Here is a 71447-nt window from a genome sequence, read left to right on the forward strand (position 1 = left end):
AAGTAAAAATCTTAAGCGAATCCACATGTTCCATAGAATCTCTATGGATAGAAATTTCATGCTCTAATAAAAACATAACATTAGGGATCTATTATCGACCACCTGACCAGAACAGTAATAGTGATGATGAAATGCTAAGGGAAATTAGGCTATCAAAATTAAGAACCCAGTAGTAGTGGGGGATTTCAATTATCCCCATATTGACTGGGAACATTTCACTTCAGGACAAAATGCAGAGAGAACATTTTTCAATACTTTAAATGACTGTTTCATGGAGCAGCTGATATAGGAACCCACAAGGGGAGAGGCAACTCTAGATTTAATCCTGAGTGGAGTGCAGGAGCTGGTCCAAGAGGTAACTATAGCAGGACTGCTTGGAAATAGTGACCATAATACAATAGCATTCAACATCCCTGTGGTGGGAAGAACACCTCAACAGCCCAACACTGTGGCATTTAATTTCAAAAGGAGGAACTATACAAAAATGAGGGGGTTAGTTAAACAAAAGTTAAAAGGTACAATGACTAAAGTGAAATCCCTGCAAGTTGCATGGGCCCTTTTTAAAGTCACCATAATAGAGGCCCAACTTCAATGTATACCCCAAATTAAGAAACACAGTAAAAGAACTGAAAAAGAGCCACCGTGGCTTAACAACCATGTAAAAGAAGCAGTGAGAGATAAAAAGACTTCCTTTAAAAAGTGGAAGTCATATCCTAGTGAGGCAAATAGAAAGGAGCACAAACACTGCCAACTTAAGTGCAAGAGTGTAATAAGAAAAGCCAAAGAGGAGTTTGAAGAACGGCTAGCCAAAAACTCCAAAGGTGGTAATAAAATGTTTTTTAAGAACATCAGAAGCAGGAAGCCTGCTAAACAACCAGTGGGGCCCCTTGACGATCAAAATACAAAAGGAGCGCTTAAAGACGATAAAGTCATTGCAGAGAAACTTAATGGAACTTAATGCTTCAGTTTTCACGGCCGAGGATGTTAGGGAGATTCCCAAACTTGAGCTGGCTTTTGTAGGTGACAAATCTGAGGAACTGTCACAGATTGAAGTGTCACAAGAGGAGGTTTTGGAATTAATTGATAAACTCAACATTAACAAGTCACCGGGATCAGATGGCATTCACCCAAGAGTTCTGAAAGAACTCAAATGTGAAGTTGCGGAACTATTAACTAAGGTTTAATCTATCCTTTAAATCGGCTTCGGTACCCAATGACTGGAAGTTAGCTAATGTAACGCCAATATTTAAAAAGGGCTCTAGAGGTGATCCTGGCAATTACAGACCGGTAAGTATAACGTCGGTACCGGGCAAATTAGTCAAAACAATAGTTAAGAATAAAATTGTCAGACACATAGAAAAACAAAAACTGTTGAGCAATAGTCAACATGGTTTCTGTGAAGGGAAATCGTGTCTTACTAATCTATTAGAGTTCTTTGAAGTGGTCAACAAACGTGGATAAGGGGGATCCAGTGGACATAGTGTACTTAGATTTCCAGAAAACCTTTGACAAGGTCCCTAACCAAAGGCTCTTACATAAGTTAAGTTGTCATGGGATAAAAGGGAAGGTCTTTTCATGGATTGAGAACTGGTTAAAAGACAGGGAACAAAGGGTAGGAATTAATGGTAAATTCTCAGAATGGAGAGGGGTAACTAGTGGTGTTCCCCAAGGATCAGTCCTGGGACCAATCCTATTCAATTTATTCATAAATAATCTGGAGAAAGGGGTAAACAGTGAGGTGGCAAAGTTTGCAGATGATACTAAACTACTCAAGATAGTTAAGACCAAAGCAGATTGTGAAGAACTTCAAAAAGATCTCACAAAACTAAGTGATTGGGCAACAAAATGGCAAATTAAATTTAATGTGAATAAATGTAAAATAATGCACATTGGAAAAAATAACCCCAACTATATATACAATATGATGGGGGCAAATTTAGCTACAACGAGTCAGGACAAAAATCTTGGAGTCATCGTGGATAGTTCTCTGAAGATGTCCTCACAGTGTGCAGAGGCAGTCAAAAAAGCAAACAGGATGTTAGGAATCATTAAAAAGGGGATAGAGAATAAGACGGAGAATATATTATTGCCCTTATATAAATCCATGGTATGCCCACATCTCGAATACTGTGTACAGGTGTAGTCTCCTTATCTCAAAAATGATATTCTAGCACTAGAAAAGGTTCAGAAAAGGGCAACTAAAATGATTAGGGGTTTGGAGAGGGTCCCATACGAGGAAAGATTAAAGAGGCTAGGACTCTTCAGCTTGGAAAAGAGGAGACTAAGGGGGGATATGATAGAGGTATATAAAATCTGAGTGATGTTGAGAAAGTGGATAAGGAAAAGTTATTTACTTATTTCCATAGTACAAGAACTAGGGGTCACCAAATGAAATTAATAGGCAACAGGTTTAAAACAAATAAAAGGAAGTTCTTCACACAGCGCACAGTCAACCTGTGGAACTCCTTGCCTGAGGAGATTGTGAAGGCTGGGACTATAACAATATTTAAAAGGGAACTGGATAAATTCATGGTGGCTAAGTCCATAAATGGCTATTAGCCAGGATGGGTAAGGAATGGTGTCCCTAGTTTCCATGGTGTCCATGGAGATGGATGGCAGGAGAGGGATCACTTGATCATTGCCTGTTAGGTTCACTCGCTCTGGGGCACCTGGCATTGGCCACTGTCGGTAGACAGATACTGGGCTAGAGGGACCTTTGGTCTGACCTGGTATGGCCTTTCTTATGTTCTTATGTTCTGGGCTGTCAAACATTCCATGCTTCTTGGAGCCTTCCAAAGTGGGTCATGCCTGTGAGACCCATTAAAGATCTGACTCGAATGGTTTTCCACAACATGTGCTTCAGGTTCTTTAAATAACACCCATCTCAGGAGGAAATGGCTCCATGAGGCTGGTTTGCCCAGGGCTCTCGCTTCACAGCTGGATTTACAGAGAACGAGCACATCCTATGAGGCTGATAACTTGTTAAATCCATGCCACTTGCTGCTGACTAGAGATTCTCTCGAAGCAGAGTGGTGGTGGAATAAGGTTCCTGGCTGTAAACATTTAAACGAGGCACATGTGTTTCAACAACACAGCATGTGGGCATTCTAGGTGCTGAAGAAATGGCAAGCTAGCCAATTAGCAGCCACTGTTGCTATTCCTCTGGTGGTTCTCCAGGGATGTGCTGCTTGGAGGGAGTTGTGCGCCATGGTCAGCCACACTAGGAATGCAATAAAGATTTGTGACTTGAGCTGACAAGGTGCTTCTCCGTGGGCATTTCTCCCCACGGGGGTTGGCTTTAGTAGGTTGAAAATCCACGGAGCTGAGTGCATGAGCACCCCCCCCATACCTCATCCATGTGTCTTTTAACCTTATGCTGAAAAAACCTGCCTCCTGGCATTTTACTGTCATTTTCCTTTAACCTCTGGCTTATCTGGCACCCACCCTTACGTCAGCATGAGGGGAAACCCATCAATTAAGCACCCTGTGGCCAGGAAGAGCCTGTGAGTCACTCTTGGGATGCTTGAATGCATGGTAATAAATTCATGAGCATGAAAGGGAAATAAGTTAGCTGGTTGTAATGGGGGCTGTACGGGAGGGTGACAAATGGCTGCAGTAAGCAAGTCAGTCCGCAGCACAACCCGGACAGTGACTGCTTGGGCCTCCCTACAGTCACAATCTTCGCTGCACAGTAGAATCCCAATTCACTAAGTGTTTTTGGAGACACCTAGAAACTGGCGGATTAGGGCAGCCAGCTCAGTTGCCATCTAAGGCTCCTGCCTCTGAACTCAGACTTGAAAGCCACCCCTGGTTACAGAATATCCTGACACGCTCAAGTCCTGCCCAACAGGCGGGGCCCAGGGGAGCTGCATATGTTCTCATCTCCCCTCCAGTCATGCTACCCCATACGGGGCTTACACGGCTGTGCCCTAAGATGCCACCACTGCAGCGCTTTGCTTTCTCTAGCAGCTCTGGCAGGGGCTTTGTTTCAGACTTCCTGGGACTTGGCGGGCATGGGTTTGGCCCAGAACCTCCTTGAAGGAGTGAAAGCAGGAGTCTCTGCCCAGGATAGTCATGGCTCAGTTTACCAACAGCTCCCTCTCAGGGTAGAATTCAGCCTGGGGGAAGATGCTGCTTTTGCAGTGTGTATATCATTGCTGTCCTACAGGCTCTGGCCTTGCACACACTTATGCACATTTGACTTTAAGCTCACAAGTAGCCCCCATGATAGCACATTTAGAGCGAAGCATGTGCAGAACTGGTTGGTGGGTCAAGACATCATTAATTCCACTGTTATTTTATGGTGAGTCCCTGGTGATAAAAGTCTCTTCCTGCATCGTCATCAACCGTTGTCATTTTTTTAGTAGCAATTGCACACTCCACTTACAAGGCGCACAGCCTCATTCCTGCACAAATCACATGAACACCCCTTTCATACACCCCCTGCTACAGGTCAGACAGATGGGTACTTGAGGGGCCCAACCAAGACTGCAGCTCACCATCCTGCAGCTTAGATGGTGCTCAGAGTCCAAGCGCTGGCTTGGGATTGTGCAAACCGTCCCTAAATTTGGGGCCATAACAGGCCAAACCAAAACCCCTGTGCTGAAAAAACCTCCTAAATTTAGGGGAGGGATCTGAATTTGGCAGCTTGAGCTCATCCTGAGTTAAAAGAAAGCTGCCTCCATTTTGCTCAGGCAGAGCGCTCACCGTGAGAACCAAGCACCCCTACAAGCGCTGAATTGTATTTCACAATCATTGCAGTTATCTTTGGAGACACCTGTGGGTGACTGTCCTGGCCTTAAAAAATGAGCATTGTTATTTATACCCACACTACGGAATCCCCCCAGAAACCAGTTTCTGTGTTGCTTTGATATTGGTTTAATGAGGAAAGTTATGATTTAATTTTTCATCAGAATGGTCAGCGCCAAGTTCTTCCATTCCTCCCACACATACACAAAGCTTATTGAAGCCAATGGACCTGCACACATGTAACCAACAGCAGCACTCACCCTTTAGGTGTCTACAGTGCAAAGCCATCTGCTTAGCCTAGATCAGGCCCAGATGCTGGTGGACACTCCTGTTAAGCACTTACATGGGGGCGATCAGACACAGGCTCTCTATACTGCCATAGGCGATGGGTTAGGCTCTTTCAGTGGCCAGTGTCACCCGTTAAGGCACTTGCCTGCAAGATGGCTGCCAGCTGCACTCTAGAAATCAACGTTTACAAGCTCTTTTGACCCAAAATTGCTCCTGCCCTTGAGGAATAGGCCTGATTCTGAGGCTGAGAAAAAGAGGGCAGTTTTCCTTGCTGGTAACAGTTAAAAAGGTGCCATCTTTTTCTCTGACATTGAGCCAGTTTTGAATTTTCTGCCCAGAAATTCCTAGGTCTCCTTCCTCCAACCTGGGGGTGGCAGGAAATGACCACCACAGCTCCGGCATGCCCCCGCCACAAGTCTTTTGGCCAGCGGAACCATGCAGTTTGCTGCCGCTGGCAGCCTATTCGCAACCCCCCTCATGCCATGGGCTCCAGGCGACAGGGCTCTCTCATACTCAGCAATTCCTGGGGCAGCTCACTTGTCCCCTCGAGCAGAGCCCCCGCCTCTTTCCTCCAGCCCATTGCAAAGCCAGAGCTTTAGGCAACAGCGACCCACCAACCTTCTGACTATTTCAGCAGCTGCTGGCAGGCCCATCTTCCTGGCTTGCTTCCAAGCATGGACATCTGTTCCCAACTTCTTCTGAGGAAGATTTTTGTGCTAGGGGAGAGAGGTGGGATCTTCCCTCCCTCCCTGTTGGTCACATTCTCCTTCCCATCTACATTCATTCTCGCAGAGCCAGGCCGATGGCTTTTGCCTGCCCCACTCTGGAAGCGGAATGTCAGAGCAGCGATTCCATCTCCTGTATCAGCACCTCAAATCACGAACAATCGCCCTCCCTCCTGCTCCCCCTTTCCCTGCATCCATAGGTGCTAGACCTGGCTTGAAGTGGTTTCCATCATATGCAGGGTTTACAGTTTGATTCAATGGCTCTCAGCACCCCTACTATAAAAATGGTACCAGCATCCTTTCCCAGCATATCCGCATTGTCTGGCAAAGCGAGGGGGGAAAATTACCCTGGCTACTCACTGCTGCCCTCCTTAATTGGGTAAAACTCCCAATCGCTCTACTGTTGCCAGAGTCAGGCCTGCAGGATTTGGGCCAGAAGTAGCCTGTTCTTCGAGTGATTGCTCATATCCATTCCAGTTAGGTGTGCGCGCCACGTGTGCACGTTCATCGGAAACTTTTTACCCTAGCAACTCCAGTGGGCCGGCAGGTCGCCCCCTAGAGTGGCACCGCCATGGCGCCTGATATATACCCCTGCCGGCCCGCCCGCTCCTCAGCTCCTTCTTACCGCCGTGTCCGTCGTTGGAACAGTGGAGCGCGGCTTTGCTGTCTTCCACATCCCTAGCTCTCCTTCGTTGTACTGTTTGTAGTTGTAGTTAGTAGTTAAGTGTAGTTAGTTAAGTAGTAATATAGTAAATAGTTGTAAATAATAGTGTAAATATTTGTTAGCCGGTTTGGGCCGTAGCCCTCCCCGGCACCCGGCACCGGGCCCATGCCTGGTTCGCTGGGCTTCAAGCAATGCGCGGCCTGTAAGAAGCCGATGCCGACCAGCGATCCCCACGACGCATGCCTAAAGTGCCTGGGGGAATCGCACATCTCGGACAAGTGCCGCATTTGTAAGGCTTTTAAGCCTAGGACAAAGAAGGAGAGAGACCAGAGACTTAGGACTCTCCTTATGGAAGCGGCACTCGACCCAGCAGCTTCACAGACCGTCACCTCTACGCCGGCACCAGACCGCGCCGGCACCGGAAAGACTCCCCGGCACCGACCTTCCCCGGCACTGGGTCCCGAAGCAAGGCCCTCGAAGTCTGCAACTCCATCCAGGCAGACTCGAGTGGAGCGCCCGGCACCTGCCTCTGCCGCGGCACTACCGACGGGAATCCCGTCGACTCCGGGCCCGGAGGGTCCGTCGAGTCCGGTCCCGCCTAGCTCCCCCATAAGATCTGGGATTGAGCTATTGGTCCCATCGACGCCGGAGACCTTCGCCTCGGCACGGGACCTAATTGCCCTGACTGAGCCAACTCAGCCTCCACCTCCGGTACCTCCGGTGCGGGTTGTGTCCAGAGGCAAACCGACGATGAGAGCACCATCTCGGGACTCACGCTCACTGTCGAGGTCCCGTCACCGTGGTCGCTCCAGATCCCGGCGCCACTCACAGTCCCGGCACCGCTCCCCTCGGCGGTACCGGTCGCACTCACGGCACCGGTCGTCCTCCAGGCAGTCCCGGTCTGGTTCCAGTCATCGATACTGGCACCGGGACTCTAGGAGCCGTTCCTGCCGTCGATCAGCTCCCCGGTCGACCTCCCGGCACCGAGCTGGTGGCAGGTCCCGGTCCCGGTCGACCTCCCGGCACCGCGTCGGTGGCAGGTCCCAGTCCCGGCACCGAGTCAGCGGCCGGTACCGGTCCCAATCCCGGCACCGAGTCCAAGACAGACCCCGGTCCCGATCCCGGCACCGGTATGACTCCCGGTACCGGTCCCCGGCACCGAGAACATCTTCGGCGCCAGGACGAGGAGATTCTTACCAGCCGCGGTCGGCCCCTCCATGGCCTTCCAGACAGCCATCTGTGTCGTCGCAGGCGGACAGTGTTTACGCACTGGGCACAGACAGGCAAGCGGCCCTTTTTCAAGACCCTCCTCAACAGGACCAGGGACCGCAGCAGTGGGGGTTCTGGACACCCTGGGCGTATCACCAAGCCCAGGGCCCCCAGCAGCTTCCTCCTAGTCCTGCGACGACGGAGCACAGGGCGCCAGAGGTGTCGCTGTCTCGCCCCCCCCTCCCCGGACGGAGAGGACGGGTCAAAACAGCAAGACCCTGAGCTCCCTCCGGAGTCAGAGGCAAGGGCTCAGACAGACCCCCCGCTGGACACTCTCTTGCCAGGGGTCTCCTCATTGTCTTCTCCCGATGAGGCTGTGGCAGGCACCTCTTCCAATAGCCCTCCTCCACTAGATCTCAGGGCACATCAGGACCTCCTCAGGCGTGTAGTGCAGAACTTGAGCCTGCAAGCTGAGGAGGTCTCCGAGATCGAGGATCCCGTCATCAGCATCCTCTCCTCTGATGCTCCCACCAGGGTCGCCCTGCCCTTTATTCGGACGATCCAGGCCAACGCCAATACGATCTGGCAATCGCCGGCCTCCATCCCCCCTACTGCACGGGGCGTCGAGCGGAAGTACATGGCCCCCTCCAAGGGCTATGAGTACCTCCACGTTCACCCGACACCGTGCTCCCTCGTGGTGCAGTTGGTGAACGAGAGGGAGCATCATGGACAAGAAGCCCCAGCTCCCAAATCCAAGGAGGCCAGGCATATGGACCTCCTCGGTCGCAAGGTCTATTCGGCGGGGGCCCTTCAGCTCAGGGTGTGAAACCAGCAAGCCCTTCTTAGCTGCTACGCCTTTAACTCTTGGGTGGCAGCGGATAAGTTTAAAGAGCTGTTGCCACAGGAGGCGGGTCAAGAATTTGCGGCAATTCTTGACGAGGGCAAGAAGGTTGCAAGAACCCCGTTGCAGGCCTCCTTGGACGCTGTGGACTCGGCTGCTCGTACCCTCGCCTCGGGGGTGACAATGCGCCACATCTCCTGGCTTCAGGTTTCTGGCCTTCCACCGGAGCTCCAATATACCATCCAGGACCTCCCGTTCGAAGGCCAGGGCCTGTTCTCGGAGAAGACAGACCCCAGACTAAAAAGTCTGAAGGACAATCGGGTCATTATACGCTCCCTTGGGATGCACACGCCCGGGACACAATGCAGACCTTTCCGGCCGCAACAACAGCACCAGCTTCGAGGTCGTTGTGTCACGGTATTCACCGACAACACGACGACCATGTACTATATCAACAAGCAGGGCGGCACCAGATCCTCTCCCCTATGTCACGAGGCGATGCGACTCTGGGACTTTTGTATAGCCCACTCCATTCACCGCACGGCTTCCTTCCTCCCCAGAGTACGGAACACGCTGGCGGACCGCCTGAGCAGATCCCTCCTCTCGCACGAGTGGTCCCTCCGCCTGGACGTCGCCCTCTCGATCTTCCAGAGGTGGGGTTGTCTCCGGGTGGACCTCTTCGCATCCAGGGGGAACAGGAAATGCCAGGCATTCTGCTCCTTTCAGGGCTGGGAACCTGGGTCTATAGCGGACGCCTTCCTTATTCCGTGGACGACCAACTTGTTCTACGCGTTCCCTCCGTTCCCACTAGCCCACAAGGTCCTTCTGAAGGTACGCAGGGACAGGGCCCTCGTGATTATGATAGCCCCAGCGTGGCCCAGGCAGCACTGGTACCCCATGTTGCTGGACCTGGCCATAGCCAACTCAGTCCCCCTGCCCCTTCACCCGGACCTGATCACCCAGTACCACGGTACTCTCTGTCACCCGGACCTCCAGTCGCTGCACCTAGCAGCGTGGCTCCTGCGTGGCTGACCGGATCCGAGTTACGCTGCTCTACCCCAGTACGTGAGGTACTCTTGGGCAGCAGGAAGCCTTCCACTAGAGCGACGTACTCGGCCAAGTGGAAGCGTTTCTCCTGATGGTGCACGGAGAGGGGTTTCCTCCCTATGGAAGTTTTGGTCGCCAATATATTGGACTATATTTGGTCCCTCAAGCAACAGGGCCTGGCGATATCGTCCCTTCGGGTTCACCTGGCGGCTATCTCCACCTTTCACCCGGGTGGGGATGGCCGCTCCGTTTTCTCTCACCCGACGGTACTAGATTTCTTAAGGGGCTGGAACGTCTATACCCCAACGTCTGACCCCTTGCCCCTACCTGGGATCTTAACCTGGTTCTGACTCGGCTCATGGGGCCCCCCTTTGAGCCGTTAGCGACTTGCTCCCTGCTCTATCTTTCTTGGAAGACTGCCTTTCTAGTAGCCATTACCTCAGCTAGACGGGTGTCGGAACTCTGGGCGCTCACGGTAGATCCCCCATATACGGTCTTCCATAAAGATAAGGTGCAGCTGAGACCGCACCCTGCCTTTCTCCCCAAGGTGGTCTCAGCCTTTCACGTCAACCAGGAAATCTTCCTCCCGGTTTTTTTCCCCGAAGCCTCATTCCTCACGCAGGGAGCAACAACTCCACTCGCTTGATGTCTGTCGGGCTCTCGCATTTTATGTGGAGAGGACCAAACCCTTCCGCAAATCCCCCCAGCTTTTCGTGGCAGTAGCGGACCGCGTTAAGGGGCTTCCCATTTCCTCGCAGAGGTTATCCTCGTGGGTAACGTGCTGTATCAGGACCTGCTATGACTTGGCTCACGTTCCTACGGGCCGTGTGACTGCACACTCTACCAGGGCACAGGCGTCGTCGTTGGCTTTCCTCGCCCGTGTGCCCATCCAGGAGATCTGTTGGGCAGCGACCTGGTCATCGGTCCACACCTTTGCTGCCCACTATGCCCTGGTCCAGCAGTCCAGAGAGGACGCGGCCTTCGGCTTGGCAGTGCTCCATGCCGCGACTTCTCACTCTGACCCCACCGCCTAGGTAAGGCTTGGGATTCACCTAACTGAAATGGATATGAGCAATCACTCAAAGAAGAAAAGACGGTTACTCACCTTTGTAACTGTTGTTCCTCGAGCTGTGTTGCTCATATCCATTCCACACCCGCCCTCCTTCCCCACTGTCGGAGTAGCCGGCAAGAAGGAACTGAGGAGCGGGTGGGCCGGCAGGGGTATATATCAGGCGCCATGGCAGCGCCACTCTAGGGAGCGACCTGCCGGCCCACTGGAGTTGCTAGGGTAAAAAGTTTCCGACGAACGTGCACGCACGGCACGCACACCTAACTGGAATGGATATGAGCAACACATCTCGAAGAACAACAGTTACAAAGGTGAGTAACCGTCTTTTCCTAAATCCAACATCAAAAAACAGGCTGGATAGATGGAGAAACCATCCTCTCCAATCCATCAGAGCATTAGCTTTCCAGCTGCTTTGCTGTGGCAGGATCTGACCCTTGACTTCAGTGGGACGAGGAGTGTGAGAACTGTGAGCACAAGCTGGCCCCATGTACTATTGTGACCAGGCACCTTCATCAGCTGAGTAACCAGCAATCAGTTGTTCACTCACTAACTTTGATCAAATGAAGAGGAAGGCATAGAAATCCTGGGCCAGATTGTGAGAGGTGCAATTTTAATTGGCTTGGCCTGTGCACTCCCAACCCACCTGTGCGTGTGTGAAGGCTGGGGTTTGCACACACAACTCCCCCACTGCCACATCCACGTGCCTGAGTGTGAGTTAAGCAATGCAAATGTGCATATGTGAAGGTCTGGTGCACACAAACACCTTTCAAAACCAACCCCCTCACCTGAAGGTGGAACATTGGATGTGTATTGATTGACACATGCAACATACCACCTGCAGGTACCCAGGCAACTCATGCTGGAGTCAGCCAGGGGTGCTTGTACAATTCTGATGGCACAAGTTACCTCCTGGGAAGTTTTTTTCACTGGGCCAATCTTGCAGTCTACCCAGGTAAGCTAGGCTGGGACAACTGGATTTGACCCTGTCATTACAGGTTCTCACTCAAGGTGTTCTTCCAAAGAAGATACAATCAATCCATTGCCAGGAGGCAGTGAACACAGGTGCCTGAGCCTTCTTCGTTAGCAACCAGCTATTTAAGATGATAGGCCCATGCCTTAATAAATGAGCGCTCTCTAGTTTCTCTCACCTTTTGGGAGGGGGAGGGGGCAGTGGCAGTGGCAGAGGCAGACAGAGGATTGAATTTCCCATTTGGCAAATACAACCATATTTTGAGCTATTGAAACATGATTTTCCACACAACTGCAACCACCTGCAAGGAAACAAAAAAACACAAGCAGAGGATTTGTTTGTTTAAAAAATATCTTCAATAAAAAGGACCAACGTTCCTAAATTTTTTCTTTCTTTTTTGGGGAGTGGGGTGGGGGGATAAATATTAAAACTGTGGACTGTTTTTGGTCAAACATACAGACAGTCAAGACTGATCAGCATCCTTTACGCTGGGACACAGAATTTCCAAATGATCTGAAGATACAAAAGCCAGGGGTGTGTGTGTGTGTATGTGTGTGTGTGTGTTCTGCACAGCTGGCTGTGATGTGGTGTCTGGTTCATTTCATACCGAGGGCAAAGGCTATTGGCACACTATTCTAAATATGGGAGCCACAGCTGGCTGCTCAATAAACCATTCCTCATGCATTACAAAAATATACAGACATACTCTCCACCAAAGACATTTCCCATCCCAAGCAAACCGCCCCCAGTACAAAGATCACTGTCATACACGCAACACTGAACCATTCCTCTCCGGAAGGAAATCCCTTTATTTACAAAGATACGCTAATGTGCCCAGGCCCAGGCATGGTGGGCATGGGGCCAGTGCACTGGCGTATCTTTTCCTAAGGGATGCCTGCAAGTTTCCTTTCAAATTAATCCACGGGGAGCTGAAGGGGAGCAGTCAAACAGGTGGATTGGTTTGTTTGTTCTGTCTGGTGTTTTCTCCAGAGCCGTGATTCCCCAGGGCAGGGATTGGATTTCACTGCAGCGACCTGTGATTTGCAGCATGGATCAAGTAGCCAGGCTCCTGGCATAGCTGCAAGAGCACGTTCAGAGGCAGTAAGGTGCAGCCCCAGGAATTGCCATTGGTTTGGAAGTGGCCCTGGTAAACAGAGTGGAGTGGATACGGTGGGGTTGTCTGGCTACCATACCCACTAGACCCCACCTCTCACTCTTTGCAGCTGGCTCTGCTCAAAGCCCAGGAACTGCGCAAGGCAGGTAGAGAAATATCTCCCCCTGAGCCGGCGCAGGTGGAACTGCAGACTAACCCCTTCCCTAAGTGAGTGGCAAATGCAGCAGGTTGGTCGGCCTCAGATCTGAGTTTGAATCTGGATCAGGGGCCAAACAGCAGTGACAAGGTGCAGCCTCATCCTTCGGGGACTTGGCTGCCTCGCAGATCACCGTGCATGCTTGCAGTGGTTCCCAAGAGAAAGGCCCCACACGGCGGCTGATGCACTGGCAAAGTGACCTGGAGGATGCTCACACTGGGACAGTCTCACTAAGCATCGACCCCAGCCAGTGCTTTCATGAGCACTGAAATAAATCAAGTTTCATGAGAAACCAACCATGTGAGGCCAGCAGCGAAGGGCCCCTGGGTCAGGGGGATGGGTGCATCAGAGACGAGGGCACCTAGAGCGCAGAATGGAAGTTGGCACAGACTCCCTTAAGAGCAGGCAGCTGTTGTGGGGCATGATCTGCATTTGCCCTATTGGCTGCTCCTTTACGTTGTATAAAAAGACTCTCCTGCTGCTTTTTGCCCTTGGAAATATCTGGCCCTGACCAGTAGAGGGCTGGGGTGATGCTGGAACAGGGGGCGGCAGCCTGACTCCCTCCCCCCACATGATGTCTTCCATGATCACGCTACGGGGTCAGAGCTGAGATGGCACCCAAGCTGTTTCAGGCTGAGTCTCCAAGGCACAGTGGTCTCTTTCCCTGCTGTTTACCTCTTGTTCATCCTTGTTGCCCGAGCACAGGACCGCGTGCCCCGGAGACAGCCTGGAACTCTAGGGCCAGCCTTGAAGGAGCGTATGGAGGACACGACAGGCTGGCATGCAACACTGATGGCTGAGCTGTCTGCGTGGCCCTAGGCTCGGCCTCCCAAAGGGAGTCCCTATGCATGAGCCAGACTGGCAGCCGCCCAACACCCCTTCTGCCCTCTGCTGCTGCTCTCCCTCAGCTGCCCCCAGATGGGCTCTTTTGGGCACAGGGACACAAAGTTGTTCTCTGGCCCCAAACAGCCACAGTCTCTGCTGCCAAGGTCAGGGCATGTGCCCCAGATCTGGCTTGTCCAGTGTCCCTAGGGAGCAGATGGAGCCACCGGTGCGTCTCACATCTACACACTGCTGCATTTCTCTTCTCCTTCCCCCGGCCTGCCTCAGGCTGTGAGCCAGGAAGCGGAGGGGCTACGCAGAGCCAGGATGGGGGAAGGAGAAAGGAGGGAGAAGAGATCCAAGCCCAAAGGAGAAGCTAGTTGAATCTAGTTCCATTAGGCCGTGCTGGCTTCTTGGGGGCTAGGACACCTCAGCTCCCTCCTGTCCATTTCTCATGTCCTTTTCCCCAGAGGTGAAGGTAACTTAAAGGACTTACTGGTACGCCAGAGTCCTGAGCGGGGCGTGGCCTCAACCGGAAGAGGCGGGGCCTTTAAATCACCCCCCGAGCTACCAGCTGCACAGGTGGCTGGGCCCGGGGTGATTTAAAGGGCCCGGGGCTCTGGCTGCTGCTACCGCAGTGGAGCTCTGGACCCTTTAAACTGCTGACAGAGCCCTGCCCCTCCTACTCCGGGGCTCCAGCAGCAGGGCTTGGGTGGTGCTTTAAGGGGGCGGGGTTCCCCGCAGCAGCAGGAGCTCCGAGCCCGGCTCTTGCCAGTACGCTGCACCGGCTTACTTTCACCTCTGCTTTTCCCCACCTCTCCCTCCGCAGTGCACCATTCTCCTCCTGCAGCTTGCGCCCAGGCCCCCGGGGGATTAGAGGAAAAGGGGTGGGGCTTTCCCACATCATTTTCTGTATCCCCAATAGAGCCGCTCGGCCCCTGGAATTCCCGTGCCCTGGGAAAATACACATTTTTTTAAAAAGTTTGTTCTGAATGGGAACAAAAATTCAACCTTTTAAAATTTCTGGAAAACTTCAAACCTTGGAGATTTTGTTCTGCAAAGACTGAGCCGACATTCCTCCGGGCTGTTTCCCCAGGCTCCCGAGCTGCTCTGAGGGCAGGCAAGCACTGGTTTCCATCAGGGGCTGAAAACCAGTCACCCCCACTGGTAGGGAACCACTGTGTTGGGTGGCGACCCCAGGAGGCAGCTTGGCAGGCCAGGTGGCCTGCTCTGCTCTCAGGGCCTGGAGGTAGCCCCAGGAACAAGTCATAAAAACTAGTAGGTCAGGGGGGAGGACGGGGTGAGGGAGACGGGGACGGTCGCAGAGCTCCTGCTGCCTCTCAGGACCTTACAGCTCAATCCTCGCAGTTCCCTGCCCAGCTCAGGGAAAGGAGGTTGCCAGCTCTGGTTCCTGCAGGCTGATTCAGGTGCTAATATTGAATGGCTGTAAACAGAGGGCAGGGCACTGGGCCTGGCCCCCGTCACAGGTCGAACTCTCGGGCCATTTAACAGAGCAATGTAAACCTGACCCGTGGCCATGTTTATACAAACACGCAAGCTTTGTGAAATCCATCCCCCCCCTTCAAGCCAACAAAAAGCATTTAAAATAAAAATGTCAAAAAGACGGAGACAGGACCTGGCCGTGACCCCGGGCGCGGCACGGAGGGGATAAAGTGACCTCTTCAAAAGGGGAGGGGGAGCAGAGTCCAGCCACTTGGGGCTCCCCTTCCCCGCAACAATCTCCCACTTCCCCCGCCTGCTCCTGACAGGAATTCAGTAGTAAGAGTGAGGCCTGAGTTTGACAATCGAACGGCAGTGCCAGTCCGGTCCGATTCAGCAGCGCCCACAGGTGGCACCGGTGGCGGTGGGGGAGCAGCAGGGGGGATGTGGTGCGGGGTTGAGGGGTGACAGTGTTTTCCAGTGGCCGGGGAACCTGGCTGATGTTCATTGCTAAAGCTAGAAAGTGGAGGTGGATGGTGACGGGGGCATGGGAGGGGAGCGGGAACTCTGGTCCCCTTGTCCCAGAGGCCTCCCCGCCTGCCCCAGACAGAGCCAGAGCTCGGGGATCCCGGTGTACAAAAAGAACTGTTTGTGGCGTTGCCACGGGCCGAGGGTGGCAGGTGCTTAGGACTCCGAGGACGACCGCGAGACGCTCTGCAGCAGCGCTTTGTATATGGCAGAGTTCAGGAAGCGGGGATAGGAGTCTCTGTGCATGAGGGTGTAGATCTGTAGCTGCGCGTCGTCAAAGGTGTGCGTCGAGGGCTCCTGCATCTTCTTGTTGATGACTTCGCGCACCCGGGAATCCAGGCTCACCTGAGGAGGAGGAGGGGAGGAGACAAGGCCGTTAGGGGAGGGGAGGGGTGGGGCAGGGCTGGGGCCCTGCACCCAGAGCAGCAAAGCCAGCCTCACTCCCCCCTTCTGCCAGACTCCCCTGCACCCTGCAGGCCCAGGCTTGCAAAGGGCACATGAAGCTGTGCGGTTTTCAGAACAGCCCCGTTTTCCTCGGCCCTCCAGACCACCCAGGCCAGCTTTGGCTGAAAAGGAGAAGGTGCTTTCCTCAGATGAGGTCATGGGCTGCACTACTGGAGCCAATGGGGCCTCATCCTGGGCTGCACCCAGGCCACGGCTCTCCTGGGCTCCGGGGACAAGGCTGTGCTGGCCGAAGAGGAGGGTAAGATGCGCAGCAGCAGGCTCAGTGGCTGGCTAGCTGATGGGCAGACTCGAGCCCTGGGATCGCCCCGTTGACGGGATCGGCCCCTGCCGAGGTCAGGGCTGAACTGGATCCGACCCTTCGGCCTCAGCCCAAATCTGTGATCACAGAGTCGGGCGGATGAAGTGCAGAAGGGGTGGCCAAGAGGATGGGGCAAGGGGAGCAGGAAAGAACTGGGCCCGTGGCTGCATTCGCCAGGCCTGGCTACTCTGCCTGCTGGGAGAACGTGCTGGGAAAAGCCCTGCTCTCCCCAAGGGTGGGGCCTTCCCCTTGGCCGGCAGAGTTAGTGGCTTCAAGCCCTTCAGCCAGAGTCAGCTGGCCCAGGCCAGCCGGGGATTCTGAAATGCAGTGTAGATGGACCGCAAGCGACTAGCACCCGATGTGGGCAGTGAGCACAACTGGGCCGGTAACAGGTGGATTCCTGCCCCTGTGGCTCTGTGCTGTCGCGTGGGGCTCTGGGAGCAGCTGTGTGCTGATCCAAGGGGCCCACAGGCCTCTGCAAAACCAGCTGGAGGGGAAGCAGAGCAGAGATGCCACCAAACCCTCCAGCCACCCTCACATCCCTCCTGCAACTCCTGAGGGGAGTAGGCGGCTTTTGTGTCTTCCTGGTGCCCTCATGAGGTTTAAGCCAGTAATGCACCCCATCTCCCATCCATCCACTGGGCACGTTTCTCTCCACCTCAAGAAGGTCACAAGGTAACGCCTGACACAGCCGTGCTGTATTCAGTATTGTCTCTGGGCAAGTTCCACATGGCCCCTAGATACATGGCTTCTGCTTTAGTGGGTAACAGCCCCAGTATCTGAGTACCCCAAGTCAGACCCAAGTTACACCTCCGTTCCGCGGTACCCGCTATGCGCATGAGATGGCTGCAGGGTTTTGAGTGACAAGTGTCTCATGTGCCCTGACCTTTAAAAACCAACACCAAGAGCAAACACGGGGAGGGCTGAAGAGTGAAGACGATGATCTGGGCCGAGCCCAGCTCCAGCAGGGAGTGTTTTAGAGGTAGGAGGTGTCTAATGGCCAGAGGCACAAGGTGTGGACTTGCCATGGGACCCGGTCCTAGTGATAACAGCATGATCGCCAACTGCGCGTGGGACTAAGGGCGGGTGGGGGAAGGCAGAGGAACTCTGCTACATGATAGTTTTACCCTAAATGAGTGAGGAGAATACTGATAACTGATTTAAAACAGAAAAGCTTCAAAAACAGACTCCAAGGAGAAGCTGCTGAACTTGAATTAATATACAAACTAGATACCATTAACTTAGGTTTGAACAGAGACTGGGAATGGCTCGGTCATTACACTAATTGAATCTATTTCCCATGTTAAAGTATCCTCACACCTTCGTGTCAACTGTCCGAAATGGGTCATCCTGATTATCACTTCAAAAGTTTTTCTCCCCTGCTGATAATAGCTTCCCTTAATGAATTAGACTCTTGCAGTTGGCATGGGTACTTCCATGTTTTCATGTTTTCTGTATGTATAAATATCTTCTTACTCTATGTTTCATTCTATGTGTCTGATGAAGTGGGCCGTACCCCTTGAAAGCTTATGCTCAAATAAATTTGTTAGTCTCTAAGGTGCCTGTTCTTTTTGCTGATACAGACTAACATGGCTGCTACTCTGAAACCTGATTTAAAATCGATACTTCACGTTCGACCAGCGCTTTGAAAATAGGCACCTCTTAGTGCTTGTCACGCCTCTGCCTTAGGGTGGCGCTCTCAGCATCCCCATTTTATCGCCAGCCATGTTTTACCGGTGGGGAAGATGGAGACCAATGTCCTCCAACCTGGCCACCAAGTGGGAGGCCTCTGAGGGCCTGATCCTGCAGACTCTTAAGAACAAGTGCTAGCAGGATGTGGGGGTTAAGTCCACATTTAGGCTGCTAATTAAGAGGCCCAGTTTTCAGGGGTGCAAGCCTGCAACTCTCCCTGACGTCAAAGCTCTCTGCAGCTATTCGTAGATTCCAAGGCCAGAAGGGACTATTGTGATCGCCCGGTTTGATCTCCTGAATCACACAGGCCAGAGAACTGCCCCCAAACAAGTCCTGGAGCAGAGCTTTTAGAAACCCAGCCAATCTTGATTAAACAGTTGCCAGTGATGGAGAATCCACCATGACCCTTGGTAAATTGTTCCAGTGGTTAATTACTCTCACTGTTAAAAAGTTGAGTCTTATTTCCAGTCTAAATGTGTCTCGTTTCAACTTCCAGCCATTGGATCGCATTGTACCTTTCTGGAGCTGAAGGTCCTTAGCACCTATCAGGTGTCCGCATTAGACGTTCAGACGTGGAGTTAGTCTTTACTTTAAGCATCAAGTTTTTAAAATAATGGCTTAAGTGACCTACCTAAAATCCCAGAGGAAATCAGTGTCAAAGGCAGGCTGAGAAAGTGAAGCTTCCTGGCTCCCAGTCCAATCCCCAGAACATTTTAACCTACCCTCTCTTTTAACAGATTCACGGATTTCAAAGCCAGAAGCACCTTTCTGGTCATCTAGACCAGTGGTTCTCAAACTTGGGCTGCTGCTTGTTCAGAGAAAGCCCCTGGTGGGCTGGGCCAGTTTGTTTACCTGCCGCGTCCACAAGTTCAGCCGATCGCAGCTCCCACTGGCTGTGGTTCGCCGCTCCAGGCCAATGGGGACTGCAGGAAGTGGCACAGGCCGAGGGACGTACTGGCCATCCTTCCCGCAGCCCCCATTGGCCTGGAGTGGCGAACCGCGGCCAGTGGGAGACGCAATCGGCCGAACCTGTGGATGCAGCAGTTAAACAAACCTGCCTGGCCCGCCAGGGGCTTTCCCTGAGCAAGCGGAAGCCCAAGTTTAAGAACCACTGATCTAGAGTATGTCTACACTGCAATTAAAAACCCGTGGCTGGCCCATGCCTGCTGATTCAGGCTCGCAGGTCTTGGACTATGGGGCTGTTTTATTGGTGTAGATGTTTCGGGCTGGAGCAAGAACTCTAGTCCTAGAGCCCAGTTCCCATCTGAGTCCAAACATCTACACCACTATGAGTCTGAGTCCTGCAAGCTTGAGTCAGCTGGCATGGGCCAGCCACATGTGTCTAACTGCAGTGTAGACATACCCCTAGTCTGACCGCCTGTATAACACAGTCCATAGAACTTCCCTGGAACAATTCCTGTGTGAACTAGCACCGAGGTTTCAGAAAAAGATCCAATCTTGATTTTAAAATGGCCAGAGATGGAAAATCTACAAGGATTAATTACCCTCCCTTTTAAAAATCCACACCTTATATCCAGTATGTGTTCCCCATGTAGGTGCATCTAGCCTGACAGTGATCGCCTCTTAACCCTCTCTTTGTAATGCCATCATGAGCCTAGTCAGGGAGGAAGGATGTCAAACAACTTCCATCCTTTTGGGTGCATTCACTCTCCATCAGGTGAGTCCCCGTTCCAGCTCCCACTGGAGGCTCAAGGCTGTACGTGAGGACAACGGGCCCTGAACGGATTTTGTTCTGAGCTGTGAATGGGGAATCAGCCCTTTTTTTTTGGCCTGTCAGCATCTCTGCCTGCAGTGTGGCCAGCCAAGGCTAAATGACATGAGCACGTGGATTTGCTTTCCCTCACTGCCTCAACAGGGAAGCCTGCCCCAGTCGGAGCATGGCTACCAAGCAGCCTGGAGTTCCCAAGAGCACAGGAGCTCGGGAATCACCCATGCCAGCATGCAGGGAGGAGGCCCAGTACCTCTTTGGGCGAGAGGATGGAGATGTAGTCCTCGTAGATCATCCTGGCCTTCTCGTCGATGGTGTGCTTGTTGCACTCGTTTTTGAGTTCCTCACATGCTAACCAAAAGAGCATGTTTTCCTCGCTGTACTCAGTCCGTAAGAATTCCCGGAACACGTTCCTGCCCGCTGGGTTCTTCATCAGCTTGTCGAACGACTGGGCCCAGCCCTGCACTTCGTCGGGAGTTGGCTTGAGGCTGGTCGGGCCCCGGTGTCAACAAAACAAAAGGGGAGTCATGAGAAAGAAAGAAAGGGACAGGAGGGAACAAAACAGGATTATTGTGAGCCTGAGCCACCTGCCAGCTCCTAGCCAACATCCTCTGATACGCAGCCATGGCGGGCCAGGAGAGGTTCGACAGAGTTTGGAAACTCTCACCCTGTGACGCATCTACCAGCTGTTCCTCTGCCCCTGTTAGAAAACCTGCCCACAGCTCTCCCTCAACCTCTCTCTGTTCCAAATGCATCTGGACTATAGAATTTAGGAACCATACTGCAATTGTCGCTCTTCAATCTGCCTAGCATTCTGGGGTTGACTGACACAAGAAGCACTGTGGAAAAGAATGATAGAGGAAGGCACTTTGGCCAGGTCCTCAGAGGTATTTAGGCTCCCAACACTGATTTCAATGATTTTCCTAAATACTTTGTAGGAGGCTGGACCTTGATGAGTTGAACACTTTCCTGGCAGTGCTATAACGTACCATTAATACTAGTCGCACCTTTGGTCGCTTTCCTGAAATGGTCACACCGGAGTTTTTCTGTTTGTTTAATCGTCCATTTGACTGGGCGAGAGGCCGTTCTTGATCTCAACTGAATTTCACTGTTTGAGACACACCATTTCACTGCCAGGCAGCAACTTCACAGCATTCCAGCAAGCAGTCAAACAGGGAACGAAGAACAACCACAACACCTCTCCCCCCCTTATTTTATAGTTGCAACATCTCATCTCCTGGCCCTGAGTGCTGCTCTGTTCATAAGCTCTGGAGAAAAAAAAAAATCAAAGCTGCTTCTGCAGAATGTCAGTTTAGCACAAAAACGAAAATCTGCATTTACTGTTGGTTTCCTTTTCGGCCTGCAAGATGGACTTCTTTGGAGCGAATCCCCTACCTGTGTGCGTGCCTGCCAGCCCAGCATGTCTGAACTGTAATCACAGCACCCCTTCTGTTCTACTCCCAATCTCCCCGGACAGCCTTTATGGTGGTGGGCTTAGGAATTTGTTTTGGAGACATGGAAACCATGAAAGCCTCGGAGCTTGAGAAAAGAAGCAGGTCTCCGACATCACCACGTGCTCCTCGCCGCCTTCTAAAGGGCAGCGCGAGAAAGGAATGTATGTTCTAGTTTATTATTACTGTTTCCATTGCATTAGCCCCTCGGTTCCCCAGTCATGGGCCAGGACCGCACTGTGCTCGGTGCTGTACAAACCCAGGACTGGAGCACACTGAGCGACTGCCAGACGCATGTCTAGCAAATTCCTAATTTTAGCTACCACACTTCAGTTATTAGTTCAAGTCAGTGGACTATCTCCAGGAGCTCGGGCTGTTCTTCCAGCAGCAGCAGGGCAATGTACTGAGATGGCAGGATTTAGACTGAATAATGCCCGGCTCTCTCATGCTGCCTGGAGGAAGCTCTGGGGTTTTCATGCAAACTCCACAGCCAAGCATGCTGCAAAGGGATGCCTGCCCCTCTAGACAGGTCTGATTCCTGGCCTTGGGAGTGGGGAGATAGGGAGAAGCTGGCGCTGGCTGACAGCAGGTCCATGCCTCACCCACCCGCTGGGGTTCCTGAGGCAAACGGAGCCTCGTTTTGCCAACAGAACGGAGCAGTCCCTCGACTAAATCGTAAAATCCTTATATGGCAAAGGCTCCCACAGCAGCCGGGCTGGCCACCCCCCTTCAGCCTTGGTATTCCGCGACCTTACGGCCCGAGGTATATTTAGATCACTGCTGGCTACGTTTAGCTGTCAGTTTCAGTGTGGGAAAACCAGGCCTGGAACAGCAGAAGGGTACCACTGCCGTGAGCGTGCCAATCTAGTGGGGACGGGCACAGCCAGGGCCTAGGTAAGCTGGTACCTTCACCCTTATAACCTCTCCTCCCATGATAATAGGACTCCTGTCTACTTGGTCTCCTGTAGCAGGGAAAGTATTAGCTAGTGTTTGAAGTGCAGGCCTGGGAACCAGGAGGAATGGGATCTGATTCCTGCCTCTGCCAGCTACTTGGCTTGTGGTCATAGGCAACAATCCCTGACAGGCCACTTAGCCTCTCTCTGTGCCTCAGTTTCTCCTGTTAATGGGGGATGATCACCAGCAGCAACACAGGCGTGCGTAAAGCACCAAGATCCTCAGGTGGTAGGTGCTAGAAAAGGATTCTTACTTCATCAGGAGGGGCTGGGCAAAGCGCAAGCAGTGAGTGGTGCTGGTGTCTGAGGTTGGGAGGTAGGGCCAGTGAGCAGAACCACACTGGCCTTGCCAATCATTATTCCTTCCCCCACTTTTATAATTTTTGTTCATAAACTGCTCCTCTGACCCGCCCCTCTTAAGCCCTGACCCCTGAGCCGCACGCTGCAAGGGAATGGGGGTGCGCCTTGCCATGGGACGGTTCAGTCCATTGCCGCTAGCAGCCTCTTCAGACCGGGCTGACTGCGCAGCGGCCACAGGAAAGCTTAAAACAAAACAGAACAGGGGGGAGGCAAATAGCCCGGCCAGTGCCAGAGAGACGCACACAACACGCAGCAAACATGGGGTGAGGGGCATGCACCAACGGCTGGGGAGGAAATAACACTTTCCACCTGCTGCCTGCGGCACTTCCCCCAGCTTGGCATTTAAACACTCCTTGGCACCTTCAAACACGAAGGAATTCAGTCTCATGAGCACCTTCACAGGTTAAGGAGGTATTACAATGTCCCCTTTTGGGGGAACCGAGGCACAGAAAGGAGAAGCTGTGTGTGACCCAGGAGAAAGTTGCAAGCCAGTGGCAGGGCAGGGAACAGAACCCTGGAGTCCTGACTCCCTGTTCCGGGTCTAGCTGCGATGCACGTGTGCATGCACCAGTGCAGATCAGCATATTGTGTGTGCATGCCTGTGCGAAGGCAGTGTGTGTGATGCATCAGGGGATGGGGCAGCGTCAGGATCCAACACACTCTGCTGGCTGCTCAGCAGACTGGCTAGACAGCCTATCTGGCAGCCCGACCTATGCTGCAGGCAGCCGCCAGCCCACTAGCCATTCACATAGAGGGTCAGACTCACTCACCAAGCTTCACAGTTTGGAATGGTCTCCAGTTTGGTGTCTCGAGAAGCCCGCCACGCTCGCTGCCGATCTTCGTTCCTAACAAGGAGACGGAAAGGTAGTCAACGGCGCTCAGAGGGAACAGCCGCCTGCTGAGGCCCACACGCTTGCGGCCCAGCCGCTGCTGCGCCTTTCCACAACGGCACTAGAGACCCAGGCTTGATGCGAGCAGTGCACCCAGACAGATCCACCCTGTGCATCTGGCGTCTGCCAAGCCCAGCCAGCAAGGGTCAGGCAGGCCTTTTAAAACGAGCCTGAACGCTCGCTCTGTACTGGAGCCTGGTGCAATTGATCGGGTCTCTCGCTGTCTCTGGATCTTTTGCATAGATGCTGCAGCCCTTTGTCAGTTCCCATCCTTGTCGGTCACTACCTGGCTTTAAAGAATACTCAGATCCTCAGGTGCCACCCTGATTAGCCTGTACACAGTTTACCTACCAACCACACTTAGCATTTGCTTTTCAACAGAGCCCAGGGGAAAAGGCCACTTCACACCAACAGTGTAACAGCCCCAATTAGTTCAGGCTGCTGAATCGCCTCTTGTTTTGTTATAGATGTGGAGCCCTCCAGAGGCAGCAGCTAAATGGCCTGTACCTGTCTGCTTCCTCCCCCAGCTCCCCCAATGCATCAGAGCCCTAAGCTGCCCTCACCTCAGCCTCTACCCTCCACGGGATTTCACGATGGTGCCCCGTGGAGAAAGGCGAGTGCATGTCCCCTGCTTCCACCATTTCCAGCCAGGCACAGGTGACTGCGAGCAGTCAGACAGTAACAAGGGCTGCAAGAGGTCTCTGTTTTGGCGGAGTTGCAGAGCCATATTGGTCTCTGATCCGCTCCCCCAATACAGAAACATCAACTACTGCTGCATCATCTACTGGGCCAGGTTAATTCCGAATGCCGTTACCCACTGCTTTGTGAGACAGCTGCTACGGGGCAAAGTCAGCCCCTCCCCTCTCTCCTGCCAGCTGCCTGGGATCACTTTGCTCTCAGCCAGCCATGAGCACGGCAGCTCCGCAAACCAAAACACTTCTGGTTGGTTGGTTTTTGTAAAAGGCTAAAAAACTTCAGCGCTCTTCCTGGGCTCTTCCCTCCCTGCTTTGAAGTGATGCGCCAACAGCACTGGGTGTCCTGGTGTGTTTTTAACTGGGAAGACCCTTTGAGGGCCCCATTCCACCAGGGGTTATAGACACGCATAGTGAGAGATGGTCTCTGCCCCAGAGAACTTACAGCTTGACCAGATGAGACAGAGGCACAAAGACTTGCCCTCATTCACACAGCCCCCGAGCTATTAGACCCCACTGTCTCCCCAGCCCTAAAATCCAAGCCTCAGAGATACAGGATAGCGCTGAATTAGGAGTTCAGCTCACGGGCGAGAGCAGTATAAATGCGAAGACAGAGGCCTGCAGGATTGTTGTAGCCGTGTTGGTCCCAGGATACTAGAGAGACAAAGTGGGTGAGGGAAGAGCTTTGACTGCACCGAACTCCTGTGAGTGAGACACAAGCTTTTGGGCTACCCAGAGCTAACTTCTTGACCTGAAGTTCCCTCGTCAACATGGAAAATTTAAAGTGGCAATTACTGGAACCAGCCAGTAGAGGGTACTGCTACCCCAGGCCAAAAACAACCGATGACACATGAACCCAGCAGGAACCACTTACAGTAACAACTAAAAAATGAAACCATGAGCCTCTGTGAAGTGAGCTGAGCATCCAGCTGGTGCCCTGCTTCTAGGCTGGCTCAGCTCTGAAGTCAGCGGCTCAGGCCATAGAAGAGACCGCTCTGCAGTGATGGGATTTCAGATTAATCTAGTTCCTGCAAGCCCCAAGCGCCCCGAGTGCGGGGTAACCTCTGACTGCAGCCCGTGCAGTCTCCTATTTAAGAAACGCACTGAGACACTCAGATCCCATGGTGATGGGAGACGGTATAGCACCCGAGACGGAGTCAGTGAGAGAAGCAAATGCCTGCATCAGTCTCTGACAGCTGCAGCAGGGAACACCAAGCTTGGATTTTATGCTGTCTCATAACCCCGAATTTTCACTGGAGCGAGCCAAATTGGTCTGAGTGAGAAAGGGGGTACAGTACCACGAGGGCTATAGGTACTGCGATGCCTTCAAAGGCCCACTCCCTAGATCTGGTGCTGAGAAGTCCTGGCTGCCCTCCATGAATGGGGTTGGGATAGGCACTCACACCTCAAGCACCCTCAGCTGGCAGAAGTCTGGAGTAGCATCAGCAGCAGGGTCAAGAGGCAGCTCAGGTTCTCCTAGCCCTTCGAGCTTGTAGGAAAGACAACAACTTCCATCAGGAAACAGCAACAGGACAGACAAAAATCACTTTCTGAGTGACTGAAAGTGGAGCAGAATTGAGTCTATCTGCACTGGGATCCTTCGGAATAGCCTCGAAAACAGGAAGCTGGCTAATAAAAAGGAGCTTCTTGGGCAGGTTTCATGATAGTGCATGTAAGGACAGCAGCTAACATTGATGAATTAACTCTTAAAACTCCCTGGGCGTTAGTTCAGGTGGATTATTCCCATTTTACAGATGGAGAAACTGAGGCACAAATGCTCTATGGCTTGCCCTAGATCACACAGGAAGCTGAGCTAGGACTGAAGCCTGGACTCCTGACTCCTAGTTCTGCACTTGAACTGCTGCACCCTTCACTTCTCCATAGGATGATCGGCTTTCCCACAATAAAATGAACACGACCCAAATCTGGATACCTTGGAAGCCCCACCCTGGCAGCAGCCATATGAAGAGGTGCTTAAAGCTACAGCCATGAGCTCTACTGATGCAAAGTGCTACACAAGAGTTAGGAGAGTGTAGGTCCTACCAATACCAAGTTCCACTGGCTGGGAATCTGCAGGCCAGTCTTTGCCACTGGGAGCTGCAAGGGACCTGCTCTCTGGAAGTGACTGCCTGTGGAAACCATGCTGCTGACATGGCCAGGAGCCCGGCCTCATTCCCCTGGGCAGTTTTGCTCCAAGGGGTTAGTTTGGTTTTCTTTTTAAAGCCCCCTTGTCTCCTCTCTCTCGCCAGGAAGGGTGCTGTGCAATCGGAAAGCAGCACGCAGGCAGGCAACTTCCCTTGGGCCTCTTGAATTTCACATGCGTGGAAAACCGCAACAGGAGCAGTACTTCCTGTTTGCGACATTGTCCTTTCTCTGTTCGTACCAGATTAAGACAGAAACTTCTTCCTTTGCAAGGCAAAATCTGCACAGCAGGGTGGGGCTCAGAAAACAGCCAGGGCAACCTCTCACTTCCTCCAGGGCACCTTTCTAGAAGGGCACCGAGGCAGCGTGAGAGCCAGGATGGGCTGTGGCAGCTCTGCCATGGGGGTGGCTGTCAGCTGGTTTACAGCCGCCTGCTCAGGCCTGTCCTTTCTGCAGCCCGGTGCTCCCGCCACCCCCATGACACTCACAGCTTAGCATGGCAGAGGTTCACTCCCCTCTCTCTTTTAAGTTATTTTGTACTGGGTTGTTTTTCTAATACATCACACATGGTTTGTGCTTCAAAACGCTCGTCCCATCGGAGGAGTTGCCGTGGGCTTTGCAGAACCTTCATTAATTCTCACAACCTCTCAGCGAGGTAGTTCAGGGCCACGCTTCCTACTTCTGAAATGTAACCACTTCTGGGGTGGAGCTTAGCTGTTGCATGGGTGCTCTGCAGCTGTTTAGGACAGGTGGTGAAGCAAAACATGCGGGGGATATTCAAAGCAGCAAAATGGGATCAGCCCAAGTGGACTCTGACCATTGACCCCGTTACTTTTAGAGACAACGCCACGGGGTCTCATCCAGACGATAGCACCCCGCACCTCTACACTATGCAGGAGCGCTGCTTTGGTACTGACTCAGAGGGGAGAGTGCCACCTACTGAGTTACCGATACCATCTTCTGCACTGACTACATGTTCCTTAGAAGTCCCCCATGCAAGCATGGTCACAGCTCAATCCTGCTTGGCTTGCAAAGTCTGAAAAGGCCACAGAGAAAGTTTCTATGGCTGGGGGAAGCATATGCTGCGCTGTTGTTGTTTTCAACTGGGAAGTTTATTGCAAGAAAAAAACTATTCGCTGTATGAATCAACAAGGCCAAAAGTGGCAGGGGATAAAGCAAGGGTCTGTGTAGCGAGTTTGGGGTGTCTCAGCATGGTTAGCCAGGTTCTGGAAAACGTGTGTGTGTGTGTACACACATGGACGTGCACACTGGGGCAGGGCTTGAGCAGGGATTTCTAGCAGAAAGTAACAACTGGACGGTAGTAGTCACATTGCCTCTGCCTCCTCACCCAGCATCAGATTCCTCTGCAACCCTGGGGGTGAGGTGTGGGGACAGCTACTCCGCAAAGGGGTCTTGGAGGGTCCACCCACTGTCAGTCTGCCTGGATCAACAGGTCTGGTTCCTCATTTCTGCCTGTATGGGGAGGAGCTGATACCACCAATCGTAGTTTTACTCAGCATCCTGCACAGCCCAGACATCCCTAGGCCACAGCAGGCCAGACTCATCCCTGGAATTAGCCACCAGCTCCACTGATCTCGCAGCAGGGGCGATTTTGCTCTGATGAGCTGGGGAGTAACAGTGCAGATTCTGGGGAGCCATGGAAGGTCAGAAGCCATCGGAAGAGGGAACGTCGGCCAAAACACCCAAGACAGAGCCTCAAAAAGCACAGTGGGTTCTCTGAATCCCAATGGACATGGAAAGGAGACATGGTGAGGGGCAAGCTTTCGAAGGAGGCACAGGTGGTAACCATACAGCCAAGTGCCCGTTTGCGCACACAAGTTCCCAGGCAACCATTGTGCAGTGGGTATTTGTGGGATCCTCCTTCGTGAGAGGCTGGGCTTCCAAAGGTCACAGATGCCCCCCCATTAATCTCCCTCCCCCCGGTCACACAGTGCACAGAACAAATGAGCCCAGCCCACCGGAATGGTTTCCTGCACCCCACCAGCATCCTACTGCCTCCTCCAGAGATGGACCAATTCTGGGCCTGCTGTTCAGCGCGCAAAAGCTGTTTGACACTGAAAACTAGGGGCATCTTGCTTGGGCAGGGACATTGTACCAGTAAACTGTTCAGCAGCTGCTGCCAGCTGCTCTTACAGATGTGTTTACATGGTTTTACACAGCTCCCAGCATGAAAATGACAGCGATTCTAACCAGGAAGAATCATTATTTCCCCCTTAACCTGGCTAAATAAAATAAAATAACCTGTGTTGGGCATCTTAATCCTGAGCAGGTTGTGTGCAGACATGGGAATAACCAGACAACAAGACTCCCCACCTGCTGGGCTCAGAAATCCAGGCCTGGGTATTTAGTGCGACTGGCACCAGAGAAGCAAATACCCCACCTCATGAATCTGTGCTGGTTCTAGCCAGGCAGGGGCTCCCTCCCTCTGAATCAGGAGAACACTGTGGACTATTTTAGGTCCATCTGAAATAGATTATTGGCACTAGATCTGGGGGACCGAGAGTATTATCACCCACATGGGATTTCTGTGCCCCTCTGGTTTTGGCCCTAAAGTTACTCACACTTCTCTGTGCTGTACAATCTGGTAGGGGCAGCACAGTGTGTTGTGGATTTAACAGGTTTCCAAAGAGCGATTAATAGGCCCTGCCTCAAGGATTCCCTGGATCACAAGTTGCTTTACACTCTGTTCATTTCAGAAAACTTGCCTCTTTTGTCCATTTACTACATTCAGAATCTCAGGACAAAAATCTACAACTTCCTTGCGTGGAGGAGAGTGAAAACACACGCACGCACAGTGTGCTCCATGGGGCTCAGATCAACCCGCAGCACAAACACTGGGGCCATCTGCTCAAAATGGTGTTTACAGTCAGTTTTTAAACACTGCACCAATTAGCCTTCAACTATAAACCAAGCGCAAATACACAAATGTCCTGGATGCTTCAGCCTGGTGGGTGGGGGAGGCTGTTCCCACACATGCTCCACAAGCTTCTAGCGGCAGATTAAGAAAAGGCAGCTCTGCATTTTCGGAGGCCTGGACCAACATCACACCCAGCCGGAAAAACCTGCAGACATCGCCCCCAAAGGGGTGCTCTGGGCTCAGTGCCATGGGGCATTGGCAAAGCCGTGCTAGCTTGGCTGTATTGCCATGGGCCAGGAGCACACTGCACAGACACAGACCACAAGATGGTCCCCGTCTCAGAGATCTTACAACCTAAACAAAGGACAAAATCTCAGACTAAGGGGCCCCCCATGAACAATACACCTGGCGTTTGAGCAACATGGAGCCGATGGGGGAGATTTTGGAACACAACCCACACAGGGATCCAACAATGGTGCCAGATGGTGACACGGGAGGTGAGAGGGATGGGGCGGGGGCTTCTTTGGTGCCTCTGGTACTGAGCAGGGCACAGGACGTACCATGAGCAGCTGCAGCAGCAGCACCAGCAGAAGCAGCAGGCATTGGGGCGGTGGTTGCCAGCCGGTTGCATCGTCGTCGGAGAGGTCTCATGCCGGGACATCGAAAGGGGTCTCTCTGTGGACTCAGGTCCCATATACTGGAAGGGAAGAGCATGGAGAGGATAAACGAGTCGCAGGGCCTTATGAACCCCTCCCAGCTCAACTCCGTCCCACTTTCCGGAACCCAGATTCCCCCCTCTGCTCAGCGCTGGTCGCCAGCAGCACAGCAGAACTCAGATACCCTCTGGACAGAATGACGAACCTTTAGGAGTTGCTACCATGTAACAACCAGGCACCTGTACAACCCGGGCAGTTGGCAGCTGGGCCAGAGAGGAAAACGTCTCTTACTCCAGAGGGGTGGGGTGAGGGTGAAGGCATGGGCTCTTTCTGCCTCCAGAATACAAAGCACAGACAGGAATCTGGCTGCACAGATTGCCAAGCCTTGGGCGGTACTTCCCGCATTTGCACTGCTACCTGCTCAGTGGCCACTGGGATTTCTTTAAGGCCCTGCCCCGGGCCGGCCAGTCCATGGATTTTCCTTTACGATTGTTATTTCATCTCCAGTCCCCCAGCAGGTCAGATCTCCAGCTCACCTGCTTCCCAGCTTCATACACAGTCGGCATGGGCAGCTCGTATGTTCCCTGCTGGCCCACCTCTGCTCGCCTGTCCTCCCAGATGCCGGTGACTGTCGACACGCCCCCCTAGGGCCTTTGCAGCCTACTGGATGGAGCCTATGAGAACAGAGAACAGTCTTAAGCTAAGTCCACTTGTAGGCCAAAACAGGGACCCCCCTCTCCTGCAGGCTGGGGACATTTAGGCAGGAAAGAGTCACTGAGAAGGGAGGAGCTCAAAGTTAGCAAGGGCTCGTCTCCAGCATTGGAGCCAACGAAGCACTCCTAACAGCGGCAGAGGGGCAAGAACATAAAGGATGCAAGGAAGGAAATAAAATGTGAGAGGGCAAGTGCTGCTCGTTTCGGGGTGTCTGTCCAAGCAGACCCTTCTGCAGTGCTCATTGCTAATGCTTCACGATGCCCTGTGCTCCGCTGCCCAGCTCAGAGCGCCATCACAGCATTAGTGCCCATGTCAGGTTCTGCCAGTGATTCATATGCTCCGATGGGAGCCCTACAGTAGATGAGGCCCTGGGGTTGTCCAGCCCTACCCTGCCTACTTGACAGTTCCCTCTGGTGATCATTTTTCCTTGGATTCCTCTAGTGTAGACACAGGCTTAGAGAACTGTATAAGGCAAGAGCAGAGCTTCTGCCCGTATGAACTACTATGACCCGGCCTGTTACAGGCCCCTTGGTAATGATCCAGGAGGAACACGGATTTGATTAACAGCGTCACATCCTGTCCTGGGCTGCCCAAATCTGAGGACGTTCTAACGCCTCCTCAGCCAGAGGGACAAGTGAAGGTAGGAATGGCCAATGCGGATGGATAGGAGCTACCCTGGAAAGTGTCTTGTCCTGCTATGGACAGGATGGAGAGAAACAGAGCCGAGGACACCTGTGCCCTACAAAACCACAGGCGGGTGGAGAGCGCTACGGGAAGACCGGTTTTGCAGTCGAACCAGTTTGTGCCTCTGCTCGCATGGGAAGCGACAGGGCACAATTCAAGCTCCCCCAGAGCCATCTTCATAGTAGAGAGTTGAGTTTTACTGAGAGCCTCTGGCAGGGCCGTCCCTAGGGGATTGTGGGGCTCAAGACCTAGGTGCTGGGGTTCTAATCTGCTGGGGGGTGCTCATACCCCTGGCCCTGCCCAGGGCCCGCCCTCGCTCCACTCCTTCCCCCAAGCCCTCACCCCCGCCCCGCGTCTTCCCCACTCAGTTCTGTCCCCTCTCCAAGCATGCTGCGTGGTAGGCACTGGGAGGCAGGGGGAGGCGCTGATTGGTGGGGTGCGACGGCAGGCAGGAGGCACTGGGGAGAAGGGGCGGTTCTGGTACGGGGGGCTCCTCCTTGCCCACCCCGTTTGCCAGTAGTTCGCCTCCTCACCCTGCTCTCAGCCCGCAAGGCCTGGGGAAGTCACCCCGATTCGCTGTACCCATGGGACAGCTCTGGCCTCTGGTACCCCAAATGCCTGCACAACATTTCACCAAGTAGGGAGGCAGGCCCTGGTGCATAGTCACCTCACAAAGTGAAACACAGCGCCTAGGACATGCTCAGAAATACCTCCCACAAAGTTCTGGCCTTCGCGGCTCTGGCTTTGTTGAGAGAAGGATTTCTGGCTGGGAGATCTCTGACTTCCACCTGGAAGGCAGATCAAACAAATCCTCCAAACATAACATTAAACCCTTCCTTATCTACGAGGCAACAACCCTGAACAGTCTTCCTGAGGATGGCCTCTTGTTTGGACGCCAGAGCCTCACGCAGGGGAAACAGGCATGTTATACCAAATATTATGATCGAAGGCTCTGCAAGGAATTCTGTTGTGCAATCCCATGCTCTCCGCAACCACGGAATTTACTGCCTCCCCAGGCGAGCTCCATCATGACATTAAGACACAGCTGCATCTACCTCCTTCCTGGGAAGCCCTGTACGTGTAAGGGGAGTCGACAGACCCAGGAGTCAGAGGCCAAGTCCACTGATGCAGGATGGGACTGCGCTGGAGAGGCTGAGGGAGAGTTAGATAGTGCCCCCTGAGCACAGGGAGATGGGAAAGGGAAGTTTTCTTACAAAGCAGGGCTCAACAGTTTTCCTTTGCTAAGAGGCGCGAGTCAACGGAGCAGGTACAGAGAAGCGTTTCGAACTGCTGCTCTAAAGGCTGGAGGGGCTCAAAGACACAATGCACTCATGTGGTGAGGGAGGCAAACACGCCTCCTCTTCCATCATAGCCGTGGCAGAATCACAGCAGAAAGAACCATGCCAGACAGCAAAGTGGTTTATTGGCCTGGGCTGCACAAACCAGAGGGCCCGCCCAAGCCCCCGGCATGGCAAAGAACTCTCAACCCATTTGGAAGACATTTCACTGACAGGAGGAAAGGACCCCCCCGGACAGAACAGAAGACAAGTACCAGGCCGTGACACACAGTTCTAGACGGATGGCAACGGAGGCACACCAACCTGCCATGTTTCCACCACTCAGCTGCTCCTCCAGATGCTGCCCACCCACTTACCAAACCTTGCAAGCGTCAGTACTTTTATACCCCCGGTATCCTAGGGCTGATCCCCTCACAATCTCTGACATACGTATTTATCCGCAAACACTCCTGGGAGGTAGGCAGTGCTGTTATCCCCATTTTACTGCTGGAGTGGATGGAGCAGCTCACACCAGACCTAGGTAAGGGTGCGATAAGCAGCTGCCCTGCGTCCCCAAGAGGCCTGAGTTCCCCTCCATTTATCAAAGTAACTCCAAGTTGGGGCAGGAAGAATGGTGAGAAGCAGCTTCAGCGTGGCAGGGAACTATGCCCCGTCCTCTCAGATGGGAATCTAGCCACAATGATTCACACACTGAGCATCTCCTTACTGGAGTCAATGTATCTCTGGCTCATGATGGGACAACGGAAACTTCAGTTTGGGAAGAATTTTGCAGCCCACTTCTTTAGCAGGAAAAGCCACAGAGAACACACCTTCCATAGGCTCCCAGGTCATTTCCGGGCCCAGTCCAAGCCCCTGGGCCAGGGTGGATAAAAACTGAGGATTTTTTTGGAGGAGCAGTGGAGGAATCAGATTTTTTTTTTGTTATTTAAATTATAATAAGTTTTTCTTTTTAAAAATAAACCTGCTTAAAATGCAATTTGAATTTAATACAAAATATGTTAAGGCCTAAACTACTTATGATCTTTTAAAACAAATAAAAAAAATATGTTGAATCCAAGTCTCTAGCAAAAACTTTGAGATAAAGGCTGCTTTTCTATATAAAGAAAGAATCTGGGGAAAAACATCCAGCTTTTGAGGTCAAGCTTTATAAATATGGCACACTAGGTCATGTACTGTATTAAGGGCTTGTTTTGTTTAATAAAAATAAATTGTATATGCTGTTTTGTGTGTTTAATTAAATTTTAGTTACCATCCTAATGCAACTTGACACGAATCATGAACAAAAATTAATTATCTAGTAAAAAAGCAATAGATCCTTCACCATGTTCTAACACACTAAAAAGGTATAGTTAATAAGAATCTGAAAATAAGTGTATCTAGCTATAATAGCATAGCCTCCTAGGTAGCAAAAAGATATACCAAATCTAGCGTAAGGGCTCTCTATTTAGTTGTAAATCAACATGTTCTCATGGTTATATCAATGAATGAGAATGGATCTTTCTTTAGAAAATTACAGAAGTACAAATGGAAAAAGGTGAAATCAAGGCTTTCGATTTGGGGATTTAAACCATGTTTAAATCAATCTAACCTACTCTAGGGCTGGAATCTTTCCAGGCAAAATTTACCTGAAATCTTCTAGCCAGGTAGCCTTGCTGAACTGTCATGGCAGCCCTGCCTCAACCCAAAGACTATTATCTTACAATGCTACATGTATCGCCTGTTCCCCACAGCATCGTTCAAAGGCTGCATGGCCATCCCATCCCATCCTCTATAGTCAATCGTGATTGCTTACACTGGTTAAAACACCTGTTCATTGCTTATTTACGGATGTTGTTGCTTTTACTTCAACTTTGCATCATGGTACCTCACTTAGGGCCATGTTCCATCCAGGCTCATGTCTTTCACAACTTTTCAACTGAAAAGTTTACGGCATAACTATGCTCCAAAATTTAAGCTTTAATTAAAATTAAACACCATGATTGCAAAAAGAATTTTCATCATGTAAACCAAATGGGACCCAATTCAGCCATGCCTGGCTGCCTGCATTTGCAAATAAGACAGCCTGAAACCACAGTTCCAAGAGCTGTAATTCATCCCTGTTCACTCTGGATCATAATGACAACAATTAAAATGTCACAATAATTAATTTTTTCACTGCTGATCATTTTAGCAGAAACATCCCACCAGCATGCTTAGCCATCATTTTTGGATGCAGCAGTGGATCCTGGGACGGTGAGGAGCGTGGTTGCTGTCAAGGATGAGGAACTAAGAGTTGATGCCCTTCACCAAAATTACACATCACTTCTGCCACTGCCCATTATATGAAGGTAAAAGCAAAAACCCCTCCCCAAAAGTAAAACCCTCAACTGTGCTCCTTGGTGCTCAAACCAGCAGATTCGCTGGGCACCAATGCCCCATATTTTTACCACTCGTGTGTCGAAGCCTCCAGTTCCCCACCCCTCTGATAACTCCTACAACACAGTTCTGTGCTGCCTGTACAAAATCAGCGCACAATAAACTGAACGCTGGGAGGCAGCAGAAAATAGTTTGGTTTGGTTAGTCAACTTCCTAATCAATAACCACACTTAAAAACATTTGGTGCTTGCCACAAACCAGTCAAGCTGCTCCATAATTCAGCACTAGTATGCCACCGAGATCAGGAACCATTGTGCTAGGAACTGTACAAACAGAGCAAGAGACAGTTCCTGCCCCAAAGATCTTAACAGTCTGATGAGACAGGACAAAGGGTGGGATGAGAAACAGGAGCAGAGAGCCAAAGTTACTTGCCCATATCACACGACAGAGTAGTGATAAAGCTGGGAATAGAATCCCCATCTCCTGATTCCCAGCCCAGTGCACGCTATCCACTAGTCTATGTTGTCTCTCTACATTCCCTTCCCTCTATTTCACACAGGGCTGCCTGCAGGATTTAGAAAGGATTGGACAGAGAAACTGTCTCATTGCTGATGGCTGTGGACCATGTGGAAAGGCAGGAAGATGACTGCAAGAATGAGGGATGGAGAGTGAGCTCGGTGGTGTGTCTACTCCTTTGCACTTTGAGAGACACCCCGTTATAATAAGAATTGTTTGTCAATTGGGATGTTACATGAGGGCATTTTTTCAGACCTGTCACTGTTATGGTGCTTTACAGCACCCGTCTCTCTGTCTCTCTACAGCTGGCTGCACTGGGCTGTTACCCTGTGTACATGCCCCAGCTAAATCTTCTAGCAGGGCGTTAATATGGAGTGTAATTTGTGCGTTCGCACACATCTAGACAAATTGCACGAGGCACTCTGTACGCCCCAGAAAACACAATGCAGCAACCCTCCTTTACAAGGATCAGTCACAAATTTTGTTGTATTTGATTTTTAGCAGCAATATTTATACATTTCTCTCCCGGCCCTTTGAAGAAATTCCACTGTCCAATACATCTCACTGGAGCTGAAAGGGAGCGTCTCTATATCTCTCCTCAAATATACCTATTTTTAGATTTCAAATGCTGGCAGAGTGCCTGTGACCTTGTTAACCTGCTTTGCAGCAATCTCGGCTTCTCTTTAAGGGGATTTTGCCGTCAGGCAACCTTTGAAAGCTGCTCTCTTTTTGGTTTGCTTGTCGACTGAACCTTTCCTATTGCAATGGCTGCTGTTTCATTTTACAGTGAACTCAAGCTGCAGACACCTAAATCCAAGCAGCAACCCAGCCTCAATCACTCAATAAGCTTTACCAAAATCAGCTCCCGGACCCTACTCTTGAAACCTGATTGTTCCAAGGAAAAGGAAGCTGACAACCACGAACAAATGGAAATAGGGTATCGCCTTATAGACAACTTTGCTCAGGTTTCCTGTCCTTGGTACATGCAATAACTAAGTCAAAGCTTCAATACGCTGTAGAAAAGTAATTATCCACTAATACAAATCCTTGCTTCCCAACGGGGTAGCAGCTCCCAGCAGGAATGCAGCGCTCAGAGACTCTAATTACAGCAAAATGGGATGATGTGCAGGAACAGAGTAAACACAAGGAAACCCGACTACCCCAGGTACTTGGAAAGCTTTCCCTTTAATCCTAAAAATGGCTTCATCAGCTACGCCTCTGCCCAGCTCCACTCCTCAGTGGGCCCAGAGGTGTGTGGGTGCGTCAGAGTGCAGGGCATAGAGAGGAAAGCGCCGTGGCTGGAGAGCGTGTGAAGAGGAATGCCACTGGGAAAAGGCAGAGAAAGGGGAAGACAGCATTCGATCCTTCTGGGCTCTGCTCTCCTCTCAGCCTCCTGGGCTAACTCAAGCCAATGGTTTTTAGCATAGGCCTCTGTTTACATCTGCAATAACCAAAGCTACCAATGAACTGAATGCTGGGCAATCACATATCATCCCTTTCATCGGCTCCCCCTTCTCGGATTCGGGGCTCTCCAGAGAGCCCTCTTCTCGGGCTCGTGAATGAGACGAACCACGTAGAACCAGAGGCCGAGAGGGACGTAGGAGTGTGTGTGTGTGTGTGTGCGCGAGGGGGTGGGGTGGAGTGGGGTGGGGGCTGTAGAAACCCTGCATTGGTTAACCAGAACCTGAGCCCAAGGGGGGTGAGCATAAATGATGATCAGACCTGGCTGGGGAGAAGCACCGGGCAGTGGGCAGGAAAGCTGAGGAGAGCCAGGGGAGAAGCAGCTGGGAATTTCCTCTCTTGGGGGAAAGGCAGAGAGAAGCCTGCGCCTAAGGGGCATTTGAACTGAAGCTTGAGGGAAGCTGTGTTGGTGGTTCCTCAAGGGAATAGAGAGAGCAGGTCAGGCTCCTGCATGAGGCCTGGGGCGAGGGTCTGGGAGAAGCAGGGAGAGACTGAGCCCAGGAGCAAGGGGAGACCCTGAAGGGAGCCGAGCAGGGGTAGGACTCTCTGGTGGAAGGACCATGGGTGGAATGCTGCCGGGGACTGGCTCACAGAAGCCCTCAGGTGGGGGATATGGCTGGTAGAAAGACGGGGTCAATGGAGACAGCAGCAAGGACTCTGGCGGTGTAGACCATAGCTAGTCAGTAAAGGGTCTCTGGCTTTCCAGCATAGTGGGAGGGCCTGGTTCCCCTGCCCACCATGGGGGAATGTGGCATGAACTCTTCTGATATAAGGGACAAGGACTTTTGGAGGCCCTGGGATGAGAGGCTGTAAGGACCACAGGGCCCAGAGTCAGGAACAAAAACCTGATGGAAGGACTCCGGACTTTGTTACCCTGGAAGAAGTCGGATTAGAATGTGCGTTGGCTAAAAAGGTCGAGTCGCAACAAGAGACAGACTAATGCTGGCCCGCCACGAGCATCGGCAGGGGGCACCAGAGACGGAAGAGCTGCCACGCTCCACCCAGCCACGAGGGAGCACGCTTACGGTGAGTGCAACTCTTCCACTAGGAGGTCCATACTTTTAGAATTCATATACATTTAGTATGATTAGTACTGCAGTGGCCACACAGGAACCCTGTTACGGCCAATGCGCTAGGTGCTGCACAAACCCAGAACAAAAAGGTGGCCCCTGCCCCAAGGAGTTTACAATCTAGGCAAAAGCGAAGAGACAACAGATGGATACAGACAGAGGGAGGGAGTACAAAAAAACGTGGAGATGACACTGGTCAGCACGACTGGGTCTGGGCATATCAGTGGTGTAATGGCAAGCGAGTGTTTTACGGAGGATAAGCTTCGTCTTTGCTGATATCCGAACAGGTACATGGGCTGGTGCAGTAAATCGAGGATCAGCTCAGGCCAGTTCTAAACCAGTTGGATCGTAGGACTCAAAACTGAGCTTCCTGACTAGACGACATGGGGTGGAGAAGGGCCTGGGGATACTGAGAAACAACGCTGCTAATGAGAGCCAAGAGGAAAGTGTCTTAGAGACACTGAAAAGCATTAGGGACTTTTTTTAGCAGGAGAGTCATGGTATATTTAACCCCTTCTGTGCTGCACGATGTACAAGCTACAGCCTACAAACGTGGCTCCATCTAGCAGAGCTGGTCAAAAGATTTCAGGGTTCTTTCACCAACAAAGGCGGGGCGAGTGTAGGGTTTGGTGGGGAGGTTGGGACTAGCTTTACTCTGTCGTGCCAACAGAGTGGGCCGTTGGCAAAACCTTCCCATGCAAGACCCCCACATTCCTAGAAAGTCAAAGCAGGCGCAGGAGCGAACGGGTCAGTTTGTAACAGAGTAATACGCAAGGGAGCACAAGTCTTTGGGAACCCCTCTGTGGGCATCGGGGAGCCCATACGCTCGTACAACGAGGCAGGTTTACAGGGCTGGCTTGGTGGCCCCGTGCAATGCTCACGCCGATGCAAGACTCTTTCCAGACCTGTGTCACACTGTGCTGCACCTGGAGGGCAGAATATGATTATTTGCTTTTGTTAGGCAGCTCAGAAGAAACCCTTCAAGCCACCTGCGGAGGCAGCACTGACTCGCTCTCAGCGGAGCCCTGTTACAGTCCCACCCGGCGCAGAAGCATAATGGCCGCTGGGAGTGGCATGGGACATAAAGATAGGGGAAAATTTGGGGATGAAGAAGGCCTGGAAGAGGAAAAAACTGCACTAACCATGTCAGATCACATAGAGACAAACCAGATTCCCTTCTGTCCCCATCACATGGAATTTGGAAGGGTAGCGGTGGCATCTGGAATCACGTGGAGCAGGCTGCAATGTCGATCGGTGTACCTGGCTAGCCCCTGACGGGTGGGGGATCAGAGGGGAAAGGAGGGATCTTGCTTTGCAATGCAGCTGGAGCGTTAACTCCTCTCACAGCAATTGCCGGCACATATTTTCCAGGGTGTTTATGGATGTATTACACAGAGCTGGCAAAAGGCACAATATTAAGCAGTGCATAGAGACACTAGTGCAATTCATAGAGAGAGGCCACGCTACAGCACACAGAAGGAAGTTCAGCTAGCTAGCTGATGCCAGCAGTTGGAGTTGAAATACTTTGTCTCAAGAGCCTAGGAGAGGGAAGACTGTGGGTAAGAGACAGAGAGAGATAATTCTGAAAAGAGGAAGACTTGAACAAGGGAGATTTCCCAAGCAGACAGAATAAAACCTCCCTTAAAGGGGCCCTTGCTCATTTCTGACAAAGCTTCCCAAAGCCCAACATAACTAGCCTTGTCACAGCAGTGCTAGCTACCCAGGGGAGTGTCTGTAAAGCACCCCTTCTGCCTCTCATACCCTTGCTTTGCCATGGTCCCCTGGTCTCAGGGATGTCAGAATCTAGAATCAGAATTCACTGCTGAGGGCCCAGTTCTGCTGCCAGAAATTCTGAAGTGTGAAGAGGAGAAGGAGAGTGTGTGCATGTATGCGTGTCTCTGGAACAGATTTTCAGGAGTTAATGAATTTCGGTTTTGGTCTTCAAAAGTCCACACTAAAGGGTGCCCCTGCCCACAGCTCTGGGAGTAGAAAGTACATTTAAAACATAACAGCGTGGGACTTGGGCACGTAACTGTCTTTGCAAGGCACACATACAACTGCATGCTGAATTTGGGTGAGCTGTTACCACACATACATTTGCAAAGTGACTTAAGGGTGCAGCCAAGTGGCTAGTTAGATACATTTTGTATGAACAACTGCACATTCTGCATTGGTAGTCACAGCAACTGTGCACCTGAACTGGGACATCTGGGTCTGTATCTCAGTTTGGTCATCAGTAATAAAAGGGAATAAAGGGGTCATAGGTGGAAAATGTTTTTAATGAAGTCTGGGTGCAAACGGGACCTTGACACTGACCCCTCACCATTTTTAAAGCCTAGAGAGGGCAGGTCTTTACAATTTAAAAATTCAAAGTCGACTGCTACCACTGAGAGCCAAAGTTTTCCCTGGGATACAAATACAATGTGTGAGCTTCCCAAACAATGAACACCGATGCCACACGTGTGCGCATTCGTACCTCTAACACAGAAGCGTCTGGGGCATGGACAGAGACGTACAAAAGCCATGTTAATTTTAATTTCATCAGGAGATAAAATTGTACTTTTGAACAATACAGAGAAAAAAAAACTGTTTAGAAAAATTGTGTATTTTTTTTTTTAACTAAAAGCGGATAAATGAGAACAGAGTTCTGCCTTTCCATGGAGCGTTTTCCTGTAAATTCACACAGCAGACTACTGCTAAGTCAGGTGTCCGTTCGATGATCTGTTTGTCCTGTTTAACAGGATATAGCTACAAACACCGTTGGCAGGATGCAAATTTGCCTCCAAAGTCACCATCATTTTACAACACACTGATGTTTTGATGCACTGAAACATCACTCTGCGAGGCATCAGTGCAGTCATGACATCAGTTTGTCCCAGAGAAAATGACAAAGGTGGTAACTGTAGACTGAAATAAACTTAATATGGCACCCACACACCCTCCATCTATATTTTATGGCTTGGGGTAGACTCCTAGATTGGCACCAAAGAGCACACAGTTGCTATCTACGACGTTCGCAATCCTGGATCAACAGAGACTAACAATCAGTCTACCAAGTTAAGTAGGAAGGGAGAAACTACACTTAGAATAGAAGTGGATTGAAGTATCACCTTAGGGTGTCACATGAACAGAGAGAGTGTGAGAACTTAGGGGGTTACCAAGAGGAAACTGAGAGGTGGCCGAGCTGAAAAGTTTTGGGCTGATTTTATCTGCCAGGCAGGATTTCACATGGGGACAGGCCATACGAGGTGTTATCACATGGGAAATCTCTAATAAAGTGATATTTTAAGAGCGAGTCCTGCACATTCCAGGCTCCTGCAGTATTGCACGAGACAAGAGAGCGCACTTAATTCTAAACGATCTAGAGGAGGGAATGGGTGCTTCCAAAGAGCAGTCATGAGATCAAACAGCCCTTCTCCCCTCCCCAGGTTGTTGGTTCAAACCTCAGCCCCAAGTTGAGTTCTGAGCACAAGTCATTACAAGTGTTAGCTGCCCAGTGCTCTATCTGAAATAAGCTTGATAGCTTTGGAGGCACCAAGGTTTGGATGGGCACAGAGAGTGATTTGCACCCTCCTTGTTGCTAGTGGTGGTTAGGTCTGATTCTCAGTCTCTTTGTGTAAAGCAGCTGGGAAATTGGCTTCTTGAGGTCTGCTCCTTTAAATCTCAGCGATCCAGAGCCACCTCCCAACACAGTCATGACATAAGAACAGCCATATTGGGTCAGACCAAAGGTCCATCCAGCCCCATACCCTGTCTTCCAACAGTGGCCAATGCCAGGGGGCCCACAGGGAACAGAACAGGGAATCATCAAGTGATCCATCCCCTGTCACCCATTCCCAGCTCCTGGCAAACAGAGGGACACCATCCCTGCCCATCCTGGCTAATAGCCACTGATAGACCTATCCTCTATGACAGTGGTTCTCAACATATTACACATTGTGGGCCACACATGTGGCCCACAATGTGTAACTTGGGCTGCAGGGGCCGGGTGGCAGGGCAGTGGCAGGCCAGACCCCTCCCCTGGACCTCTGCCATGTGGGCTTCCATCCCTAGACCCCAGAGGGCGGCTGGCTGCCTCGACACCAGCTGGGAACCTATGACACTGGGCATACCTGTAGCCTTAACACACATGCTAAAGGAGCACTGCTGCTCCATGAATGTATCTGATTCTTTTTCAGCCCGTTATAATCTTGGCCTTCACAACGTTCTCTCATAAAGAGTTCCACAGCTTGACAGTGCGTTGTGTGAAGAAATACTTCCTTTGGTTTGTTTTAAACCTGCTGCCTAGTAATTTCATTTGGTGACCCCCCTAGTTCTTGTGTGTTGTGAGCAGTAAATAACACTTCCTTATTTACTTTCTCCACACCCGTCATGATTTTATAGACCTCTATCATATCCCCCCTTAGCCATCTCTTTCAGAAGCTGAAAAGTCTCAGTCTTATTAAACAAGACACACACACATATCACATACAGCTAAGAACAAGACAGCAGGCCTGTTACTGCCCTAAATTATGTTAGCTGGGGTGGGCAGCTGCAAAGAGGACGTAAAGCTACCTTCCCCTGCTCCTCTCTGATCCTGTGCTGAGCACAGCTCGCCCAGACCAGAGAATCTGGCGGGTGTTTTGAATCAATTGAGCAAAGCAGCAAAGGAGACGCCTGTACCACTGCTGTACCTGTTCTGTGGATGGAAGCCTTCAATCTAGCCATTCTGAGTGCCCCTCCAGCAGCAGCACAGCTATAGTTCTTGATACAGCATCTCAGTTTACGTGAAGCATTTAAACAGACGTGCAGATCTGAAGAAAGGAATAAAAAACTGAGTACCTCCTCTAACAGGAAAGGGAGTGGCAAGGGAAGTGGCAGAATCAAATGAAGAGTTCAGACCTTTTTTGGGAAAGCACCATCAATGAGTTCTCCTCTCCGGTGAGCCTTCCTGTGCAGAGTGAAAGCTGACTGGCCCGTCCCTGGATTGCTCCCATCTGTGTTGACGTGGTCCAGGAAACTCAGAGCTTGTGTTTCTTATGTTTACTAGACAAATGTTTTACTGGGGAGTGGAAAGATATATACCCCGATGGAATTACTGCCTGAGTTTTCGCTTTTCCTAGGAAGGATGATGGTAAAAAAACAGCACTGATCAAAATCGAGGACAGGAATGGTGCAAAACTTACTTCACTAGCATCTCACCATCATCTCTTCTTCCCACTTCAAGCGCCTCAGAAGGCTGAGGGTTGTGCTCCCATGTCTGACACAGACTGTCACTGCATAGCCAGCTATGGGCATAGTTACAAAGACAGATACTCTGAGATAAGAACATCCTGTGATGCACAAGCAACTTCCCAAGAGTTTCTGCCATTTATGCTAAAAGCAACGTGTTATGCCTGAGAGCTTAACACCCCCAACAACTGGAAACCAAGATCGAGAAGTTGCCCCCACCTGATCTGACCCACAGACTCACAAGTTTAGTGCTTGCTGGAAATACCTGGAACGTTCTGGCATTCCTGCTGGTAAAATGGATTTACTACAGCAAAACAGCTGCTGAGGATGCACCAGTATTAATAGGGTTAATGATATGCTGATTTTCCTCTCCTGGAATGGGCATTATTGAATGATCAGCACAGGCCTCTGGTTGTCACATGGCCACTTTTCCAGTAACAAGCCAGGGTAACTTGTAAGAGCCAAATTTTCAGCCTGAACATACCTTATACATCACTTATACCTTGCCTGTCCCTTCCACAAGTAGCACACCTAACAGCTAGGCGTGCGATACTGCTTCTAACCTTCTGTCACTCTAAGCTGCAGTCATGAATCAAGGGTCTCTCACGTAAAGCACCCGTTACCAACAAGAGTGAAAGAACTTTGTAACTCAGCACTCAGATCAGTATGGGATGAATCAGAAAGTGACGGCCCTTTGCGTAGGCTGAGAACAAATTGTTCCCTGTGGATAACCGAGGAGGCGCCATTCCCGCTTTACACACAAAGTAAGGTGGGTTCTTTTGGGTTTTCTGGCACAGACTGACTCACAAAGTAAAACACAATCAGAAATGCAACCTCAGTTTCCTTTTTTCAATGAAATGCTCCATGCATTGTCACCAGCTGAGAGCTCTGCACCCAGAGTGTTAACCCAAGCAGAGTGAAAACAGATTTGAGATTGCCACGCCTGGGCTTCACTACTCTGCTGATGTCACCAATTCCAGAGGGGGAGGCATACCCAGAGGGAGATCCTCAAATGCCAGCCCCAACCAAACCCCATTTTTCAGTTAATACTGGGAAGAAGCAATCCCACAGCACAACGGGCAAAAACGGGATTCAAATTAAAGTGAATGACAGAGAGGCTTGTGAGCAGGAGAGCACATGGGACATGGTATATCTAAAGCTTTTCTGGAGTAGGGGCCCCTGAGCGATGAGATTAACAGGGTGGGAGTGTGCTGGGGAGTAGTGTCCTGATCTGAATAGCCAAAGGAAAAACTGGGCTGATTCTTCAGCTCTCTAGGTGCCCATGCTTGGAGAGCACCTGCCGCAGCTGAAGCACCACTGGGTTATCAGTCAAGTGCAAGGCCTAACACCAGCTGTTTTCTTCAGCTTCAAAAGGGGGCGAGGGAGCACAAAGGCCAGTTATCTCCCCTCTACTCCATGACACACCCATGCACTTAAGACCCAAACCAGCTTGACAGCAGCCATCCCACAGCTCTGCCCAGGCAAGCTGTTCAGACAGAGGGTTCCTTTTGCAAAGTCATTCTCTTTCACTGCACCGGAAAACCAGGGGTTCCCCTTTTCAGTGTGACAGCTTTCCGGTTAGGCCCACCCGATTCTCGCATTTGCCAAGAAGGCACCTCCCTTCCCAAGGCCATAAAGTGCCGCACCCATCCCCTAGGAGGGCACTGCCTGTCCTTGCCCCTTAAGTATGGAGATTGTACCAGCACAGCTACGTCGCCGTGGTTATGCTGGCTTAACTCCATCATGGAGACGCAACGTACATAGAAGGGGTTTTCTGTCAGTGTCGAAACTTTACCTCCCTGGGCAACGGTAGCTTGGTTGTCAGAAGCATTCGTCCATCAACCTATCTGTGTCTACAAGGAGGGTTAGGTCTGAAGAGTGACACTGGTTAGGGGGTGGTTTTTCTCCATCCCTGACCGATGTAGCTATGTCGGCCTACAATGTTTTAAGCGTAGGCCAGCCCTAAGAGAGAAGCAGGACACTCCTGAACTAGCTGGTGTGGGGCAGAAGAGGAGGGAACTGAGACTTTGGCCAGACAACTGAATTCCCCAGCCCGTCACACAGACCACATGGTGTAAAACACAGGAATAATGGATGAGACACAACCCAGGGGAGTGGAGCTCCAGAGAATGTGCCTGGAAAGTTGTAACAGTGGCTCCCTCAATTCAAGCCAGCAGAGACCCGCTTCATACATCACCAACCGCTGTTTACACAGGGGAGGGACCAGATGAACCACTGTCCCCCTGCCACCTCCAGAGGAAAGCAGCAGTGTTTAAAGAAGGACTTCTCCTAGAGGACACCTATTTTTTTGCCGGTGTATCATAAGCATGAATCTCATTGCCTTTCATGTGGGTTTCCAGGACTTCCCTGGCTGTTTCTGCTAAACATCAGAACATCCATTTAAAGCAGTGGTTTTCAAACTTTTTTTCTGGTGACCCATTGAAGAAAACTGCTGATGCCCACGACCCAGTGGAGCTGGGGATGAGGGGTTCAGGGTGTGGGAGGGGGCTCTGCGCTGGGACAGGAGTGTGGGAAGGGGTCAGGGCTCTGGGTGTGGACTCTGGGGTGGTGCTGGGGCTGAGGGGTTGCGGTGCAGGAAGGGGCTCAGGTTTGGGGCAGAGGATTGAGGTGCGGGTTTGGGGCTTACCTCCGACGGCTCCCGGTCAGCGGTGCAGCTGGGGTGCAGAGGCAGGCTTCCTGCCTCTCCTGGCACTGCGGACCGCACTGTGCCTTGGAAGTCGCCAGCAGGTCTGGCTCCTAGGCAGAGGAGCGCAAGCAGCTCTGCGCAGCTCTCGCCCGCAGGCACTGCCACCAACTATCCCAGACTATTATCTCTGCCACCAGGATCCATGCAGGACATCCCCTCTCCTTATCACCCATTACAGCCCAATCTGAAGTCTAGTTCTAACCCCATCTGAAGTCAGTTACTACACTAAAGCAACTGAAGCTGTATTGTTCTATAACCTTCTTCAGTCTTGGTGTGTCATGACCTTTTACAGAGCTAGGCCTGAGGTCAACACCAGACTCACTGCAGGATGCAGGAGAAGTTGAAATTACATGCGTGGGTGAGAGACTCTGATTCAAAAAGCTGACACCTTCAGTGCTAACAAAGGAAACACCATAAGCGGCAAACAGCTGGACAGTCAGACTTCACAAGTTCACACTGTGGCAATCCACAAACCCTTGCATTCACATGAAAGAAACAGCAACTCACAACAGTTCCAAGGACTGACACATTGAAGATCCCGGACAACCACTCTGCAATGCTTTTAGTTTTACATTGTGCACCTCGTGCTCTTGCCAAGTGCGTTTTGAACACATACTAACAGAGGAGGGAGAAAAAAAACATCACACTGACAAAATGCCCACGCCACTAGCAGATTCGTCCTCCGCCCTCCCGGCAGCAAAACAAAACAAAACAAAACAAAAAGAACCTTCCTCTTTTACCCTCTGGCCCGGAGGAAGAGCTGTACGAATAGCCTTCTCAAGGTGCCTGGACCATCAACAAATCTGCACTCTTTTAGATCAAGTCAGGGGAAATTCTGGAACAGAGGTTCTTCCCCCACAGCATGTGGGGCCGGTACATGAGGGGAATCACCAGTTTCTATAGCAACCCGGACCCAGTTTAGACCTTTATAAAGCAAAGTCAGCTTCTTGAATTTCACCCAGAACTGAGCGGGAAGTCCTTGTAGATTACAAAGCACCGGTGTATTATGCTCCGCCATTAAACTGCTATGTAAGCTGGGCAGCTGCAGTCTATATATTTTTAGACACAACAAATCCTGCATCTTGGCAGGGGGTTAGACTAGCTAGATGCCCCTTGCGGTCCTGTCTAACCCTATGAGTCGATGATACTGGCTGATGTTTTTGAACGAGACTGACATGCGGTCCCCAAGCAGAGCGCATTCCTGCAATCCGGGGCTCTCAATCCAAGGATCTCAGTGCACTTTGCTAAAGGGGCTGGTAGCGTCCCCTGCACACAGATTGGGCAGCAAAGACTCAGACATTAAGTGACATGCCCCAAGTCACACAAGTTAGCAGCAGGGTTTCCCCAAGACCTCTCTACTGACCACTGAACGGCCTCCCACGCAGAATTTCCACGACTTTCAGCTACGCTCTTCACACCAATTTGCACTGTACAATAAAGGGTGTGTGTGTGTGGGGGGGGGGGGGGTGTTATGCCATACCCTAGGGAGAAGAGTTCTCAACACTCCAGTCAAAATGCCTGTTTGCTTACTTGCTAACTTGTGGCATCAGGTAACATAACCAGGCTCTGAGACATTTCTGCACCCTGTGTGCACTCAGGGCAGCTTGATTAAGTTCCCTCACCCTGTCCCTATAGACAGGAAAATGCTGCATTTGCTCTTCAGATCAGTCCCACGTGCTCTTGCCGTTTGCACAGGAACTGTCCCTCTCCTCCGATCCTCTCGCAGCAGTCAGATTACCTGGAGCTGAGCAATACAGGAAAGGCCCATCTTCCAGGCACTCAGAGAGTGGTCCCACAGTGAAACGAACGGAGTGGGCAGAAGGTCGCTGGACTCGGCCCTAGGTTATTTTGTAACACTACACTGGGACTGGACTTGATGCTTTAAAGACAGAGAAGCCACAGCGCTTGGAAACTGAGTGAGTCAATTTAAGGGAGGGGGAGGAGAAAGAAATCCCATATGATGACAAAATTCATGCTGGTGAAGCCCGTTTGCTGTGGGACAGGGTGCAGCAGTTAGAACACTCCAGGCTCTAGAGCACTGGTTCTCAACCCGGGGCCCATGGCCACGTGCGGCCCATATGATATCCTCAGAGACAGACAGGTAGAAGAGCTATTGTGCGGCCCACAAAACACACAGGTAGCTGCAAACAACGTTTAGAGAACTTGACCTATGAGAACCACTGCTCCAGAGAGACTCCCAAAGCCGCTCTCTGAAACACCTGGCATGTCTCAGCGCAGCCAACAGTGCTCTGCCTACTCAGACGACGGCACCCCGCACCGCGACGGCTGTCTCACAGCCTCAGCACCCTGCACTTGCTACCTGGCAGCGGTACAGGAAGTTGTACGAGCTATTATTAGGATTGGTATTTTTCTTCAGCAATCTAATTTAAAAAAGAATAGAAGGTGGGGCTTGAAAACATACCAGACACTTACAGGCCAGCCCGCAGGAGAGAAACCCAGCGTGCTGCACCTTCTTGGCTGCTTCGGGCAACGGTGCTGCCTTTGGGTCGCGCTGTTCTCCTCCAATCCTTAGCGGACAGGAACTCCAACTAACGGCACAGAATAGGAACCCATCATTGCCACGCTGCTGTCATGCAAGGGGTCCCCAACTAATACCCAAACCCGTCCAAGGGCCAGGCTCTGATCTTCAAAGCCCACCACGAACAGGGACCATGCTACTCAAGGGGCTGCCTTTCCCTACACAGCCATGACAGCCGTGCACCTCAGGAATAGTAGTTTGTCAGTGATCCATGCAAGCCCCCATCTACCATTCTGCCCCCAGCCCCGTGAAGCGTCACTCAAGTTTCTGACCCTTAGTGATCATGTAAACTCTCCGAGCCTCCACCTCCCCTCATTTCTTAGCGGGGAGTAATGCATCCCTACCTCACAAGTTGAGTGGTGAAGCCTAATTCCTTTTGAGGTGCTTTGAGATCACCATATGACCAATCCTATTGGAGTGCAAAGCAGTATTGTTAATTTCCCCTCTGCATTTCATCACTCTTATAAATTCAGTTTCCAGCAACAAATGCAAATGAGTCTGTGCAGCTGGTGGGAGAGGAGAGAGAGTTTTATAGGACCTTTTTACCATCCAACAATTGCGCTGGCATCCCAGAACACAAACGAAAAGGCAGACACTTATTTTAAACTCGGGGTTGGACGGAGGCCTAGGCCTTAACCAGAAAAGAAGGAGAGGACCAAGTTATTTCCAGTCATTGCTGGTGATAAAGAATGGGTGTTATTTCCCACTGTACCTCCAGCCTCTCTTGCTGCCCCCTCTTTTCACCTAACGACCCAGGCACTGGGCAGAGCTTGCTTTAGGGGAAGGGGGAGCCAAGGAGGTCAATCCTACCCAAAATGGGCATGTGGCATCAGAGCTGAGCCAACAATGGAACATGTTTCCCCATGACTATTCACTCATATCCAAGAGTAAATTTTGATTGGGCCAAGACTCTAAAGCCCTTTCACTTTCTCATCAGCAGTAGAGCTTTCTCAGCGGTGAACACTTTGTTAAATGCAATTTAAGCAAGAATACTGGTCAAAACTACGTAACTAATCAACACAACAGGGACTGCAAACATCCAGAGGAGAGCAACAAACATAGTACAAGGTTTAGAGAACCTGACCTATGAGAAGAAGGCATGTTCCATCTTGAGAAAAGACGACTGAGTAGGTACCTGTTAATAGTCTTCAAATCTGTTAAGGACTGTTATATAGAGGATGCTGATGCAACTGTTCTCCATGGTCACTAAAGGTAGGACAAGAAGTAATGGGCTTAATCTACAGCAAAGGAGATTTAGGTTAGATATTAGGAAAAACTTTCTAACTACAAGGGTAGTTACACGCTGGAATTGGCTTCCAAGGGAGACACGGAGGTTTATAAGAACAGGATGGCAGACACCTGTCAGGGATGGTCTAGGTTTACTTGATCCTGCCTCAGTGCAGGAGCTGGACATGATGACCTCACAAGGTCCCTTCCAGCCCTACATTTCTGTGTTTCACAACAGACTGTCCATAAGTGACCTGCAGACTGTGAATCTGAATAACATAAAGCCCCAAAATGTTCAAGAATTCAGACATCCCTTTGTGAACAGAAATAAACAGGCAGAAGTCTCAATTTTCCACCACACCAAGCACTGTCATATAAGCCTGTGCAAAGGGACATAAAACACTACCAGATCAGGATTCTCCACCACAGGCACCTGCTTTGCACAGGTTTAAGCAACTAACCAAATTGCAAGGCAGTAGAGATTGATGCTCAGCAGTCTGTCCAAGAGGGTTCATGTTGCAAGTTATTTGTTCCCCTCCCTTCCACCTGTCTAAACACCTTCCTGGCTTGTTAGTTCACCTAGAAAGCCAAGACATTTCCTACTTGTTCATGATTCTAGCCAGGTGACTGAGTTTGCAGTATTCTGCCCTGGCTGAAGCAGGTAGTGACCTTTTGAACCTTCAGTGACCATCCCCTCATTAGCCCTAGTCATTCCCCGGACCTGGCAGCATGACTCACAGCTCCACTTCTTCAGTGGCTGCCATCTCTACATCAGATTTTCAATTTGCAGTACAGATTTCTCCCCGGGTTTAGCTCTTACTGACATGTGTTCCTGCTCATTGTTGGATCAAGGCTTCAGCACAATGGATGGCAGCAGGGAACATCATGGGCCGGGGCAACCTGCAGGACTCAACTGCAGACTCATCCCGTGAGTAGGCAGCTGTAAGAACTGCTGCAGGCCTCTTCCTCAGCACAAAAACCACAGGGATGGCTGGATCCGGGAGGAGTATGAACCCAGAGGCTCGGCAACCAGATCTGTGTTAAAACCAACAAAACCTATGGAGGGGAGAGAAAAACACATGGGCTCCCTGGGGTTGGGTGTACAACTGCTGCCGGTCTACCTGCCTGCTGGAAAACCAGCCCTCTCCTTTGCGCTGGTAGCAGACAGATCCCAGCAGGGCTGTTAAAAGCTCTTCTCTTCCTACCTAGGTGTCTCTTTATCAATGATGTAGCTCAACAGCCAATTACAGGATTTTAAACAGGAGAGAGAAATGCTTCCTCCTTCCAGCTGTTCACCATTTGGAACCCTCATCCCGTGGGGGGCGGGGAGGGGGGAGCGCTCTATCATCGAATCGATCTTTCCCAACCCAAATGTCTACGTTGGTTTGCTGATAACGATCAGATTGCTACAGGGATCCCAGCCATTTTCACTGGCTGGATTTGTAGAGGGCATATGGCTGTGGGAACAGTCCAACACACTAACCCTAACCTGGCCTCTGTTAACCCTTCGCTAGCACAGTCTCTGTGTGAGGATAGTACAGAATGACAACTTTCTTCCATATGCTCATAGCTCCACCATGCAGAGTGCTGCAAAGCAGATATACCTACCAGGGGGGCTTTACCCCAGATCCCACACTAGGCTAAAACCTTGGAACCGATTTGCACAGCTTGTGTTCTGATGGGAGGGCAAAACCCATCTCTCACCCTCATCTGTAGCAACTTTGCCAGAGATTCCACCTACGCTGATTGAAAGCACAGGATAATGAAGTATATGTCAAACCACGTGAGTGGGCAGATTCTCAGCTAGTGTAAATTGCCACAGCTCAATTGACTTGAACAGTACAGTGACAATCTACCGCAGCTGAGGAGGTGCCCCAAATATATTTTGTATCCACTGGCGTGGTGGGAATTTAGTAGCATATTTTACTCATCCCCCTTTGAACTCCTTCAGAATAAAAAGAAACAGAATTGGCTGCAGTCTGCTCATCAGCAACTTATAAAAACAGCTTGTGAAGTATCAGCATGCAACTGTACCTCTGTATGAACAACACTCGGGGGGGAGGGGGGGGGCGAGGAACAAGTTGTAATCGACTGCCTTGTCCTAAATCTGTCCACAGCCATACAGGGTTATATAAAATGCAAAGTATCTGAGCCCTTTTTAGCTACAGTAGCAACAGAACAGAAGCACCAAACTTCTCAGGGTAGCAGGCTGCAAAAGGCAATGGCTATCTTTAAAATCTAGCAGAATCTTGTAAGGGGTGAAAAGCTACATGTGTGCCTAACATCCTGCAAAACTGCTTCAGCTGGGGTAGCAAATTTCAGAGCGATCCTGTCCCCTGAACCAGCAAAGGCTGATCAAACAAGAGGAGGCGTACAGAACTTCCAAATTAAAAGATCTGTCTTAGCTGAAAGGTCTCAGCCATAAACATGTCTCAGCACTGCGGAATTTGTTTTCCTCTAGGGACCTGTTGGGTTTCCTCGGAAGCTGTGAAATTCTACGGGATACCCACATATTAGGTTATATACACCTCTACTCCGCTATAACGTGACGTGCTATAACACGGGTCCGTGTATAGCGCGGTAGCAGTGGGGCTCCGGCTGCTGTGGAGAGCCACAGGCCCTTTAAATCCCGCTGGAGCCCTGCCGCTGCTACCCCGGGGCTGCAGCAGCAGGGCTCCACCAGCAATTTAAAGGGCCTGGGGCTCCCCGCAGAGGCTGGAGCCCAGAGCTCTTTAAATCACTGCCAGAGTCCTACCGCCCCTACCCTGATATAACAGGGTTTCAGCTATAACGCGGTAGGGATTTTTGGCTCCCCACGACCGTGTTATAGTGGGGTAGAGCTGTATTTATTAACTGCACAGGGTCCCCAAAGGTATTTTGATCCCTCTGCATAACACTATCCAGAAAGCTGTGACATCCCTAGAGTTTGATGAGCTCCAGCCAACTCAGGGCACAGATGTGAAGTTAAAACAGTGTCCCAAAGAAGTAGTTTATGTTATAAATTCACTTCCCTACACATATCTACTGGTAATCTCATGAGGGAGTTGCAGTTTGTTAAGCGTTCATTAGAAAAACATGCACTGCAGTCTAACGATGCAATCCATACATGGCTGTTACGGTGCCTTGCCATAGCCTTACGCTTCCATAAAAACATAAGAAATTATTAAGTAGAATAAAAGCAGCACACAAAATAACCAATCCTAACTGAAAATTTTAAAAGACCAGTAGTGGAAGTTAAAGAGCATATGTATTGGAGGATTAATACCACTATGATACACAGGCAGCTATTAAACAATAGTTGATGCTCCATAAAAGATGTCTAACAATCAATAATTATTTGTTCTGCATCTGCTTACACCTGAATCGAAGGAATACTTGAACTCTCTTTCAAAGGCATGGCACCATTTACCCCCACAGTGGTCCACAGAAAGAGAGAGCAAGGAGAAAAACTGAAAAACAGGATGCCCAAGATAAATGTGGATCCAGTTAGAAGAAAGCTAGTAAAAGCTAAAGCAACATGCAAGCTAGCACAAATAACCCTGCTCCTTCAAATCACTCCATCCCCCAAGAGAGGCTGAACTTGTCTTTTAGCTCAGACAGTACAGGTGCAGGCTTTGAGACCCAGAGAAGTTGTATACTGTCATTGAACTGCACTTCCTATTTCACCTCAGGGTTTTACTTCAATCCAGGAATGATCAATTTGAACAATTTAATACCCATATAAAGTTATTGCATGTACTGTGCACAGACTTGAAATGTGAGATGTCATTTGCTATAGGATCTAGACCAATGGTTCTCAAACTAGGGCTGCCGCTTGTTCAAGGAAAGCCCCTGGTGGGCCGGGCCGGTTTGTTTACCTGCCACGTCCGCAAGTTTGGCCGATCGCAGCTCCCACTGGCTGCGGTTCACCTCTCCAGGCCAATGGGGGCTGCAGGAAGCAGCGTGGGCTGAGGGATGTACTGGCCACCGCTTTCAGCAGCTCCCGTTGGCCTGGAACAGCAAACCATGGCGAGTGGGAGCCGCGATCGGCTGAACCTGCCCGGCCTGGCCCGCCAGGGGTTTTCCCTGAACAAGCGGCAGCCCTAGTTTGAGAACCACTGATCTAGACCTTAAGAAATCAATCAGAATTATCCAGTAGTTAAATCCTGGGCATTGCTTTGAAAAAATCAAGGAGATCCATGTTTTTATTCAATTCTTCCAGTCTCAGAATTAATATTTTGGGGGTGGACCACGAGACACGCATTGCCAATTATAACATTCTCAACATTGGTTACAATTATTATTCGGGACAAGAAATGGATCTGATATTGCCACTTTAAATACACCCTCTGCCCCCAACAACCAGGAGGGGGAACAAATCATTAAGACCAATTTTTGTCATTTGAACTCCGAGTTAAAGACAAGAAGGTGACTAAAAACACCTTCCAAGGAAATGAGCCACCAGTGAGAGGGAGACTCAACCCATATGAATGTTTGGAAAAGTAAATCCCACATGCAATTGAGAAACGCTGACATCAGGCAAGAATGCCAGGAACCACTGACATTCTGGCTAAGCTTCTGTTATTCAAGTAAGCAAGTTTGATCAAGTTTTTTTTGCTGGAATAACAGTGGGCTTGCACTCTCTCTGAGATAAGCAACATTCATTTTCTTTCTTTAAACATTTCTGTGGGGCTGCGTCCCTTTTTGGTGATTATTTCCTTGGAAAATGTGCTGGTTGTCTCAGCCAGGATAGTCAAAGGAACCTAAAGGATTGAGGCACCTGATTCTCATTGAAATGCTAAGCGGTGTTTGAGGGCCCCACTCCTTTAGACGCTTTTGCCAATTGAAGAAGTTTCTCATCCAGTCTAACCCAGGATATGAAGCACCCGAGAGAGCATACTTGAAGTCTTCATGTCAACCCTGGATGCCTTTCTCGAAGATACGCTTCAGTCAAACACTTGTAACTGGGCTCAGGACAGGAATAACTGGAAGAGGTTCCATGGTCTGTGTTCTGCAGGAAGTCAGACAAGATGACCTAATGGTCCTTTCCGGTCTAACTATAGGTTGGGGAGGGGTAAGGGGCTTTGAATTGGGGCCTGCTCTTATTAATTCTAAGAGGTTCTTTTATTTTCTAAACATGCATAAAACAGCGCCAGTCTGGCCCTTTAGAAGGAAGTCACACAATGATGAAAAACACTTAATAAGAGCCTCCGGGAACCCTAATTCCTCCTCCAAGGAGGACAGCGCAAATTCAGAACCATACACAGTGAGCACCCGCTCCGGAGGGAGCACATTATACAACAGTTCCAGTACCTAGCGAGGATAACACTCTGTTCTCAGAACCACGCTGCCCCTCTCCACGGGGCAGAATTCCCAGCCATGACTGCTGGGTGCTCTGCATGAGGAAGAAACATGGAATATACCCAATATGTCAGTGCGATGGGCCAGACAGCAGAATTCAGCCCTGCATGCTGCTTGGAACACGTGCTCCAAGCAGCTTGCAAAGCAGGTTAGCAAATGATGCTGTGTATTATTTAAACAGTAGAGCAATTCCCCCTTCTCCAGAAGCGTTAGGGGATGCGATCGTTTCTTCAGGGACTCTGGTTTAAACCCATTCAGTTGTATTAAAGCCTGTCTATGCTCTCAGAGGCTTCCGTAACGGGATCCCCTTCCCCGCCTTCTCAGTATAGCCTTGACCAGCCCTTCATTTCCCTCTTCTCCCTACATGGCTTGGCAGGATGCTGGCCTCGTAGTGCAGTGGTTCTCAAACTTTTGGACTGGTGACCCCTTTCACATAGCAAGCCTCTGAGTGCAACCCCCCTTATAAATTAAAAACACTTTTTAATATATTTAACACCATTATAAATGCTGGAGGCAAAGCGGGGTTTCAGGTGGAGGCTCTCAGCTCACGACCTTCCCCACGTAATAACCCCGCGACCCCCTGAGACATCCTAACCCTCAGTTTGAGAACTCCTGTCATAGTGGGTGGAAGCCAGTCTTCCCTACCTTGATCAGCCAGAGGGGTCGCTGTTGAGCAAAGAGGCGCTCCCTCTCCTTGCAAGGGGAGTCAAGTGCACTTTCTCCACCCACTGTCAGCAGGAGGTGGCAGAGATGCAAAGCACTGACCCCAAACACAGAGGGGTTGTGTGGTTTTTAGTGTATTTTAATCAGGTTTACAGGTGCATTCCAAGGGTTATGTTAGGCGGCCCAGCCTCTGGCACCACTTGCTTCACGCAGAAGGCAGCAATATATAAAACGTAACTTGTACGCCCCATCCTTGGGCAGTGCAGGGGACGGGATTAGCCTGAGGTGACAAAGCTCCCTTGCCCAGTGTGTCTCTGATGACTACACTCCTCAGCCTGCTATAGCCCAAGCATGGCCAGTGTGTGACACACCCACCCTGCGGGCCATCCAAAAATTAATCCTGTAGGGAGCTGGAAAAGCTGCGGGATTTGTGTAGGTGACTCTTTCTGCAGCCTTACTGCCATGACTCTTCACTGCTGCAGTAAGGAATTCTCAGCAACGAAAGCAAGGGGACACAAAATGCATGAAGAACATAGGGGCCCGAAAGGCGGGTGTGACGGGTTGTCACACCCTGGGGTGCAGTGTGGGAGCTGTGGGAACTGTTGTCTCTCTCTAAGACACACCACTGTGTGATGTTGGCTGTGTCCCCAACCCAGTTGTGTGTCTTAGAGGGGTGCAGTGGTTTCTCACGGCTCCCAGACTGCACCCCGGGTGGGACAACCCATCACAGAGGGGCACCGCTAAGGCATGCAATCAGTGACTGTGTCCAAGCAGGGGGAAATTTCATTTAATAGGCTGAAATGAAAAAACCCAAACACATCCCAACAGCAGACAAATGGGAACTCTTAAAACTTAGCTGAAGAACACTGCCCCAAATCTCTAATTAAACAAGACCATCCCATTATTCTCTCCAGAACAATGAGAACCAGAACTCTGATTGTCAGCTCTTTGGGGCGCAGACTGTCGTTTGGTTCTGTGTTTGTACAGGACCTCACACAATGGGGTTCTGGTTCACAAATGGGGCTCCTAGGTGCTATGGTAATACATACAATAACCAAATAAAATCTCTCCTATCAGCTCCTAACACATATGGTTAAAGCTATCTGCTTCGCTTCAAGATACCGCAGCCTGGCACAGGAGCTCTTTTGTCACTGATGTTTTCACCTGCCTGCACCCATCGTTATTCCTGAGCCCGTGTTTCCTAATCACTGCACATGCTCAGTTTTCAGCAGGGGAAGTCAGAGGGAGAACTGACAGACCGTTTTTTCCCAGGTGCCCTCTTACTCCATGAAGTGTATTGTTGCTGCAGGCATCAGCGCTCTCCCCTATGTTATCAGACAATAGAAGTCTCTCTAGGAGAGGGTTGCCCTAACGGTTAAAAGAAAGGCCCAGGGGGCAGCTGAGGTTGGGGAGGAGAGGTCAAGCCAAACTCTTTCCAGAAGCAAGAGATGCTTGGAGACTTCCAAGAAAGATGCAGGCTAAATGGGTTATTTACAGTTATCTTATGCTGATAGCTCACAGATGTACAAATAGTTCAGGAATATAGATGGCAAATACTATCCTGGGATGTGTCACCAAGAGCGTCGTATGTCAGACATGGGAGGTAAATGTGCTGCTCTACTGGTGAAACCTCAGCTAGAGTCCTGTGTTTAATACTGAACAAACTGGGGAGAATCCAGAGGAGAGTTACAAAAATGATAAAAGGTTTGGAAAGCCTGACCTATGAGGAAAGGTTCTATAAACTGAGCATGTTCAGTCTTGAGAAAAGACGACTGAGGAGGGATGCAAAAACAGTTTTAAAATATGTTAAGAACTGTTATAAAGAGAACCAATTGTTCTCCATGTCTACTGAAGGTAGGACAAGAAGCAATGGGCTTAATCTGAAGCATGGAAGATTTAGGTTAGATATGGTGAAAATTTTTCTGTCTATAAGGACAGTTCAGCTTTGGAATTGGCTTCCAAGGGAGGTTGTGGAATCCTCATTATTGTTTTTTAAGAACAGGTTGGACAAACACCTGTCAGGGATGGTCTAGCCCAGGGGTAGGCAACCTATGGCACAGGTGCCGAAGGCAGCATGCGAGCTGATTTTCAGTGGCACCCATACTGCCCGAGTCCTGGCCACCGGTCCGGGGGGCTCTGTATTTCAATTTAATTTTAAATGAAGCTTCTTAAATATTTAAAACACCTTAGTTACTTTACATACAACAATAGTTTAGTTATATATTATAGCCTTATAGAAAGAGACCTAAAAACATTAAAATGTATGACTGGCACATGAAACCCTAAATTAGAGTGACTAAATGAAGACTTGGCACAGCACTTCTGAAAGGTTGCCGACCCCTGGTCTAGATTTACTTGGTCCTGTCTCCACGCTAGAGGCTGAATTAGATGGCCTCTCAAGGTCCCTTCCAGCCCTGCATGTCTATGGTTCTATGTAGGTGGGGTAGAAAGAAAAATGGAGGAGATTTTATTCCCGTGGGAAGATGCCAATTATTTTTGTTTTTTTCTCTTCTCTTCTATCAGCATGTGCTGCTCAGGGGAGATGCATACAAATAGGAATGGTGAAGAGAAAAAGTTCATCTGTTCATTCCCTACCTGCTTTTGCCATCACTGTGACCTCCACAGAAAGCAGCAGCAATGTCAGAAACAAGGGGATTATAACTTTGAGCAGCCGAAACCAATTAACTAATTCTTCATAACTAGGAACAAGCGAAGCAAAGCACAGAAGATACACAGGGCCCTGCGCAGGCATAATGGCTCTGGACTCCACAGCGCTCTTTCCCAGATTCAGACTAACATGGCTACCCCTCTGATACTTTCCCAGGAGACATCAGCTACTCAGTTAAAGGGCTGTGGTTAGCACCAGATTTGCAAGAGCCTAATACTATACTCGTGTTCCGGAGAACCTTGCTGAACCTGAATCAATAGGTACAATCTCCAGCATTTGGTTTTATTCTCTATTGCTCTTCACTCAGAGGCTGCCTTTCAATTCACTGGTGGTGTTAAGCGAATCCAACTCTCTCTTATGGAAATAAACTACACAAAATACTCCAAGTCAACTCCCTATGAGCCACTGCAGCATCCAGCCGCGCTTGCAACACCACCATTGCAAGACAAAGTGAGAGTTTCCATAGCAGTTAGCATCGGCTCTGCCTCTGGGAATGTGCTAGGTCAGTTCAATGATAAAAGCACTCCCTTCTGTGTCTCTTCCCCATCTGGGTCCTGGCAGCACTAGAACAGTCAATATCCTGGGTGGAATTCTGGCCTCTGCTTACCCTGGCCATGTCTGCAGACTCCAAGGACCTGCCCTCCAGCCTTCAAAGGGAGTGCAGAGGTGTAGCAGAAGGGTAAGACCTGGACCCATAAGCTGAAAAGGCAAAGGTACCTGCAATGCCTCTCAGCCTCAAGACTTCATCTCAGGAGATGTGGCTCAGAGCATTTCCCTTTCATCAGGACAAGGATGAAGGGAAATTAGAATGGCCAGCCACAGGCTTAAGGACCACCCCTTCAAAAGGCACCCCAAGCCGTCCAAATGGTCTTTCCTTCTCTCACACACAGTTGGAAACGCGGTGCCTATGCTAGTAGCTCTCTCGATTAACCCAAGGGCCTGGATGCGAGTCACTGCTACACTCACCAATCACTGCACCAAGCACCTCTTCACTATCACAGCACACGCAGGTATCAGTCCAACTCCCAAGGGCAAGAATGAAATAAGAACCCTTCCAGCACCACGCAACACCCCCATCTGCAGAACTGAAGGTGGGGGAAGCAATCTTATGCCACTTCTCCTCTTGTCAGAAGTTAGAGCCATGGGTGGGAGGGAAGAAGAACTGATGGGTAGCCACTCTTTGTACACTGCCGTGTGACGTGTTATTAAGTGCTGCCTCCTCTGCTGACATGGTGCTTTCCATGGAAAATTCTAGTTACATTCACTTTGACTAACACATGGGAGCTGTTCTGGAAACTTTTTGTAAACATCCAGGAAAGCATCCTCCATGTTTAATCCTACGGAGGAGTACCTAGTTAAAAACACTTGGGTCTGTTTAGCATTTAAAAGGCTTTCTGATAACAACAAAAAAAAAAAAACCTAAGCAAACCGCTGAGCCGGTTTGAAAAAAAACAACAAAATAATGGACCAGGTGGCAACCCCAAACTCCTTGCAATGGAGAAGGAATCAGATCTCATAAAAAGCTTTGAGCACCGGCTGGAGAAAAAACTCTCTCTACAAGGGAGGTCAAGTTTTAAATAGAGCAACTGACTGTTCGGCAACTGACTGTTTAGCCATCTTCCATCTCAAATCTTGTTCTCAATTAATGCCCAGCTCACTAGCCCCCCACATACCACCCCTTTTCCTCTTGTGATTGCTGTCTGTGCATTTTCTAGCAAACAAACCGTTAGGAGCGTTCACAGACAGAACAAGTTTTAAGTGAATACAAGCAAAAATGAATTGAACTTGTAAGTGTCAGAATGCACACCAGAACAAAAAAATAGTTCTCAATTATAATCAGTCCAATCACAATGTAATGAATGGTCTAGAGAAGGCAGACTGTTCATTAAAAGGTGTCAAGTTCATAACTGATAAAAGGAGACAGTTTCCCAAACAACACAAAATTAGCCTGTGGAACTCACTGCCACAAGTTGCCTGAGGCCAGGAGCTCAGCAGATTTCAGGAAAAGACTAGACATGTATACGCATAGCAAGAGTATCCAGCGTTCATAGCAAATATTAATGAAACAAACAAGAGGTCTGGAAGTTCTATAAAACCCCACACTCAGGGCATAAATCAACTTCGAGCTCCTGAGAGTTCAGAGGAAGATTATCTCCTAGGTTCACCTCATCTGCAAGGCTTCTTCCTCTGAAGCAGCAGGTGCTAGCCACTGTCAGAGACAGGACACTGAGCAAGCCGGAACTTGGGTCTGATCCAGCCCAGCAACTGCTACGTTCCTAGAAAGAAAAGCTCAACTAGCTTAATGAGTTATTTGCTATGGGGGAGTCTCTTGGTTCTCTGAAGGCTGCACACAGGAGTTTAACATACAGGTATCACGAGGATGTGAGAGTTAACTTCCTGCGAACCACAACCCCTAGAAACCAAGAAGACAGCGAGCGAATTAACCCAACACCCAGCTCCCTCCTCTATCTCTATCTTCATTCATTTTCTACCTAGACACGTATGGGGGCGCCCATCACCAGACACATGAGGTAGGGAAGCATTATCCGCGTTTTACAGGTGAGGAAACCAAGGTACAGAGACTGGGTGACTTGCCCATACTCCCACAGGGGCTGTGGCTGAGCCAGCAGACAACAAGACCATTCTTCCTCATGTTTTATGGTGCCAGGCTCTCCACACAAGATCATCTAACCAGACTGATCACATGCCCCCCATATCACCAAGGTTTCTGAGCCCCTCCCAAGAACTGAGAGCGAGCAGGAACATCTCTGCCTCCTCCTGCTTAGCCCACAAACACATACCCATGGGTAACTGAGGACCCTGCCCTTCGCACGCACCTCCGAGCTAGGCAGGTCGTCAGACACGACACTGGGTATAAAATGCTGGTACTGTAACGGGAAGAGGCACCGTGGTTTAACTGCTGCCAAGGAGTTGGGAGTACTAGAAAGGCATCAGCCTCCAGAAGAGGAATGCCGTGCCGGTTGCGTTGCTCAAAAGTCTATCCGAAGGCGATGAAAAAGCAGTGCAGGTGGGTGAGAAATGGCCTCTGGCCGCTCCCTTCCCCAATCTTGAATCTTTTTGCAAATGTGCAAGTGTATGGCTCGGGGGATGGGTGATTAATGGCACAGAAAGCTTTCGACCCTGGGCGTCATCCGTCTCGTTCCACCTGGCGTCCATAACGTCTGGAAGTCGCTACTTGCTACAGGCCTGGGCGAGATGACGGGGGAAAACGGCATCAGTATCACCAAGAGTCAACACAACGAGCTGCGCTCTGTGCTGCACGGGTCTCAGCCCACGTTCCCAGGGGACGGGGGTTCACACTATTACAGTTGCAGCCCTTGCTGGCAGTCTCAATAGAGGCCCAGGATTTGACAGACCGCGAAGGGCTCTTCACAAAGAACTGAGAGGGGCTAGGTCAGGCTGGAGGCTGGCTGGCAGAGTGGTCTTGAGGAGCTGACACTTCCCCGGGCTGCACCAGTTCTGAGGATAGAGGAGTTCAGTTTCCAGGACTGTCACTAAAATACCTCTCGCTAGCACTGAAGTCACTCTCACAGCAAGCAAATGAAAGTTCTCGGCCTTGGAAGCTGCGTCCGTATCACCGAGTTCTTTTTCGGACAACTAGCTTCAAGCTTTCCTTGCTAGTGAACGCTGTATGTTGGGGGCTACGTACCCATCGGCTCTTCTCTGCACTTTAATCCAAAACAGTAGTTAGACATTTGCTTTCTGCTGGAGGAAACTGTTCAAGAACTAGTCAGTCTCGTGTCTGTGCATGAGATAGAGAAGGAGAAAAGAAACCCTTCTTGTTCGCTGTCTGACTTCCCTTCTGATACACCGCGTTAACAGCAAGGCTCAGCTCCCACAAAGCAGGCTGTCTACACCAGCCTTGCTAACACAAATCTGCCAGCTGCTTTTCTTTCCTCAGAGCTCATTAACATGGATTTTGCAGCCCCACACAGCAAGAAGGGGGTCTCATTCTTGGACTTCCCACTCACAACATAGTACCAGTGTGGCAAACTTTCAGCGCTGTTGAAAAGGAGAAAACTTTGTATTTAAAATTTTGCATGACATAGTCTATGCAAAAAACTTTAAAAAAAAACACAAAAGCCTGTGGTATGTTAACGAAGCACCTTCCAAGTGTCAAACTACACCTCTCAAACTCTTGTCTAAGGATGGCTGGAGAATTGGACGGGCGAGTTGTTATATAACCCAAACCCCTAATATGCAGTTTCCCGATGAAACCCCTTTTTTCATTTCTGTGTGTCCTAATAACATTTTTTATTCAAATTGAATCCTTTGATTTCACAAAATGTCCGAAGGCACAGGCTTGGCGGGGCAGGTGAGGACTCAAACAGTTCCCTGCAATTTAGGGCTAAACCCATTACTGTTGGTAACCATGACAGGACTCGTTTACTATGAGCCAATCACATTGAGTGAGAAGGTTTCACTCTCTGGAATGCCCATAACCCTTAGACAGGGGCAGAGTCAGTGTTCCACTGAAATAACAGTCCAGCTGTGAAGTGTCCGCACCATACAAGCCCAGAAATTGGAGGCAGCTCCTGCAGAGATTAGGGGAGGAAGAAAGCACCTAAGTAATGGAAAACAAGCTTTGGAAAGGCTTAACATCCCCAGTATCAGTAGGATTGCAGTTCTGCTCGGCCTTTCCCAGACACACCTGTGGAGGAAGATGCCTCTTCCTGAGCCAGATCTGTGTTTTGCAGCTACATAAACAAACAATCCATTGAACAATAAGGCCTTCTGTTCCATATACAGCCGGGAGGAGGCAAAATCCCCCTACCACATTTGATGTGTTTCTACCTCTCTTTCCTGAAGCAGGAGGAAGAGGGGAAACAATGGATTTCTAGTTGAACACAAGTGGAGAAAAGATCTATCCCCCTTCACTCCAAGGGGATCGAGAAAGATAGCTGACCGAGCCCAAATTCAGAGATGACTTTTTATTAGCTGCAAGCTGCAGAGCGTTTTAATTACCAAACATTTTTCAGAAGTACAGTTTTATCCCCAGTCCCACTTGACCACATACTATTGAACCTGACGTAGTATCGCCAGATACATTTGATAACACAAGCTAACTCACTAGCAACTTTAGGAGTGGCATGAGCATGTTTGGCTTCCACATTAACGCCCTGACCTTGCAAAATTTAAGTGCATGCATAATTGATTTCAATGGGATTACTCACATGCAAAAAGGTTATGTGTATGTATAAGTTTTTGGAGGGTCAGGGCATTTTCCATTTAGTCTGGAAAAGAGAAGACTTAGAGGGGACATGAGAACAGTTTTCATGTACATAAAAGGTTGTTATAAGAAGGAAATTGTTCTTAACCTCTGAGGATAGGACAAGAAGTAAGGGGCTTAAATTGTAGCAAGGGAGGTTTGGGTTGGACAGCAGGAAAAACTTCCTAACTGTCAAGGTCATTAAGCACTGGAATAAAATGCCTAGAGAGGTTGTGGAATATCCATCACTGGTGATTTTTAAGGAGGTTAGACAAACATGACTGGGATGGTCTAGATCAGGGATCAGCAACCTTTGGCACACGGCTCGCCAGGGTAAGCCCCCTGGCGGGCCGGGCCGGTTTGTTAACCTGTCGCCTCCACAGGTTCAGCCGATTGCAGCTCTCACTGGCTGCGGTTCGCCATCCCAGGCCATTGGCGGCTGCAGGAAGTGGGGCAGGCCGAGGGATGTGCTGGCCGTCCTTTCACGCCGCCCCCATTGGTCTGGAGCAGCGAACCGCGGCCAGTGGGAGCCGCGATTGGCCGAACCTGTGGACATGGCAGGTAAACAAACTAGCTTGGCCTGCCAGGGGCTTTTCCTGAACAAGCAGTGGACCGGCTTTGAGAACCACTGGTCTTGATGACCTCTCGAGGTCCCTTCCAGCCTTATGATTCTATGATTCAATACGATGATGCAGCAGAAATGCATGTTATTCACAGTGAATTCGAAATGTTCAGAATTGTTGCTTTTCATTCTTAACTGGCAATTGGTCCCACTTTCATGTCCTTTTCATAGTATGTCAGTACCAGTTTCAAGGATAAATGGGTCCTGAACGTTAAAATTGCTTTGTCCACAAAAACTAGTGACGTATCAAATTTCCATATGTTTTTACAGCCACCTTCCCAAAAGTGGGAAAATTTCAGAATGGGGAAAAAAAAAAAAGTCATACGGCATGTAGTATGTTGAATAGAAATGGAGAAAGAAGATCAGGTATCTGGAGGAACCTACCCCGGTGTCCTCCAGGAGCTCAGTAACACATACTGAACCCAGACAGCTAGCTCCCAAACTCCAGAGCCTCAGCATACAACAGGGTCCTCACTGCATGCTCAGTAAAGATCTCTTTCCTACAACTCTGCCTCATTACTTATTGCTAGTGAAGCATTGTGCCAGCGATTTGTGTACTAGACTCTTCAGAATGCAGCAGCTACCAGCGTGAACCCATGGCATGACGCCTCTAGGAACTTTGGATTTAATTAAACAGTCTGCAGCCCTGGTTTCTAGTGACCCACCCAATGCTGGTACTGAGCCCTAACAAAAACACAAGAACTCCCCAGGGCCTGCCTGGCTTGGATTTAAAGAATTAAGAAAGAACTGACAAAAATGAGCAGAATAAAACACTTCTGTTGCCACTCAGAAGAGAAAAGGCAGAAGCAGAATGGACTGGAATGAAATACAAAGCAGTGGCAAAACCACGATGGAGAACACTAAGCAATCAAGAAAATAATTTGATTGGCTGCGACGAATAATTTAAGAACATATCTAGAAATAGGAGGGGCCCTGGTATCGTTCATAATGGTTACAATTCTGAATGCAGTTTGATCTTAAAGAGGATACTCTGCAGATCCGAATTTTTAAGAAGTCTTTGGCAATGGTGGGGTGATGACAGTTATAATTATCCTGGGCAGGTAGGTGGTTAAGATATTTCACACTTCAAGTTTCCTGGTAACTGGCCACCAATAACTCCTGAACACTTGCTAGAATTCCTATAAAGTTACTTGGTGCACAACCCGGCTTCCAGTTTTATACCACCATGAAATGTTTGGGGGATTCCCACCCCGGTTTATCCTCTTCCTCACCCTGTTTCTCAGTAATTACTGGTACCATCCAACATTAAAAAAAAAATTATTTACTGAAGTATCTAAATCACTCGCTTTAAAATACTTCCTGTACACAGCTCTAAGAATGCAAGTGCCTATGCAAAGCCAAGTAAGGAACCAAGCAAGTGAAAGGAAGCCTTGTGGACCAGGGGTAAACTCTGGAGCATACAGGGTTACAGCAGGGTGGAAAGATGACCTGAACCCAGCAGAAACTGAGTGCAAAGGGAACAATAAACTGCATTGCCTCCCACTTTCCTCTTCACAGGCCTTGTGACAGCTCTGGAGCTGCTCTGTAATAATTTATGAATAGTGTATGTTGACCTGGTTATTGGCATGTGGACACTCACACATTGGTTTAGTTTAATAGGAAAAACAAGCAGGAAGGAAGAGAATGACTCAAGATCAGCGCTCCTCAGCAAACATCTGAAAGTGAAGGAACAGGCCCAGACTTTCAGCTTTGAAGATTTTAACCCCTTCCCAGCCAACCTGCAAAACTAGTTTTGTCCTGAAGGGCCCAAGCCCGGAAATGCACGACCGAACAATACTGGCAGTTTAAAATGGGTTTCTCTCAAGAGAAGGGGGAGTTGTTCAGGCCACTGGTGTGGGGGGAGTCTGAAGAAATTAGGCCTGTCTAGGCTTCCATCAGGGACAGTACACCTCCTGGTACGACATCTGTGTGTAGACTATATGTTGTATCAAAATCCTGTTTCTCTAAATGCTTTGTTCCTGTTGTCAAAACAAACCCCACTTGGGTTTTAAGAAGGCTGTTCTGGTCACTGAATACCACTGGTCACAGACTCCCACAGGAAAGAAGCCCTGGGACCCAAATTTAGGTGGATCTGCTGGGTAAGCACAACTGATACGCAGAGGACCCTAGCCCAGGCTTGGTCTCAGTATGGGAGAATGGTGCAGTTGCAGCCCAGGATAGGCAAAGACACGAGGCCTTATACCCATGGGGGTGCCCTCAGAAGCCAGGAGGGGAGAGCGGCGCAGATCGCCCTGTACCTGTGATAGGCCTTATTGTAAGTGACGACTCGGTTATATTTTTCACTCCCGCCCTCGCCAGGCCTGCTTTGGTGCCATAATATGGAAACAGCCAGGCCCTTCCTGAACTGTATTACAGAGACCACCCGGGTCACCGCCTCTTATAGTAACAAGGAGCTGGGTCGGTTACTGCACAGCAGTGCACTCTTTTATTAGCACGCAGCTCCGGTCATTTGTAGGGAGGGCCGGTGGGCCAAAGGCCGTGTAGGGAAATCTGAAGCTGCATCCGCCCCCAGGAAAACAGCCTGGAAATACCTGCTATTTGGTGCACCACACTCCCAAGGCAGAAAGCAGCAGCACCCGGCTCTTCACACATTCGATGGTGATTAAGAATCATTCCGCGAGGGCTGGCTGCCTTGTATTCAGAGAGCGAAATGAACTCCCCTACAAGCCGGGAAATCCCTCCCACTCACTCCAAACACTTTTTGCTTAGTTTCTTTAAAAAGGCCCTGGCTCTGTGCCAAACCAACAGCCCGAGGAAGCTTCCCGAGACATCAGAGCTTCCCAGAGGAACCTGCCCGTTCCCAAGGCACCTCCACAGGTGATGCTCGAAGGGATGAAGCGACAACAACAGCCTGCGCTTCTCTAACCCATCTGAGATCCACACAGCTCCTTAAATATTATTTACACTCCTGTAGTGCCCAGAACCCCAATCAAAGGTCAGGGCCCCAGTGTATTATTCCCCCCAGCACACACACTCCCCAGGTATCCTTGCTTGAGACATGGGGAAACTGAGTCACAGAGCATGTATGTGATTTACACAAAGGTCACACAGCGAATCAGCAAGAAGGGAACCCAGGAGTCCTGATTCAGGGGGCCACCTGTTGGGGGGGAGGGGTTGGTCACTGGGAGCCACCCCTCCCCAGCACTGCCTGAGACTGTCACGGGCTGTTCCAGGGGGAATCCTCCTAACAGCAAGGCGAGAAGGGGACCCCCGCCCCATTGGCTTTGCATGGCTGACGGGCAGCAGAGCCTCCTCCCGAGGCAACCGCTGCACGCCCCCAGCAGAGCCGGCTGCAGCTGCCAGGGGCCCGGCCTCTCCCCGCCTCGTGCGAGCTGACAGCGCTGCCACGCGACACGCAAGGCAAATCCCTGGGTCAGACAGACAGCAGATGCAGGGGGAGGAGGGGCAGCGCCTCCCCCGAGCTCTTCCTCCTCCCTGGGGCTTCCCTCACCCTATTAGTCGGCATGCAATTCCGTGACTCCCCCCTCCATATCGTCTGTCTGCATCTTCCTTCGTTGCCCTCCCAGCTCCCTCTAATCAGTTGCAATCCATTGCACATGGGTTTCATTAGAAAGGATGCAAACGCTAAAAGGCTCAGCGGGAATGCATGCTGCCCAGGAAGCTGAGCAGCTCTCGGGGCTTATTCCTCTCCTTCCCTTTAACATACACGCGCCCTCCCTGAGCAGCAGTTTACAAGGCTACCAGCGGCACTTGCATTTATTGGAGGGAGGGGGGATAAAAAGGGGCGGCGGCAGCCAGGGGAGCCCAATGAATACAAGGTTAGGAGCCAACGAAGGGGGGAGGGAGTTAGCGTCTCTCCCAGGAGATACAATCCCGAGCAATGCACTGGGAATGAAAGATTTGCAATTCAGTGCAAGGGAGGAGGGGTGGGGGTTGTAAGGTTGGGGTCCCCCCCCCGCATCTGTGCTGTGGAGTCTCCTTAGAGGAAACCCCTCTCTTCCCCGGCTCCTGCACAGACGCTGCCGGCCCGCTCTCTGCCCACTCACACAAAAGGGAAGCAAGAAGATTTTTGCATCAATGCTCGCACATTTCTAGCAGCAGCCCGGGCGGGTGGGGGAAGGCTGGCTGCAGAGCCAGGGTGCAAAGGGGCGGGGGGGTACTCACAATCTGTGCATCCGAGTCCCCCGCAGCAGCGCAGCCCTCCTTCCCTTTGCTGAGGCACATCCGTTCCCCTCCACCCCCCCCCCCTTTTTTTAAGCTCCAGAATCGACACCCTTAGAGAGACGAGCTTGGAGAGGCTGGCAGGGGCTGCACTGCGCACGCGTCCCCCGGCCCCTGCGATTGACTTCCTAAAGCAACTGCATGCCGTTTTTTGCACTTCCTCACGTCAAAAAGCAGCCGGCCGGGCACTGCCTGGGGCAGGGGCAAGCCCCGCTCCTGCGTCTTCTGCAACCGACCCCTGAATCGCCGCCAGTGCCTCTTCCTCTGCAAAATCAACACACGGGCCGGGCCAAACGGGACATCCTCTGCCCGAAGTTGGCACCTCCATCCCTCGCTGCTCCAGGGTTGCAAGCCACTAACCTCCGGCTGGACCACGCTGCCTCGGTCCCTCTGCGAGAGATGCATTCATTTTCCGTTTGCATTGGCCGCCCGGGTGGGAGAGCGCATCTTTCCTTCCTTGCACGTTTTGCAAGTGCAAAGGTTGTGGTCAGCGAGCATGACTCTAGGGCAGCATTGGCTGGAAATACGGGGTGGGGGGGTGAGGAAGAGTGGTTTCCCCGTATCAGGAGGGTTGTTTGTTGAATGGAGAGTATGTGTCACTAAAAATCGGATCATTAAACTCCTGGAGAAGAGAAAAAAATGTGCATCAAAACTGCACCTTTCTCCAGCGGGAGAAATGGTCCCTTTGATTGTTTTAAACCCATTTGCTATGGACAGAGCAAGGGAGTGTTTTAGATGCACTCAGAATGTGCCAGGAGAACATTTCAAATAGGCCTCGATGAGCCTGGTTTAGTGAAAACCCAATACGACCCACCCTCCTTTGAGTAACAGGACCCCCAGCTCCCATGCAGGCACTACCCACTCAGACCCACATGGACAAGGCCTCTGGATATTTTAGATGGAGTGTTCCCAGCAGAATCTGCCCATCCCCACTTTCGCCCATTTGCTCACACCCCTCATTACACTGGGGAATCTTTGCTCCCTTAGGGCCTGATTCTGCAATCAGTCGCAAAGCCCCCTTGACCTCAATGGGGGCATGATCGGGCCCTTCCAACACAAACTTTCCCGGATCGTCAAAGCACCCCCCATTTCAATGACGCAGCTGGCAGCCTCTCTGTTCCCCGCCACGCTCCATCCCCCCGCCAGTCAATTCCCAGTTGCTGGATTTGCTTTAGGATTTAATTTCAGCTGGAAGCTCTGAGAAGTCTGGTCCAAAGTTCCATGAGGAGCTTTAGGACTTGGTGGCTTTTCATTTCCCCAGCAAGTCCTGTTTGTGTTTCTTTGCTGGGGGCAGCTCATCCGTAGGCCCCCCTGCCCCAGTTGAAATATTAGTAAAAGGAACAATAACATTTGGTTTTAAAATGTCTTTTAAAAAAAATGGAAAGCACTCGCTCTAGACAGAGTGTCGGACGGGGTCCCAAATTCCATACAATGGAGCATTGTGTTGGAATAGCCAAGCTATGCTGCAGCCGGTTGGTTTTATGCTACAGGCAGCTTGTCCTTATTATCTTCATGAACATGGACAGAGTCTGAGGAAGGAAAGTATCTTTGTTAAGTTACAGTCGCCACCTTGAATAACCAGGAGCCCTGAGCTGCTTCGGCTTAGATGTTTTGCCAACCATTTCCCACACCCCACCCCTAGCTATAACGGAGTAAAGTACATTTTCCTACCCTTAGAAGGGTACAGCACCAATTCAAACACTTGGTAGTAAATTCTGGGACAGCCAAACTTAAGCTGACTAGCGTTTTGAAAGGGTCTGAAGGAAGGAGTGGGACATCTCACCTGAGCAGATTTGGTGATAGGTTATAATAGTTTACTGTAGTTTAATAACTCAAGTAGTGATCAGCTGCACTGCTCAGCTTTTCATGGATCTAAAAACAAATCTTCTCCAGTGTATTGAAAACCAAAGCTTCTCAAGTGGCTGATTTTATACAAATCAAGAGTAAAGACCTAAAAAAAAGGACTCTGTTTTGTTACCTGTATTTTTAGACATGAGTCTGTCATAGTCCTGAAGTGACGTTTCTCAATGCATTTGGCTGACCTGGGGGTTGAGGTGAGGAATTGCACAGTAACTGAATTAAATTCCCACCACTGTCCACACCCCACACCATGTATGGAGGGGGACGCATTCATTCCAGGATGGGTTTGCTGTGGGCTGTAATAGGCTGTAATACGGAGTACATCCAGTAGGTGTCATCCAACTCCACCACTAGACGAGTCTTCCATTGTATCAGCCAAGAGAGTGATCCCTGTGAGGGATTTCCTGGTGCCACTGGGGATTACAGCTTTATCATCTGCTCTGCACTGCATCTCCAAGTCATGCTGGCTAGCCAGCCATTTCTAATATATAAGGATTGGTAAGACCTCAATGTTCATTAAAACAACATTCACAATTCATGGCCTTAGCCTGGGTTGCAGGTGGCACTGTGTAGATTCTGCCGTCTGACAGGAAGATGTGCCAGGGCCATAGACACCCATGACCTTGCCTAGGAAAAGGCAAACGGAACCAAAGACTTTCAAGGAATATCTGAGGAAAGCGTACGTGATGTGTAGTGTTGCTGTTCCTGTTAACAGCTATACATACTCGCTCCAGAGCCAGCTGCATTTCCATGGTGGGGAAGTGAGCCTGTTATTATTTGTGTTGCAGCCATAATGTACTAGGCACTCTGTAGACATCGAAGAAGGGACAGTCTGTGCCCCATGAGGGACTTGCCATCCAAAGAAATCTCTTATCTCCCTCACGGAAGTGTTGTGAAGCCTCTGGCAGGGTCTAATTTTGGCCTCTGTCACTCTTATTTAGTGGAGTGTTCCTGGAGCTACTCCAGAATCACACAGGGTTTTTTTAACTGAGGGTGGAACCTGACCTTTGAGATGCTTTGAGATCCTGAGAGACAGGCATACTAGAGAAGCACACCATGTTATCATAACAATAACAGCTCACAGAAAGAGCATCTGAACCTTTGACTTCTCCATATATAGAAAGAATTCCAGTAACTCCAGGGAGAATGCCTACCGGCAGGCAAGCCTCTTTCAATGAATACCTGAGAACAGACTCAGCCAGTCTCGAGGC

The 71447-nt window shown here is 50.3% G+C and overlaps 1 protein-coding gene across 1 annotated transcript; it reads right to left on the bottom strand.

Moving 5' to 3' along the window:
- Positions 1-15724: 15724 nt before the first annotated feature.
- On the bottom strand, positions 15725-46015 carry RGS19 (regulator of G protein signaling 19). Its single transcript, XM_030533189.1, has 8 exons — positions 45825-46015; positions 42848-43064; positions 42640-42759; positions 30405-30542; positions 29773-29909; positions 23381-23455; positions 20100-20334; positions 15725-16007 (listed from the first exon to the last, which is right to left on the bottom strand). The coding sequence occupies exons 4-8, from the start codon at positions 30432-30434 to the stop codon at positions 15819-15821; spliced, it is 666 nt and encodes a 221-aa protein (XP_030389049.1). The 5' UTR covers positions 30435-30542; positions 42640-42759; positions 42848-43064; positions 45825-46015; the 3' UTR covers positions 15725-15818.
- Positions 46016-71447: the final 25432 nt, after the last annotated feature.

This window comes from Gopherus evgoodei, chromosome 14, assembly GCF_007399415.2.
Source record: "Gopherus evgoodei ecotype Sinaloan lineage chromosome 14, rGopEvg1_v1.p, whole genome shotgun sequence".
Taxonomy (NCBI): Eukaryota; Metazoa; Chordata; order Testudines; family Testudinidae; genus Gopherus; species Gopherus evgoodei.

Excerpts from the sequence above, each read along its gene's own strand:
- RGS19 (XM_030533189.1), bottom strand. The coding sequence starts at position 30,434 with ATGCCGACTGTGTATGAAGCTGGGAAGCAG. Across the intron at positions 29,910-30,404 it reads TGTATGAAGCTGGGAAGCAG|TATATGGGACCTGAGTCCAC; the intron begins GTGAGCTGGAGA and ends CTTCCCTTCCAG. Across the intron at positions 20,335-23,380 it reads ATTCCAAACTGTGAAGCTTG|CCTCAAGCCAACTCCCGACG; the intron begins GTGAGTGAGTCT and ends GGGCCCGACCAG.